The sequence below is a fragment of the Amaranthus tricolor genome, chromosome 10 (genome assembly GCF_026212465.1).
Source record: "Amaranthus tricolor cultivar Red isolate AtriRed21 chromosome 10, ASM2621246v1, whole genome shotgun sequence".
Lineage (NCBI taxonomy): Eukaryota > Viridiplantae > Streptophyta > Magnoliopsida > Caryophyllales > Amaranthaceae > Amaranthus > Amaranthus tricolor.
In genome coordinates this window covers 17092309-17164397 of record NC_080056.1, presented here as the reverse complement: position 1 = coordinate 17164397, position 72089 = coordinate 17092309, and the positions used below count along the sequence as shown (strand labels likewise).

Genomic DNA, 72089 nt, shown 5'->3' with positions numbered 1-72089 from the left:
TGCAGGTAGGGCTGGTGTGTGAGGAATTAAGCAATAGAACATGTAGACTTGCGTTATTTTTTTTGTCGAAGAAACTTTATTATTTTTTTTTATCGCAAGTATGCTTTTATTTTGAAAATTAATTAGTTTTGGATGAGGCCAGTAGGTTCTCAAGTTGTCAACCTTAAGAGTTCAGTTGATTTATTAAATTCGTTATTGTTATTTATTTCTTTATCACTAGAACGTTGTCGGTCCTAAAAACGGTTTAATTTAAATGTCCGACATGTAACCCAGAGTTTATATTTGCATGTGATATCCGGTTGGCTTTAACTTGGGCTATTACAATTAAAGTTTAATTTTTCTTTAATGCTTTCTTTAATGTTTTCGTTTATTTCTTTCCTTACATTCAAAGTCTTTTTCTTTAACCATTTCATATCAAGTATTGTATTGGATTGAAGCTTACCTTTCATTCAAGCATTTTATTTGATATAAGTTTTCAATTCTTTATTGTCGCCAAGTTCATTTATTGCTTTCATTACTCTTATTGTTTCCATTATTGTTATTAGATATTTTATTCTTTATGAGAATATTTTACTTTAATTCCTTATTGCTTTATTTATTGCGTTCTTGTAGATTTCATTCAAGTTCATCATGCTTAGTTTTATTCCTTCATTTATTGCTTTTAACCTAGTTATTTCCAGCATGAGTAAGTTGTTTTGTTAGGGGTTTGATTAGTGACACCCTGGAATGGTATGTTCTTCTTTGTATAGGATTAAGGTGAGGTTAATAATGATTGTTTGTTGACATTCGATACGAATCTTGTACTGCCACTCCTAGGGAGACTTAGGGTGATTATAGGTCGTTCGTGGGATCACCAACTTTCTCTCGTTATGTTGAGTGTCTTAATTAATCATTGTTTGATCTCTCTTGACCTAGTTCATCTTTTGTTAAAATCGACCTTGCTAGGTTAAGCTAAGATTTTATAAAAGTTTAAGGCCTAGCAGGGAAAATTAAAGTAAAATGGTAGAAGCATTAATTATCCGTAAAGAAATACAACTCGAGAGCATTGGCACCTCTTAACCCAAAACAAATGTCTAAGTAATAAAATAAAGGTTTAAAGTCCATTTCTTCCATGATTAAGAAAATTTTATTCTTCGCAAGTGGAACCTCACTCCCCAACCTACAACTTAACTAACTGCTAGTTGTTAACCACAAAAGGAACAACATCATCGCAAGATCATTAAGATCAAAGGTACACGTCAACAATATACTACACAAAATAATCATAAAATTAAAGTAACAATATTTTTTATAAGCTTGGTCCATTATAGTTATTTTAGTTACTTTTTAATTATTTTCGACTTCATCGTTTCTTAATAATTCACTTATAAATAAAATAGTCTGTCATACTAATGTAACTACCCAGCCATATTACCAGAACAAAGCCACCATACTACGAAAACAACCCAATATCCAAGTGTGAGAACAATACATTAGGGGGAGCAAACCCCTAAGCAAGTCTCTACCATAGGCAACACACCATACTTTGGTGCCTCGCAATGGCTCATAATGCCCCCATGTACCACGAGTAAAATCAATCCACCAATTGACGTCATACTATGTCCACTTTTATGTTAGTGAGGACATACTACTCTACTTATCAAATTATTGAAATCATACCTCTTGATTAAGGAAAACATACTATCATCTTTATACTTCATTCATTTTCCTGGATAAACAATCAGCGTGATATAATATTTTACTACATGTACATACCTTAAGAAGACAAGAGCAACTCTAAATGTACTTATCTAGGGCCACCTCAAACGTTTCGGGGGCCCTGTGGCATTTTTGAGATGGAACCTTCTTGTAACAAGAAAAATTCATATTACTTTATTAAAATTATATATTATATTCCAATACAAGTTAATACCAACCTTTTACTTGACGATAATTAGAATGAGTAAACTACAATTATAAAAATTACAAACCCATAAACGAAATAAGAGAATTATGAGAAAAATTAACGAATTATACTTACTTGAAGATGAATAAATGATCAGATGATGATGAAGAAGTTGGAAAATTCAAACTGTTCTCAATCGTAGTTCCCTTAACTGGCAATGGAAAAGGTGATAAAAATATACTGACTAGAATATCTTTTCATTTCTCTCTACATCTACTTTCACAGAGTAATTTTTCATATGGAAAAGTTCACTTTTTTATTGTTGAAGCAAAAGTCAATTGTGTGTATTATACTCTTAAGTCTAATGTTGTACTTCACTTCACTTACAAAAAAAAACGGTCCATTTGTTGGAATAGTTTTGCACTGGTAGAAAAATCTTCATTTGCTGCGATTTTTTGGCCATAATATGCTGCAATTAGACCCTAAGTATTAGTGATAGCAGCAGATGGCATATTTGAAATGCTGCGATTTATAACCGCAACACAAAAAAGCCTATATGTTGCGGGCCTCCCAAAACAGCAGCATATAGTGTAAGACTATATGCTGCGGGCCTCCTAAAACCGCAGCATATAGTGTAACACTATATGCTGCGGTTTAAGGAGGCCCGCAGCATATAGCATACAAATTTTTTTTTTTTCGCTTTTTTCGTTTAATATTAATAAATAATTCAATAATTAATGTACAATATAATAAACAATGATTAATGTACAATGTAATAATCCAATGATAATCACCAATTATCACCAATAATCATGAACTAATATGTATATACACTCTCGAACATATATATAATACTATACATATACAAAAGTCCTAAATCTAAACTTATTACATTATTTACCAAGAACAAAAATTAGCAAGATACGCGGCAATCTTGTCTTTCGATTCGCGCATTTCCCCATCTCTCAAAGGGCGTATTCCCCTTGGAGTGTCGTATAAAACCTATAACATAAAATTAAATTAAATGATACATAAACATTAGATTTTACGTACCAATAGTAAATATATAATATTATAATTTAAGAACGTAACAAATACTTACGACATCAATGTTTTCGACTCCAACCTCCTTCACGGATTGTAAGATATCGTCCATGTATTTGAGAGTGTAGAAGCTGCAATCAACGGTATTATAATCTTGTCAAAAGCACTAAGAGAAAATAGATATTAGTGCCAAAAAAGCTTTAAAAACCCTTAAAATCGCAACTTAGCACGTAATTTCAAGCATATGATTATGATTTTTAATTCTAACCACTTTAACACAATAATATTAACCAAATAGTGTTGTGTGCCAAGTTTCGTGCAAAACAAACCAAGTTTGAGATACTTTATGCGCGAAAGTACCAAAAAAGCTTAAAAACCCATAAAATCGCAACATAGCACGTAATTTCATGCATATGACTATGATTCTAAATTCTAACCACTTCAACATAATAATATATACCGAATAGTATTGTGTGCTAAGTTTCCTGCAAAACAAACCAAGTTTGACATACTTTATGCGCGAAAATACCTAAAAAGCTTAAAAAAAACCCTTAAAATCGCAACTTAGCACGTAATTTCAAGCATATGACTATGATTTTGAATTCTAACCGCTTCAACACAATAATATTTACCAAATAGTGTTGTGTGCCATGTTTCGTGGAAAACAAACCAAGTTTGAGATACTTTATGCGCGAAAATACCAAAAAAGCTTTAAAAACCCATAAAATCGCAACTTAGCACGTAATTTCATGCATATGACTATGATTTTCAATTCTAACCACTTTAACACAATAATATTTACCAAATAGTGTTTTGTGTCAATATTCGTGCAAAACAAACCAAGTTTGAGATACTTTATGCGCGAAAGTACCAAAAACTCTTAAAAACCCGTAAAATCGCAACTTAGCACGTAATTTCTAACATATGACTATGATTTTTAATTCTAACCAGTTTAACACAATAATATTACCAAATAGTGTTGTGTGCCAAGTTTCGTGCAACACAAACCAAGTTTGAGATACTTTATGCGCAAAAGTACCAAAAATGCTTAAAAACACTTAAAATCGAATAGTGTTGTGTACCTTTACTGCTGTCCATATTGGAAATGAGGCTCTGGATATAGATCCTATTTCTCCACGCATTTTCTTCATTATGCTGAAACACATGGGAAAAGTATAACTATTTATATATCAATGTATTTAATAATATTAATGTAATACTATTTATGTATATATAACACTTAATTAAATGAAATTGGTAAAATTTATAAAATTACGTACGCATTCAACAAGGCTTTGAATTTTGTGTTGTGAGGCGGGCTTTGAGCTTTTTGTAATGATTCGAAGACGTGCACAGTATTCGTCAAAGGACATATGACTAAAAGTATCCAATGCAAACTACAAACGCAAATTTGAAATCAACAAATTAGAGATATTGTCTGAACTTAAAAATCAAAAGATAAGTTCAATTTCAAAAATAAAACATACTCTTCCACATATGGAGCCAGAATGAACGTGTGTTTAGATGCAAAGGAATTATCCAAAGCAGTCTCAATGTATTCTTTGACGTCATCTGCATCATTTACGCTTTTAGTACCCGAAATCGATTCTGGACAAAACCATCCAATTTTTATTGGAGGTTCGCAAGAATTTATCTTCTCGTAAGTCCCACTAAGCTCACAAATAAGAAAATTTTGTCAGTAATTCGGTTATTAAAATAATTAAATAATAATGCCTAAATTGTAAGATAATAAGCATCACCTCATGTAGACCATTTTTTATCAGACGGGTCTACAATGTAGAATACTTCCTTGGCTTGTGTGGCTAGTATGAATAGCTCCTCACTATCACGCAAACGAGTTAAGTCTACAAGAGTGAATCCATAAGGGTCGTCATTTCTTATGCATCGTCGATTATTATCTATCAACTTACATTTGAAAAGACCAATAGTGAAAATAGAGTAGTCAAGCTCCCATATTTCTTGTACCCGCCCGTAGTATACCAATTTAGCATTAACCGGCGATTGATCCTTGGCACTCGCGTAAAATGTAGATGACGCTAAAAAATAGAAACCCCGCTATTCTATAGATAAGATGACTTCTTATCTTGACCCTTAGTCCAAAATGTGAAGCCATTGACATCGTAACCTTCATATTTATTGACATTATCACGAGGACCAAAAGCTAACCACTTAACAATTTCAGATACACCCTTGAGTTCTTCACTAATTACTCGATTATGAAACCAATCAATAAATGTCTTGTTATGCAACTGTATCAATCCTCTATCCCCTTTACAAGGATATTTTGCGCGCAATATATCTAAATGCGAAAAGGATGGACTTCAGGGAAAATGATGCAACACATACAAGTGTGCTAGTAAAAGACTGTCTCGAGGAGGTGTGATCGATTTGGAGCCAATTGTTCCTTTTCCCTCAAGCCTTCCTTCATGTTAAGAGGTGAGAAATCCAATAGGCTTTGCCATGGCCAAATACTCAGCTATAAAGTTACTAATCTCATCACTCACAGTGCCTTGAATCATATTCCCCTCGGGTTGTGTTAGATTCCTCAACTTGTTTTGTAAAACACCCATGTGTCTTTCAAAAGGATAGCACCACCTTAAAAAAACTGGACCCAAAAGCTTGATCTCACGAATGAGATGGACAATAAGATGAACCATTATGTCAAAGAAAGAAGGTGGAAAACACATCTCAAACTTGCATAAAGTTACAATCACGTAGACTTGAAGAGCATCAAGTTGAAAGGGATCAAGAACTTTACTACAAATTGTGTTGAAGAACGAACATAGCTCGGTAATAGCATATCTCACATGTTTTGGCAATATTCCACGGATTGCAATTGATAAGAACACTTGCATCATTACATGGCAATCGTGAAATTTCATGCTTCCCAACTTCAACTCACCATTTAGGGTCACAAATCTCTTCATGTTGGATGAGTACCCAGATGGAACCTTAATGCCATACAAAGACTCACAAAATGCCTGCTTCTCTTCTTTTGACAATGTGTAGCAAGATGGAGGCAAATAAACTTTGTCATTACTCATCTTCTTCTCACTGCCCTTTCCCTTGTTACTGCCACTAACTTCATCAGCTCTATTTCTTTTCTTACTCACCTTAACATGTGCCCACAACTCCGGACGAACACCCTTACATTCAAACCAATCTCGCACGGCCTTAACATCCTTTGTCTTACCCGGAATGTTCATGAGAGTTTTGAGAATGGCATCGCATACATTTGTCTCTATATGCATAACGTCAAGACAATGTCTAACCTGTAGATCTCTCCAATATAGAAGCTTCCAAAAGATTGATTCTTTGTTCATAATCGGTCTTTACCCCCTTGCACTTGCCCTGTTTCACCAAATACAGTCTCAACTCCCTTAACCTGTTCATAAACCTCATAACCGGTCAACGGTCGACGAGCTACACGGTCCTCAACCTCCTCGTTGAACATCTTCTTCTTCTTACGATATTGGTGATCTCGTGAGAGGAACTTTCAATGGTGCATGAATACGTGTACGCACTTAGGAATCCACGTGGATTGCATGTCCTTGATACATATTGGGCATGCTTTCTTCCCTTTGTTCTTATACTCCAATAAGTTGCCATATGCTAGAAAATCATTAACGGTGCAAAAAAACATTGCACGCAAGGTGAACTTTTCATTAGCATATGCATCAAACACGGAAACGCCTTCATCCCACATCTTTCTCAAATCATCAACGAGAGGTGCAAGCTATACATCTATGTCATTGCTAGGTTATTTAGGACCCAAGATAAGAAGCGAAAGCATAATGTACTTACGCTTCATACACAACCAAGGTGGAAAATTATAGATCATTAAACCGGCCAAGTACTATGTTAAGAACTAAGATTGCCGAATGGGTTCATTCCATCCGTACACAGTTCGAGCGTTAAATTACGAAATTCATCCCCAAAAGTCTTATGCAACCTATCAATACTCTTTCACTCCAGAGAATCAGATGGATGTGTGAGCAAATGACCTTTCTTCACCCTATCTGCATGCACCTCAAATTTAAAGCATCTTTCTTTATAGAAAACAAGCGCTTGAATCTAGGTATTATTAGAAGATATCACAATACCTTAACGCAGGGTCCTTTAGCATCCCGAGTCCTTAACGCTCGTAGCGCGATAACCCACACCTAGGACACTCTTCTAAGTTCTCGTTTTCATTCCAATACAATACATAATCATTCGGACACGCATGAATCTTCTAGTACTTTAAGTCAAAAGGACACATGAGCTTTTTGGCATAATATGTTGACTCTGGAAGTTCATTTCCCTCACGAAGCATCTCACCTAACACTTCTAATAACATTGTGAAACTAGCGTCACTCCAATTGAACTTTGACTTAATGTTGAAAATTGTCAACATTGCTGTTAGTTTGGTGAACTTTGTACATTTAGGGTACAAAGGCTTTTGAGAAGCTTCTGTCAACAAATCAAAAACAATAGGACGTTTTCCTAACTCATCCTCGACTCCCTCCATCATCTCATCAACAAGATCCACATCCTCATCGACATTCTCTTCATCTGTCTCATACCCATCAACATGATCTACTACATCCTCATTGACATCGGCCACATTATTGACATCCTCAACAACACTTTTCTCTTTGTAAACTCCCTCCTCACCATGCCAAACCCAAACATGATATTGAGGCCTAAACCCACGTCGAAGTATGTGCTCCCTAAGGATATGAATACTATCTACCTTTGATACATTTCCACAAGTGAGACATGGGTAATAAAAACCAACTCCCCCCGTCCTAACTTGATGTTCAACCGCAATACTACAAAATTATAATACGCCATCAATAAATTCTGACGATTCAATGCTTCCATACATCCAGGAACGATCTTTTGTCATCCCAAGTGTGATTAATTAATTCAAAATAAAAATAATATACAACTTTTAACATATATACTTAACGAACTCTAATTAACCACAAAATTAAGTAATAATCATTCATTTAACCCTAATTTACAATATTAATAATAAATCATCATAATATATAAATTGTTCAAAAAATATGTATATTCTAATAAGAAAATTGTTTTAACACAAATTAACCCTAATAATAATAAATTTAACCATAAACAACCCTAATTAAACCTAATTTACAAACTATAAAAAAATTATGATAAATTTAAAACTTAAAAACCACAACTACATACACATTCATAAATAAAATGAAGAAATAACTTAAAAATATAACAAAACATGAAATGTATGATAAATTTAAAAATTAAAAACAACAACTACATACACATTGATAAATTATGATAAATTTAAACCTAATTTACAAAATCAAAATGAAAATTATACCTTGAATTTTCGTGGGTTTTGGGTTGTGTATTACCTATAAAATGAAAAAGAAAAATAAAATTCATATAAAATAAACTAAGCCCTAAAACACAATTAATGAAGCTTGAACAATAATGGGTTTGAGAACTAAGCTTTAAAAAAATTATATCTTGAAGAAGAGCAAGAACTAAGCCCAAATTTCGTAGGTTTTGTATGTAAGCAGCAGATGAAGAAGAAGAGCAAGAATAAGTTGATGAAGAAGAGCAAGAACTAAGAAGATTCACTAGTGGAAAAAACCTTATTTGCTGCCCTTTTGTGGCCATAATATGCTGCGGTTTTGGCCCGCAACAATAGTGATAGCAGCAAATGACCTATTTTAAATGCTGCGGTTTAAAACCGTAGCAAAAAAAGGCTATTTGCTGCGGTCTTCTTAAAAAACCGCAGCAAATAGTGTATGACTATTTGCTGCGATTTTGAAGAAGCCCGCAGCAAATAATAGCCTTTTGTTTTTTTTGTTTTTTTTTATTTTGCTTTTTTCGTTTAATAGTATTAAATAATCCAATAATGTACAATGTAATAAACAATGATTAATCCAATGATAATCACCAATTAACACCAATAATCACCAATAAGATCTTTGTAAATTCTCGATCGTATATATAATATAATAATATGTACATATACAAATTAAAGTCCTAATAAATCAAAAGGTGCTTAAACTTGACACAATTACTTTTAAACTTACTCTAGTCATAAAAATAATGAATACTTGACTCCAAATGAGTGCCACACATCAAAAGCTCTCGGTTTTTGAGATTTAATCCTACATGTTTCATATAGAAAGCAGCTTGCGAAAGTGAATAGTGGATTCGAGTTGAGAATTTTTGTCCTTCGAATAAACATCGACATGGCAAACTGTCAATCTGCAAATCCAACGAAACACAAATAAGCATTAAACTCATCCAAAAACATAATTAATTAACATCCTAGATGTACATTAGAATACCAACTTAATCCTAAAAATAGAAAATGAATAATACATTATCAACAATCAATCACCAAGGAACTTGATCATTCACAAACATCGCGTTCAATCTTAAATCTTTATAAACATAAAAATAATGACACAAAAGCAACAAACCTTTTGAACCTGATTGAAGCTAAAAGAATTATTCATTAGCTAAAAGATATCTTATTGTATTATATAAGTAATGTATATAAATCTCATTTCATTCTGAGGTTCTTTAAATCTCTTCAGTTTCTTAGCCGATTTTTGATAAGCAAAAGCCACTATCCTACTTCCAAATTTCTACTTCATACAGATAATAAAGCAAACCGGGTTTAATACCAGCAAAAATTATCATCACCAAATAAAGATTGATAATTAATTACATGATTATAATCTTACATGATGTCGTTTATAAGAACAACTACCCATTGAACCATTGATACCACATACATAAGTAATTATTCACATTCAAATATACAACTACATATATATATAAGTAAATTATTCATATTCAATCTACCCTAAAAATCCTAATTAATTAAAATTATTCACATTCAAATATTCAAGTACATACATAAGTAAATTATTCAGATTCAAATATAAAATACATACCTTGGTAATGAGATATGATGATTTTGTTTCTACAATAAGATTATGTAACCTACAATGAAAAACAAAATCAAAATTAGTATAGAAAAAGACTAAATACTTATTAAAACACAATGACTTGAAAAAGAACAAGACTAGCCCTAATTTCGTGGCTTTTGAAGGAAAAGCAATAATGGTGCGTTGAAGAGCATAAACAAAGATGGAGAAGGAAATTCGTGCAATGGGTGGTTATTGAAGCAACAAATTTCAACAACACAGGAACTTGAAAAACTTAAACAAAGTCGTGGGGTTTGAAAGATGATGAACGAAATGTAGAGAAAACACAGTAGAGTAATATGATTTGAAAAACGTAAAGAACTTAAAGAGATTTTTCGTGGGTTTTTGAAGAGCTTGAAGAAGAAGACAGTAGTCGTCGTGGGTTTTTGAAGAAAGTTATTTTAGGGTTTTAAGAAATTGAACGTCAAAATGTGTTTTTTATATTTTTTGAACTGACTATTTGCTGCGGGCTTCTTAAAAAACCGCAACAAATAAGCATTATTAAACGAAAAAAAATGAATATTTGCTGCGGTTTTAGAAAGCCCGCAGCAAATAATAAATTTTGTTTTTCTTTTTTTTTCGTTTAATAAGCACTTATTTGCTGCGAGCTTAATAAAACCGCAGCAAATAATGCTTATTTGCTGCGGGCATCAGGTAGCCCGCAGCATTTGTACTATATATTTTTTTTCTTTTTATTTTTGCTATTAAATGCTGCGTCTAAGAAAAACCGCAGCAAATGACACGCTTCAAATGACGTTTTTTCCACTAGTGATTGTAGCTTTAATAAATAGTCGTGCGTTTGAAGGTTTGAAGAAGACAGTAGGTTTAATGAAACGAAAGAAAGGTTTTGCATTGTAACGTTAAAAGGCGCGAAAGGGTTAAATGTTGTGGGCAACCTTAATACTGCAACATTTGATGTGTCCAAATGGTTATATGCCGCGGGCACCATAAAAACCGTAGCATTTGTTGTCTATTTTTTTTCCTAATTCTTTTTCCTATTTATAGCTGCGCATATAAAAAATCGCAGCAAATGATTAGCAGCAGATAAGTTTTTTTCCACTAGTGTTGGGGCTCCCATGATTGTGAGGTCCTGTGCTATAGTACAGGGTGCACAGCTTATGTACCGAGCCTGTACTTATCAACTTCCAGTCACAAATCGAGATCCTACATAATTTAATCGTACATACTAGGATAAGCACACATTTATTCTATCTTAAATCACAAACCACTTTACACACATCGTCACAAGACATCCTATAACAATCACAAAGTCATCCCTTACGTTTCATACAATCACATTATTCAATAAAACTTTAGATTTGCGAATCTGTCTAAAACAATATATTAGGATTGACAAACTGAAATTTCGAGTTCATCGTTGCATTTAGAAGGTATTAAAGCCCCGTAATACCAAGTTTCATAATAATTAAATTACCCTAGGTATTTTTAACCTATTTTAAGGTCAAAAAGAATCCGAAAAATCATTTTTTCAACCAATTTAAAAACCCTATAGAATATTACCAATTTACTAAAAAAAACGTACAATATTAACATTATTATTATCCTATCCAAATTTTTTATAATTATGACAATCAACATCCTTTTAATTGTGTTTGTAGAAAGGAGAGATGGTTGGCATCTCCCCTGAAAGGGACGGGAATAGCTTTCGGGCTTTTCTTGTAACCTATACACATCCGGTTAAGGCTACCCACATTTGGTGGATCTCTAACATCCTTTTAATTTTAATTGTTTCAGTTTTATCATTTTATAATCACAATAAAATTTTAACCAAAACTACACACTTTCACAATACAATTTTCAAAATTTAGCACATATATCTATATCGAAAATTACTTTTCACTTAATTTGAAAATGTATGTACAAAATTCTATGCTTATATTATAATATACATACATCATTGAATTCTTCTAACCATTCTTACAACAAATAGTCATATTAATATGCTCACAATTTCAATTATCTAATTCTCATAAGAATTTCTATATCACATTAATATTATAAAACTATAACACACAATATCACATATTTAATAAAATTTTCAAATTTATAAGGGTTTATAATTTGATAGTTAAACAAAAAAGTCATGCCTTTTACAAAAATAATCATAGTTTAAAGAGTATACTTATAAATCAATTCGCAAAATGGAGGAAATACCAAGGTTTGGAGGAGGGTGGTGGTAGGTGTGTAGAGGCTGGGCCATGGAGGAGGAGATTTTTTTCCTTGTTTTGCTAGAATGCAATTTCCATAATTAGGATATTAGTAATTGTATGCAATCTTTCCAAATTCTACACAAATGGAGTTACAAAACTACCCTAAACCACTCCTCCTAACTGACCCCTCTTCAATTACCTCTAATTATTATTTTTTATTTATTTATTCATAAGTTTGTTTAGGTTGGGCTAAGTGTTTGATTGAGTAGAAGAAATTAATTAAAGCCTCTAGCCTAACTTTCATGTAAATGGGCACACTAAAAAAACTTGTACTAATTTCAAAAATACTTCTTTCTGTCAATATTTTTAAAAAAATATTTATACGAAAATTATCGGGTTGTTACATTTGTATAGTATTGGGTGTTTATAAAAATATTTTTTGATCAGGATTTAGTACAACGATTGCGAAAACTTGCTATCAAAATGGCGTTGTTGTCGGGGACAAGGCAATATGTTTACATTCATTTGTACTTGATGTATTTTATTTTCTTTTCTTTTTGTGTATTGTTTATCTTTTGCTTGTCAATGCTTACGCTTGGTTTATAGTGTTGTTCGCATGCATTATAACACACGCACATCAAAGCAACAGATTGTTCCGTATAATCGTGAGTTCAACGGTTGAGAAAGCAAACTCCTCATCCACATCCAGTTCTTAGTACTCCACATCCAAACCCTTCTGACCCTCCTATATCCACCATGGCCAAAGAACATCAATTTTTTGGTCAAATTGGGACTCTAGTTCCCATGAATTTCAATGGGGTGTCGTGCTTCCCATTTCAGCAACCCCATACCAAACCCACCCTCAGTTCACCTAGATTGTGAAGGGAACCCCCTTCTAAAAGAATGAGTACCCTCTCCAACACCTAGAGGCGTTCTTTGATATATGTGGCCTCATACCTTTGTGCCCCAATTGCCCGGACTTTGTGCGATTGCTCTTTTTATTCCACCTGAGTCTATTCGAGGATGCTTGAGACTTGTAAAAATGATTTAAGCCAAAATCCATCAAAACTTAGGCTCAATTGAAGAGGACTTTTTTAGAAAGGTTATATCCTACTGTCCAAACACAGGACTGACAAAAAAAATTATGTCATATACTGAAGAGGATACTATGAACCTGAGTGCTAAATGGAGTAGGTTCATGAGAATGATCGGAGCGTATTCTCATCACAAGTACGAAGAGAACCTTCTCAACATATTTTTTTATGATGGTCTCAATGATTCCACCAAAAATCTCCTAGTAGGTGGCCAGCTATCCAAGATCCCATGCAATCAGGTCAAGGCCAAGATCAAAGAAGTTGCTAAGAATAGCACTTAGGGAGGAGCAAGGGTTAACGCTCTACCGATGGGAATGATTGATACAACCAACATGGACACACTCAGTGCGAGGTTACTTTTGATAAGAAGTCGTGCAAGTTTAAACTTGCTACCAGTAGTTCCAATGTCTAATCAGTGCACAAGAAGTTATTTTCATGCGAAATCTGTGGGGCACCAATCATGACTCATCCTATTGAGGGCATAAACATTCTGACCAAATAGCGGCGGTGGATTATGGGAGATGGAACTAAGAAGGGGCTCCAGTCATTAATTATGATGGGTACAGGTACAATCCGACTGTGTAGCGGTCGTGAGCTATGGTGGGCAAAGCCAAGGGTACGCACATCAAAATTTCAACAACAACCAACCCTTTAAACCTCCCTTCAATTCAAACTCAAGCCAACGAAGCTTCAACTAAGGCTACAATCAGAAAACCATATTCCTTATGGAAATCAAGCTAATGGGAACGCTCCAAGGCAAGGTTTAAATAGGCCAAACAGTTATCTTCAAGTGCAAAGAGTTGACCCTAACCTCCCTTTCCCAATTACACACCCATCACCAAACCCTACTCCGAACAATGACTACCTTTCCTCGCAAATGAGCTCTCTTGCTCAACAAAACCACAACCTCTCCTAAATAAATCAAACTCTAATCACCTAGATGCAACAACTTCAAGCACAACAAAAGTTGTTTGAGTCCCAATTTGCACAGATGGCCAACCCTCCTCCATTATTACTATTGTCATCTTATCCCAACCCTATCCCGTCCACCCAACCTCTATCACCAAAAATTGCTAACTTCTACCCCAACCATCACACATGCTAGGCAATCTTGCTAAGATCGAGAACTTTCTTACTCCAACCTTGTTGTAGGTAGTGGGAATGATTTGGGGGAAGCATGTTCTAAGTGTCGTGAGCCTCAAGAGTTCAATGAGCATGTGGAGGATCTTGAGAGGAAAGAAGAGAAAGGCTTGATGATGAGATTGAGAAGAAGAGGAGTAGTGTAAAAAAAAAGAAGAGAAAAGAAAAAGAAGGATGAAGAAGAGAGGTGGAAGAAAATAGAGGAAAGAAGGAGACTTTAGTACCAACATGCCCCACTGCTACCTTTTTCTTCCAAGGCATCGAAAAAGCAATTGCAAGATAAGTTCCTAAACTTCCTAGAGCATATGAGGCAATTGGAGATGAAAATCCCGATTTTAGAAGCCATGGAGCAAATGCCTCAATATGCAAAATACCCGAAGACTCTCTTGGGGAATAAAATAAAGCTTATAGCCGAAGTGGTAACTTTACCAGAGCAAGTGAGTGCCCTCATTCAAGGTACTTGGGCTAAAAATAAAAAGCATAGAGGGCCTTTTGTGCTTCCGATTACCCTTGGGAAATTGGATGCTAGAGGAGCACTTGCCAACCTTATAAGCCTAATGCCTATGTCATTCGTTAAACAATTATCCCTCGAGCTTAAACCATCAGGAAAAACTAACTACCTCGCCAACCGCAGTATAAAATTTCCATATGGTGAGTTTTAGGACCTTCCGATCCTTCTAGAAAACATTGTGGTCCCATGTGATATTGTTGTGCTTGATGCAGCGGAGGACCCTTATACTCTCCTCAACTTAGGGAGAGATGCTCTAAAGACTTTGGGTGCCCTTATCGATTGCGAATCAAAAATTCCAGGTGATTGATGATGCTAAAGAAGTGAAGGTTATGGGGAATGTTGTGCTTGTCGAGGAGTTTGATGAGGAGATTATTGGTAAGGAGATAAATCTCAAGAATGATGATGGTGTTTGTGCTAAGAGTACTATTAAGCAAGCCTATCAAAATAAAAGGGCTCGAAATAGGACAACGAAGAAAAAGAAGATGGCTCCATCCTGGCTTGGGGGAGCCTTACATTCAAGTCCACCTCCTAGTGAAACTGTAATAAGCTATTTACTTTGTCCACTTCTGTGAAGTGGAGAGTCTTGATTCACCACGCCGGCAATGATGGAGATGCTAGGATTGAGCCCACTTTTATGGATGGTATTTATTTATGTTTTTTTGTTGATTGTTATGTTGAGCTTACCGATAGTAAACAAAAGCACTTACGGAAGATAACCCGATAATAGTTTTGTTTTGTTTTTTTTGCTTCGATAAAGTCCCAATGATATCAATCTTTCTCCTTGTGGTTTTCTTGTTCACCTTTCCCAAGTACTGAGATGGCTCTTGAGGTAGCTTTGGGGAGGGTCCCTATAGTTTTCAAGCTTTGAAAGATCCGTATTATCGATACTATTATCTTAATTTTTGCATGCTTAGACTAGTTTTAGTTTTTTCAGTTGTTGTTTTGAGTTGCGAAACTGGCATGCAAACTTCTGTTGTGTACATTATAGTGGTTATATGCTTACTCGTGTTTTCATAGCCCTATGCATGTTTTGGGATTGAGGAATCTATTTATTTTCTACTTAACTTTAGTGATCTTTACTTGTTTGGTTTTGTGGCTTTGATGATTTCCTTTTAAGGCGCATTTTGACTATCCATCAGGGTCGTCTTCTACATTTAAAGGCCCTAACCAAAAACAAAAATGGAGGCCTCTAAAAATTGAAAGTATTCAAAATTACAAAACTGTTAAATAGAATAGTTAAAAATTATTAATAAAACTACACTAAATCAACAATTATTAATCATAAGTTGACAATTGGGAAGCACCAATATTGTTTCTCTTCTATTCTTTTTCTATCTTCAATTTAGAAAAACAAAGCAATAGCTAGCATTAATTACAAAAATTTCTCTATTTATATTCTCCTCTTCTCTATGCCTTTGGTTTTTGACTTCTTTCTATTGGTAGCTTGACAATGAATAAATTAATTGGTTGTCAACCCCCTTTCAAACCAATTAATTAAGAATAGATGGAGGTCACAACTTAATGATATTGTTGCGTAATTGAAGAAAAATTAAAGAGCTTGATCTTGAAAGAATCGAGATATATACTTGGTGGTTTGGTGATTTGGGAAAAAAACAAGATGAAGAAATAAGGAGTTCAAAACAATGAGGAAGTAAGTGAGGCCCCTCAAATATCGAGGTCCTAAGCAGTTGCTCAGGGAGCTCCTCTCTATAGTCGGGGGGGCTGCTAACCATATTAAGATTGAGCCTTTTAGGACTCCATTGTGAGTCTACTCGTTTGAATGCTAGTTAGGGAATCTAGAAATTGTGTATGTTCTTCTTCAATGTAGTCTGCTTCTAATAAGCCAGGGATGATAACACGTTTGTAGTTAGAACTACATAGTCAAATTGCCTACCTTGTACATTAAATGACTTGAGGTTTTGCAAACTCTTTACCTTTATATTTTTCTTTGTAGCTATATTATTCACCTCTACATTGTCAAATATTGCCTCTCCTTACCTAGAGGATACTTAAGCGATTATGGTTTTGATGTGTGTTTGCATTGTAGTGTTGGTGATTTTTGTTAGCAAAGTGGTTTATAGATTTATGTGACTCTAAACATTATATTTGGTTTACTTTTTTCTCTCTTTTCTTCTTACATTCTCCAAAAAAGGAAAACAATGAACATCTTACATGAGGAAAACCAATGAAAAGGGAATGAGTAACGAAAAGAAACATGAGTTGAGAAACGCAAAAAGAAAAGAAAAAGTGGTAGAAAAACAAAAATTCAGAATAAGGTTATTTGGTCCGTCTTGATATTACCCACTCTGCTTTTCAACAAATGCTTGAATTTTTGAATAACTTCTAATGCTTCTAACTTTCAACAAGAAAATATACCCAAGTTTTTCGACTATAATCATCAATAAAAGTAATAAAGTAGCTTTTCTTCCCAAAAGATTCGGGAGAGATTAGCTTTGCTCTTTTGCTCTTTCTAATAGGGAAAGGGACTCCATGTTCTTTTTCCCATAATACAATCTCCTCATGCTGGCTTTGGCTGTTTAAACAAAGGTAAACCTACTACCATATTTTTCTGTTGCATTAACTTCATTCTATTAAAATTTAAATGTCCTAATCTGAGATGTCATAAACAAGTGTAATCATTAATCATGGTGCTGGAACAAGGTTGTGCTATATTCTTTAATTTTAAAGGAAACATTCTATTTTTGATCATTTGAGATTTTGGAATGAAACAATTGTTTTTATCTTTAGTGCTACAAAACCCATTTTTCATGATTATTTCATAACCTTTCTCCAAAAGTTGACAAAGACTTAAAAGATTGTTTTTAAGCTTTGGAGCATATAAAAAATTTGATATATAATCCATATTGCCATTGTTTATCTGAATAGGAACTTTTTCTTTTCCTATAATTTCAATTTTTGTATTATCTCCAAATCCTACAAAAGAATTGAAAGAATTATAAATTTCAGAGAACACTTCTTTATTATCGCACATATTCTTGAACCAGTGTCCAAATACCAAATGTAATCTTGACCTTCATCAACATTACATACCATCAATACAGTTTTTGTTGGTTTAGCTTCAGTTTTTTCAACATGGTTTACTTTTTCTTTTGAAGGAGCTTTGTAATAACATTCAATACTATAATGTCAATAATTATTGCAATTAAAATATTGAATATGAGACTTATTTGAATGTTCTTTGTTTCTCCATCCTTGACCTCTACTGCCACCATAGCCACAACCACGACCTCTTGCATTTTGGTATTGTTGAGTGACATTGATGATTTTACTTGTAATGCTTACTCTTCATGTGGTCATAAGAATTTATTATTTTTTCATGAACCAAAAGAGTACAATATATTTCATCTAATGAAAGTCCTTTAGAGTTACGCTCGGCTAACATGCACACTATAGTTTCATATTTTGACGTCATTGCTCAAAGGATTTTCATAACAATATAAAATTCTTTAATATCATCACCAAGCGCTTTATGTTGTTTGCTATAGAAGTAACATGATCAATGTACTCTGATGGTGTGCCAAACACTTCATTTTAATTGTCTAAAAATCTTATCTTTTCCGAGAATATCCCAAGCTTTATGAGATGTTTCATCTGCAACTATTTTCTCCAACATGTTTTATCCATCCATTGCTGAATGAATAAAACTTAAGCCCTTTAAATCATTTTTCCGAGAGCCATTAAATTCTTTCTTTTGTGCATCCGTCATTATAATTTTCTCTTCTTGTGCAGGCTTATTATTTCCTTTCACTAATTCTCGAACATCATGTTATATGAATGTTACCATCCTTTATACATTCCAATGTTCATAATTTTTACATGAGAATTTAGATAAACGTGCTACTTTTACATAAAAACTATATTACTTTTGTTTTTAAAAAAATCTAGTACCTTTTACCAAAAAACAGTAACTATCAGAAAAAAATACAAATCCAAAGTAACACGTTTTTCTGAAAAAAGTAACACCTTTTTATAATATATATATATATATATATATATATATATATATATATATATATATATATATATATATATATATATATATATATATATATATATATATATATATATATATATATATATATATATATATATATATATATATATATATATATATATATATATATATATATATATATATATATATATATAAAAGCAAATTTACTCCACTAATATCATTAGATTTGGTAATCTGTCTTAGAATATGCATGTCATTTTTCAAGTTTTTTATTAAATAGTACTCCCACCTATTCAGCTTATGTGTCCCATTTCCTTTTATTGTCAAGTCACCTTAATTGTTCCATTTCTGTTTTTGTTATGGGTTTTTGACTTTTATACCCTTAGTAGCTTTATCCTATTTTCAATTATACCCTTCATTACCCATACTAATTTTCCTCCCTTACATTAAAAACTCATTATACCACTCTGTTTCTTACCCTTAGGGTCCCACTTTTGACTCTCCTTAAAATCCGTAAAAAGTCAAATTGAACTCCTAAGGTGAATAGGAGGGAGTATGGTTTAATGATCATTAAGAATATCTTTTTTTTTTCTCTTTTTAAGGTAATTAAGGATATCAATAATAGGGCAAGACATGTCTATTGTTTCAACGAGGTCTAAGAATTATAGTCCTTTAGTTTCAAATCATAATGGACTAATGTAATGTGCAGGGGCGGACACCTAGAAAAAAATCAAATGATGTCGATATTGATAATTAAAAAAATTTACCTCATCAACATTTTATTTACGGTAATTGTCCACTTCAAGTTTTTATATTCTAAAAATGACGCATAATATCATCATTTGACAAGTATTGTAACAAATCACATTCAAAATAAGTTATAATTATATCATTAAAAAATTCATCAACTATCTTGATATTGAGTGTTATCAAGAGGACTTGGTGAATTCTCTAATGTTGAACTAGATACAAAATGCGACCGAGAAGCCACTCTTTTGAAATACGTATTTATTTTTATTTTTTTAACATAGTAAAACATAGGGAGAACAGTAATGGGGAGGGCGAAGCGAATGAATGAGGCAAATCGTGTGTTGCAAGATTTTTAGCATTGATTTTTGAAAAAGAAAAAAAAATCAGTTATAAAGTGTTCTTAACAAGTTTTGAACCCGTGTGATTGCTATCAATCTTTAAAACCTCTACCAACTGAGACACTTAGCTTATTAATAAATGTAAATGGTTTTGTATATAACTCGTATGAATTGAACAACTGACTTTCAAATCATTTGAACTTCTCATTTATGTGTAGTTGCACATCAGGTTTGCTATCAAGGGCGAAAATAACCTCTTTTTAGTTTATCAAAACAAGGGTACGGTTATGTACATTTAACCCTCTCTAATTTCATTTTAGATAGAAGCCACTTAATGACATTAAGATCATAAAATAAAATAACGTCGCAAGATATTAACAAATTATTATGGTCAGAAATTATATTGTAATAATATCTTTAATTAATACAACATAAAAAAGATTTGCTAGTCCCTTTAAATTTATTTTATATTTCATCTCATTTTGTATGACGTTGTCTTATCGTGAGACGAACTCATATAATTAGCTTATTTTTATAATTGATTACTATTTATTTTAACTAACTAAATATACATAGATAGGCTCAATAGAAATAATCTCACCAAAAAACTATCTCATTTAAAAATTTGTGATTATTGTAATAATTTCATAACAATAATACAAATATAAAAAAGACTCTTAACACTGGACTTAACACATATTTACTATACTCAGCTTTGTTTCATCTAATGGTTCCAAACATATAGTCTAGATTAAAACTTTGGACCTAGATGATTCGATAAATTTTAAATCAAATTGCTCAAACACTGGACTATCACCAAAGTACACTTAAAATGTAATGAATTGTCCCTCAAAAGAGATCTCAACTACACCTGTTTAAAGGGTTGGATTTCAGCAGGTCTATTTTAAATGGGCCAGGACGAGCCGGGTCATACAAAACAGGAAACAGCTTTAAATGGGTTGTGCTTGATAGCAAACCCCGACCCAACCCAACCCAACCCGTTTAAAGAGACCCTTGTTAGAGATGGTCTCATCTTCACAAGAGCTGATTTATCAGCTGCAGCTTGAATAGTTGCTTTCCTAACTTCTATAAATCAATCTACTGCATTTTCTGCTCACTGACAAATATAGATCTATTTTACAAAACTTACAAGAACTACACCAGAAAATAAAATTCAAAAACACACAGAACATACATTAACACCATACTTAGACTTGACTGATGGAATATATAAACATTTCTACCCTGCTCAGTAACCTAATTTCCAGGCAATAGAGTATATTACAGCTAGTAACGCATAGTCTAATTACATCATGTGATTATTATAAGAGCAAGATGCAACAAAAAATACAGCATCTCCATAAATTTTCCATAATTCATGAATGTATAATTAATACAAGGGCAATGATATTCACAATTCAGTACGTTAATGGTCAATAGATGAATCTTTATAATCCAAGAAAGCATTGATGATTTTTTCTTCAGAAAAATCAGTGAAGTAACCCTTTCCAGCAACCATACCTTCTTCCTTTGCAAGACGCTCAACCTCAATTTGAACTTGATCGCCTCCAACCTTGCTCGGTTCCAACAAATTGCAAGCTACCTCGATTGTTCCCTCACCGTGAGCAAGCGCCATAGCTTGCACTGACGGAAGTCCACCTCCTCTTTCGCTGACGAGTTTAGCAATTCTACGAACAGCTGAAAAATCTGTTGAAAAGATTGGGACATTGTAATTATCCACCCATCTTGTACTCCCTATAACAACAACGCCCTTAGATAGATCAACATGACTAGGCCCTTCATCTGGGGACAAAGGTAAATGCTGCGAATTTGGCCCCCCAACCCAAATATTTCCGCGAGTGTTGGGCCTAAAGTAACCAAGCCCTCTTCTAATGGAATCAAGAGTGCGTCCCTCTTCATGTGCCGCTCCATAGAGAAAGGTTGGTACTGCAGATTCAAAAATTGAGTGCTCAACGGAAGAGTAGATGCCCTTGAAAGTTACGTGCGTCCCTCATTCATTATCAAAAGAAACAGAATTTAAGTACTGCAATTACAGCATCATCATAACTTTAAGTCATTTACTTTTAATTCTAAATAAAGTAAACAAACCTTCAAGCTTGGTGCCAACTTCTCTGGCCAAAGACCTTGCAATATAAGTCGTTTGCTCCATAGAAGCAATACCCAATGGGTGAAAGCAAATGTGATCAACAACTCCTAGACGAGGATGGGTTCCACTGTGACTATTGAAATTAACTGCTATCAAAGCAGCTTTAACCATTGCAAATGCAACATCTTTTAGAGAGCAATCGCCCGAAGAAAAATTTGGAGGTAACTTAGAAACAAGAGTATAACCAACTCTATTGTAAGTTTCATCTTCAAACTTATTGATAATTCTAGCTCCAGACAAAAGCTTGACAGCTCGTTCAATAGACACAAGGGCAGCTTTGTTGCGGCTTTCAGATATGTATAACTTGCAACAAGCAAGCACAGGTCTTAACATTTTATTACTCCACTAGCCTTCCCAATCTACAGGAAAGACAAATCCCACAATTAGCTTCGTAATGACCATACAACGGCCAGGACTGCAGGCTAATAAAAACCCATGAAACTGCATATTTGATACTTTACTTATGCACATGGTTACATAAATGACTACATTGCCTAAAGTGTCATTACAGTATAATGAGCATTTTTCTTACAATATTAAACACTCTAACATGAAACTATGATGTATTTACAATATTAAACACTCTAACATGAAGTTTCTGCTTAACAATATTAAAAACTCTAACATGAAGTTTCTGCTTAACAATATTAAACACTCTAACATGAAGTTTCTGCTTTACTGGAAAAAGACGCTATGATGTTGCTAAAGAAATAAAATGAAGTGCTGCAGCAGTCAGCACATACAAAACATCAGGCTGAACAATTGAGCATTAGAGTGAAAAGTTTCATATTCATAACCAATGGCTCACAGCACCAGACATTTCCTTAATATAATTGAACAACCAAAAGATAATTCACAAATTCAGGACATGTCAATCAAGAATGCAAATATTAAGAAAGAGAGAGTCTAAACATGAAATCAAGTGTAGATCAATTGACTTACCTAGGCTTAAAACTTTCGTTGTAGCATCAAAATAGAAAAACTAAAGTATATTCTCTGCTTTTAAAAGAGGGTCAATTTTTAAAATAAGTGCAATTTAAAACATGTATAGATCAATTGACTTACCTAGGCTCAAAAGGTTAAGCTGACACAGCCTTAGCACTAACAATATAAAGGTAGCAAACTATCAATAAGACTATCTTATTTTATAGGAAAAACACAACAAATTACTAACTGTACCTCACTTATTAGTTATTCCCAAAAGTCAATAATCATCAGCATCAGACATTTTTGGGTATCCCTTGCATACCAATGTCAGTCCTAAAGTAGCACAAATAGACTTAAACTTCAACCTAAGCTCTTTTAAAATGTCATCTTTGCTCTCATCTTCAGGATCTATAAATGGGTACTTCATAAGCAGCCCCTGAATCTGATGTATAATTCTCTGGAGCCGAGCAGAGAAGTGACCCGTGTTCAATCTAAAACACTGAGGTCCAAACATCAACAAAACCACAGTAGAATCCAAGCTTTTTATCAAATTCAAACCCATAATTTAGACCCACTTCATAGCTGTCTTGCCTGCCCAAGCTAAGGCCATCTTTATAACGATCTTTGTTAAGAAATTGATTATATTAATTATGTTTTTAGAGAACTTGTTAAGAAAGGTTAGAATATTCTGTTGTACTTCCTTAATCGTAGGAAGTTAGTTAGCGAACTCTTTTATATATAAACAAGTGTATACGTATGAAGAAGTAATTGAATGAGAATAAGAAAAAACCATTGAAGTTTAAACGTTTGAGAAAAGAGATTGAAAGCAAAGACCTGTTGTGATGGCCCGAGATCGCCGGTGCTGGAGATCGAAGACCTGCCGGCTGCCGGTGATGGAGTTCCAAGAAAAAAAGAGTTCAGGTTTGGAAACGCAGAAGAAAACAGAAAAGTTATTTTAGTGAGAGAAAATCTGAGAGAAGGTTTTAAATCTTTTAATTACTTTGTGGGGGGTGTTTTGGCACGGGGAATAAAAATTGTGATACTCATGTGTGACATTTGGGATAATACTTTATGAAAAAATGTTTTATGTTTATGTTTGGTAAAATTTTAGAATGGAAATAGCTTTAATTAAAAATTGTTATAAAGTTACTAATTTATTCTTATTGTATATTGTCCATTTTACTTCATTAATTGTAAAATTATCATTTTTAAATAAATCTAAGTCTCATTCTAGTCTTTCTACCTTTAGGATATTAAAAGGTGGGAGTTGAAGAGTTGATACTTAAAAGTCTTATACCAAGTCCCTATAGACAAACATGATATTATATTTAATTTAGGTGTCAACCTATTCCCTCATGCAAACACCTAGGTTTTAGAAACGCAATTCTTAAATTTCGTCACCCTTTTTATTTTATCGCCACCCCCTCCCCTGAGGAAATTATGAATTTGCCCCTGAATTTTCAAAAAATTACGATTTTGCCATTAAACTTAAAATTTTCTACATATACCACAATCTCACTAAAATTTTTCTTACCATACTTAAAAACAACCTTACAAAAGCAAATTGTTGGAGAAAAAACTAAGTTCAATCCGCAAACAATTAATCGAGGTAGTTTCTTTTCGAATGTAATTAATTTAAATTTACAAACGGAAAAAAATATATACATTTAAATTGAATCGCCCAGATCTGGGCGATTCAATTTAAATTTTTTTTTTCGTTTGTTTTTGAATAATTATTATAATTTTTAATTATATTATTATTGTTATTATTATTATTTTTATTATTGTTATTATTATTAATTTTATTATTATTGTTATTATTGTTGTGATTGTTATTATTTTTATTATTAAATATATATTTATGTTTTGATTTTTAATTTATTAATGTAAATATGTTTGTTAAAATTATTATTATTATTTTTATTTTTAATAACTTTTTTATATTATTTTTATTATTATTGTTATTATTGTTGTTTTTTTTTTCGAATCTAAATTATTTAAATTTAAAAAAAAATTAAATTGAATCGCCCAGATCTGGGCGATTCATTTTATTTATTTATTTTTTTCGTTTCTTTTTGATAATTATTATTATTTTTTTTAATTTTATTATTGTTGTTATTATTATTATTATTACTGTTATTATTATTAATTTTTTTATCATTTTTGTGATTGTTATTATTTTTATTATTAAATTATTATATTTCTTTTAATTATTAATTTATTATTTTAAATATATTTATTATAATTAATATTATTATTATTAATAATAAACTTTGTATGTTGTGTTGAAAATTATTTTTATTATTGGTGTTGTTTGGTTTTTTTTCTTTTTTTTCCATTTTTTGTTTTTTAGAATAATTTTTTTATATTATTATTGTTATTATTATTATTATTATTATTATTATTATTATTATTATTATTATTATTATTATTATTATTATTTTTACTATTATATTATTATTATAGTGGTTGTTATTATTATTATTGTTATTATATTATCCTTTAATTTTATTTTTAATTTTTTTTTGTTATTAGTGTTATGATTATTATTATTATTTGTGTTATTATTGTTATGATTATTATTAATGTTATGAATTTTGTTGATGTTGTTATTATTTTTATGATTATTGTCAATTTAGAAAATTATTATTGTTTTTTGTTCATGTGGTTAATGTAATGTAATATTTGATTATGTTCATTTATTATTAATATTTAATGAAATTGTCAAAAATTGTAGTAAATGGCTGGTAATCAAGGAAAAGGAAAGGGGTTTTTTAGACAATTGTTGAGAGGTAATAGTTCTAGGCCTACCTTACTTAGAGGGTACCCGCATGAGAGGGGGGTAACGAGTTCTGCTAGGAGGGCTAGGCAGGAAGAGGCTGCCAGACACAGTATTGCCCAAAGGTCGAGTGCGCTAGACCTAGTCCGAACCCCTCTTGATAACCAATTTAGCAACATCCAGAGTAGTTGGGGGGTTTCTAGTGATGATGATAATGATGCTGATGATGTTCAATACGAAGCTCTTGATTCTCGCCCATTGGACTGGACTGTTGTTCGGGGGCCCGACGGGAGATTCGCACGTGGCGGCACTAGTTCTTCTACCGCATCTGAGCACGTAGGACGTAGTTTCGTCGATAATGAGCCGCCACTAGAGAGCAGGCCCTCACAGTCCGCTAACACGGATTGGTTAGTCACATCGCCCCAGCTCGGGGGGCTGACAAATACGCGACTGATCCCTAGCTATGGAAGGCACATAGCTAAACTTATTTTCGACGGCTCCGAGCATACGCCTCCGATTCTGGATTGCCATATTAGGAATAGGCCGGTGGAGTCCATCATCCGACTGAGGGATATGTCCGATGCGCTAAACGATGTTCTACCTACCACTTCCCTCGGCCGACTATCGGACATTATACACCAGCACATCGACTGTGCTTTGATATCGGCGTTCGTGGAGAGGTGGTAGCCGGATATGAACACCTTCCACATGACATGGGGGAAATGACAATTATGTTGCACGACGTGCAACGCGTACTAGGCATTTCTATTGAAGGTTCTCTGCCGGCTGAGCCTTCTGAGGCGGAGTGGCAAGTCGGTATCACCAATCTGTTTGGGGAGCCTATGTCTGAGCTTCGGCGTAGAGGTGCATTCACCTGCGGCTGCGTGAACGTTGCTGAACTTATGCAGCTGTGTCATAGGTTCCAGGCCATGGAAACCCAGACGACAGCGTACTACATGGCTATCATCGGTTCTACCTTGCTAGCGGATAAGACCAGAATTGGCATGCGACCTCACCCGATACTTGCTGTGAACGTCGATCAGCAGGAGGTGGCCTGGGGTGCGGTGACCTTGGCCTACTTGTATAGGCAGCTCGGAATGACATCTAGGGCTAGTTGCAAGACCATTGTGGACTGCCTCACATTGCTCCAAACATGGATCTATGAGTACTTTTTAATTTCACATTATTCTTATTTGTTAACTTGGCCTGCATGCAGGTGGAATGGACTCCGTACAATTCTGCTCCTAGTGTGTTACTGAATGAGCACCGACGCACCACCATCATGGATGGCAGCATTTCGCAGGATTTAGTTCGGGTTTCAATCCAGGCCGCAACTATTTATCAAGAACTTAGCTGCTTTTTGTATCTTTATTGATGACTTGATGATGATGTATTTTTTTTCATTTTTAGCAAACAATATTCCTAATCAAATGTAATATTTTACTTTTGTTTTAAACAGTTTCAGTTTTTATAATTTAAAGTTTTTAACAGTTCGACATTTTGAGACTTATGCAATGTTCTTGTATTAAACATTATTATTAAATGTTAATTATGTATCGACATTGCCGCTCCTGTTACACGCGGCAACTACCGAATGAACAACCACAAACAAGAAAAGTAGGGATAACCCTAATTACCCAATACCACTTAGGGTGATTCATATACATCAATTCATGACAAATAAAAAAAATACAACTCTAAACTTTACATCAATAATCTAATTCTACCTCAATGATTTCTCTTTATTTCATAATTTTCCATTGTAAGTTCACATACTGAAAGACAACAAGTAAGAAGAAGTAGAGAAAGGATTTTCTTTATTAATGATAATCTTGGATACACACTGAATGAAAAGCAGCCTCCTTATATAGGAATACAAGACATCATCGATAGGAGTTAGTTACATAAGTTGTTACACTAACAAACTTCTAACAACCTATACGAGATAAAACTAACTCTTATAAAACAGAATGCCACCTATACAAATAAGACTAAGAAAATAATGTTGTGCTGGCAGAAGGAGTTGCAGACAACAAGGTGTACACAACACTTGTAGTCACTGATAAACACTTGCTGATTTCTTCCATTTGATGCTTGATCTTCATTCCATATATAAGAAGTAACCAAGCAATGTAGAATCATACAGGCAACCTGTACAACATACTCACATACTCAACATCCCCCCTCAAACTAGGGGTTGTCTTTGCTGAAACTCCTAGTTTGGATAATAAGTCTCTAAATTGTCCTGATGGTAAAACTTTAGTAAACACATCAGCTAATTGATTTTTAGTAGGGAGATAGGACAATTGCAAGAGCCCCTCCATGATTTTGTCTCGAGTAAAGTGACAATCTACCTTGATGTGTTTCTTTCTTTCGTGAAAGAAGGGATTTTTTCTAATGTATATAGCGGACTGGTTATCACAACTAAGTGTAACAGATCTCAACTTTGTAATTCCAAGCTCTTCTAGTAACCTAACCACCCAGGCTACCTTTAAAGTCGCTTGAGACATATATCTCGATACTCTGCTTCTGAGCTAGATTTGGAGACAATATGTTGCTTTTTTGCTTTCCAACATATAGGAGACTTTCCTAGTAAAATTAAATATCCAGTGATAGATCTTCTACTGTCAAGACAAGAAGCCCAGTTTGAGTTTGAGAAGGCTTGTAATACTAGTTTATCACTACCCTTAAGGATAATTCCTTGACCACAAGTACCATTGACATAATTGAGGACATAAAGCAATGCTGCATAAACTGACTTAGAGTTTGTACGGTATATGATAAGTGAGATCTAGTATTAGTGAGGAGATTCAGTTTTTTTTATAATGCTTCTATAAACACTAGGATCATCTAGTAACTCTCCCTCAAAGGCAGGTAGTTTACTATTTAAAGGTAAAGGGGTAGCAGCTTTCTTGAAACATTTTTGCCAACTAGCCTTCAAAAGCTGTTAAGTACATTTATATTGAGTTAAGATAACTCCTTCTGTAGTATGACTTATTTCCATCCCAAGAAAGTAGTTCAAATGTCCTAAGTCTTTGATAGTGAATTTCTTATGTAGGTGATCTTTTAAATCCTTGATTTCTTGTTGGTTATTCCTAGTAACAAGGATGTCATCTATATGTATTGTAACAATGATGATTGATGAAGATATTCTCTTTATAAAAAGAGAGTAGTCATTTTTGGACTGCCCATATCCAAGACTTCTTAGTTCTTCAAAGAGTTTGGCATGCCATTGCCTTGAAGCCTGTTTGAGGACATATAGGGACTTCTTAAGTAAACAGACCTTCCCCTTGGGATTATTAATGCCTTCAGGCATTTGCATATATACTTGCTCATTTAAACTTCCATGTAGAAAAGAATTCTTTACATCAAGTTGATAAACTATCCATTTTTGAGATGCAACTAATGCTAGTACGCATCTTATAGTTGTCATTTTTATGACTGGTGAGAAGGTCTCATCATAGTCAATACCATATTTTTGGTTATACCCTATAACTACTAATCTTGCTTTAAACCTCTCCAATGATCAATCAGCTTTCAACTTAACCTTATACACCCATTTGCACCCTATTGCCTTTCTTCCTTTGGGAAGGTCAACAACTATCCAAGTTGAGTTTTTAGACAATGCTTCTAGTTCTTTTTTCATGGCTTCTTTCCAAAGAAAATCTTGAGAAGCTTCTTTATAACAACTTAGTTCATGATAGTTTTAGTGTTTATATACTAGACCTTTGTGTGTGGATGCAAGATCCTTAAAATGAATTAGGTTGCATTAGTGGGATAAAGTTTGTCCAAAAACATAGTCATTTAAGTATTTAGGTTTCTTAATGATCCTTTGTTGTTTCTGACTATCTTTGTTCAAACACATAGGCAATGGAGATTCAACAATTTTCTCCTGAGGATATTGTACCCTTTGTTCTGTGTTGGAGTTTTGTTGTGCACCTTCTGAGGTGTCAGTACCTTTGTTACAAGGGATCATATTATCTCTATTTATATGATCAAAGCTGGACTTAGTTAAGAAAAACTAAGTTAGAGGTTGTGTATCTTGATTTACGATGAAGTGTGGGGAAAAATTTTCATGAAATCTAACATCTCTAGAAATAAACACAACTTTTGTTTTCAAGTTATAAAGTTTGAATCCTTTTTGAATTTATGCATACCCAATGAGTATGCATGGATTAGCTTTGGGATCCAGTTTCATTCTTTCTCTTTTTAAAGTAGATGCATAGAAAAGGCAACCAAAGGGTTTTAACAAGTCATATTTTAGAGGTTTACCAAATAGGACCTCATATGGACTCTTGTCTTGTATGATGGTCATAGGAATTTTGTTAATAAGGAAGGCTGCACATTGCACAGAGTCTCCCCAAAAAGACATAAGGAGCTTTGATTGGAACATGAGTGACCTCATTACTTCTCCCAAATGCCTATGTTTTCTTTCTACAACCTATTCTGTTGTGGGGTGTCAACGCAACTACTTTGATGAGCAATACCCTTGGTTATTTAGAACTACAATGTTTCTCATTTTGAAAGTTCCTTTGCATTATCTGTTCTAACTTGCTTAATCTTGACATTAAACCGAGTCAAGAAATATTCAAAGAATTGTTTGAACTAATTCAAAAACTCAGATTTGTGTTTAATAAGGAAAACCCTAGTAAATCTTGAGAAATCATCTACTATTGTATGAAGCTATTACATTGTGTTCTAGTTGAGTGTCTCAATGGACCCTATACATCCATGTGCAACAATTGAAATACACTTTGTGTATCTTTTATTTTCTTAGAAAAACTAGATCTAGTCTGTTTTTTCAAGGGACATATGGTGCAAAAGCAGCTATCATTAATGTATTTTCCTTTTAGTTTAGGAAATATGATTTGAATGTTGTTAAAGGGTAAATGCCTTAATCTGATGTGCCACATTTTTAGATTATGTAGCTTCTTTTCTTCTGTATTGTTTGTTTCAATACAAGCAGCATGTGTTCTTGCTTCTACATCATTGTTGTAGTGTAGATAGTATAGAGTGCCTCTTATTAACCAAGTAGTAAAGGCATCCTCATTAAACTTCCCTGCATAATACACTCATTAGTGGTGAATATTATCTCATAATGCATGTCCTTGACAAGCTTGTTAACTGAGATGAGATTATATTGGAAACATGGAACATACAAAACATTCTTTAATAGAATATCATTATGTATTCTCACATCTCGTATAATATTCACTTTAACTTGACTCCCATTTGGAGTGATAACAGAATGATTACTCATGGTTAGTGTTTTGCAATTATGAAACAATGAAAGGTTATAACACATGTGGTCCGATGCCTATCAATAATCCATGTGTTATGATTAATAATAGAAAAACAACATGTACCTGTAGACTGCACAACATTAGAGCATGCAACTTCCTTTGTTTCATTCACCTGCTTACTCAACAAACTCATAAGCTGATTAAACTGCTCAACGGTAAGCTTTGTATTCACATAGTTGTTTTCTTGATTCATGACAGCATCAATTGAAGGGTAAGGATATCCTTGTGCTGCATTGGCTTTACTTTCATCTTTTCTCCATGAGTTTTGTCTGAAATTGGGTGGATAACCGTGCACTTTCCAACACATTTCATAAGTGTGGCCATTGATTTTACAATGATCACAAAACAGGTTAGTATTGTGCCTTTTGTTACCATTTCCTTTGAAGTTCTTATTCTTAAACTCATTGTACTTCCTCTTCTCCATTCTACAAGCAATGTTGGGTTCTTGTGAATCTTCAATGCGAATCTTGCTTATTTCTTGGTGTACTTGCTCTTGGATCTGGCTTGGTGGTATCTCCCATTTAGTTTCATTAGAAATTGAATGACTCTCCCAGACTGTTGGCTTTTGAGCACTTTCTGTGATAGAATGCAAGAACACCATGTACAAGAACATATGACAAGAGGGTCTAGGGCATCAATTTCATCCCATGGACCCTTCATTTTGTTGAAGAAGTCTTCAATGGATATGTCCGGTCCTTGCAGGACTTCTTGAACCGTGAACAATTGAGCAGAGGATGATTGACCGAATCTTTGTTCAAGCTCATCCCTAATTCCTGTTGCTGTTTTAATCTGTAAAACGCTTTGTGTAATCTTTTCACTCATGGCATTTAGAAGCCATCCAATGATCATGCCTTTGCATGGTTCTCATTTGTTGTGCTTCTTTTACAGGTTCCATCTTTGAACCCTAACTTGTTCTTTCCAGATAAAGCTATAGTGACAGCTCTTTTCCACCCCTCAAAGCCCACTCCATCATATATTGTAGATACAATCTTTAAACCAGTTTCGGTGGGGTGAGGAAAGTAGGGGCTGGCCTGATTAAGAGTAAGATCGTTCGTCTTATCTGTCTTGTTAACCATCACATACTCTTGCTTAAACGCATATAATGGCAGAAAGAATCAGTAGAGACGTTCAGAGTGTAAGCTCTAATACCATGAAAGAAAACAAGCAAGAAGAAGTTGAGAAAGGATTTTCTTTATTAATGATAATCTTAGATACACACTGAATGAGGAGTAGCCTCCATATATAGGAATACAAGACATCATCGATAGGACTTAGTTACATAAGTTGTTACACTAACAAACTTCTAACAACCTATACGAGATAAAACTAACTCTTAGAGCATCCTTACTCATGACCCAAAAAAAGGTCATCTTACTATTTCACAATTTTTCTCTCTCCTAAAATTTCATCTTTCAATCTAATTTTGTTAACAATGACCTCTTTTAAAAGGTCATCATCCTCTCTTTCTTACTTTTTTTCTACCCAACAATAATTTCTCTCCCTTAATTTATCTAACATTTATCTTTATTTTTTTTGATAAATATAAATATAAATATAATTTTTAATAAATATTTTTTAATATGTAAGAAAAATTCGTTAACTTCAAATAAATATTACAATGCACATACATAAAATAAATACGCAAATTAAAAAACTAAAATTTTAAATGATACATTAATTGCGGTTTTCTCAAATAATGTTGCCCAAATTGGTTGATTATTCCCTTTGTGAAATGAGCGAGTGCTTTTCGTGCTGTGCTTTCGCTAATTCGGAGGTACTCATCAACTTGATCAGCAGCCACCCCGTATGTTAGCATACGAAGAGCTGCAGTACACTTTTGTAAAGCACTTAGACCTTTTCTACCAGTTGCATCAATGTTGGTAGTGAACCATGGATCGTTGTTGGAGACAGCTTCCATTATACGTAAAAATACATGTTTCCTCATCCTAAACCTACGTCGAAACAATCGAGAAGACTATGTAGGATTTTCAGCAAAATAATCATTAAATAGTTGGGAATGACCTTTTAAATGGTCTCTTTGAATTCGACATTCTCACCCTTGGTTGTAGTGTTGAAACAATGGGAGGAATTGCGTATTGAAAGGCATAATCAACCATATTATGTATTAGTTCATTCTCTTCGTCAGAAGATGAAGAACTTGAAGTGGATGAGGCAAAATGTAATACCCTAGGTTTAGCTTGAAAAAGGATTGATAGACTACTCATATCAACAAGGTACATCTTCTTTTCTAGGGTGCCCATTTGTTAAGAACTCCACAGTTATGCGTGCTTGGTGGAGAGCAATCTTAAGATGGGTGACCTCCTAGGAAGTTTTCCCGGGTGCGCACGAGTGAGGCCAAAGTGCGCTGTAAAGACTTGTGTTGGTTTGTGAGGCTAGTCTACAGTCTCCAAGAGTAGTCATCAGCGGTCCGAGGGGCTAAGGTGTTACACAAAATTGAAGTTAGAAAAGCTCATTTTGAAGTTATAAATCCAATCGAATTTGGATGTGCACATATATAATATTATGCATGCCAAAAGGTGATGGAAAGGTAAAGACTAATGCATGCCAAAAAGGTGATGGAAATGAGAAAACTAATGCATGCAAAAAGGTGATGGAAAGGAAAAGACTAATGCATGCTAAAAGGTGATAGAAATGAGAAGACTAATGCATGAAAACCTTACATAATTAAAACATCATTTTTAAAGATTACATAATTAAACCATCGTTAAAAACAATACATAATTAAAACATAATTAAGACATTACATAATTAAAATATCTACTGATGATTGTAATTCTGAAGGTATTGTCCAAGTTGAACCATCATATCAGCTTCCCATGGCTAAAGAGTTTCCTTTTTGCATAATGATTCATATATCTCCCAATTCATTCGATATTCTTACAGTTGAAGTTGTTTTTGTTTTCGGGCTTCTTTTTGTTTTTGAAGTTCTGTCTTCTCTTTCATTATTTCTGAATTAAGTCGAAGACTCTTTCCAAATGCACTCAAAGCTTGAATTGATTGATCTGCAACCATCTTCCCAATCATGCGAGCCTTAGCCTTCTCACACCCTCGGGGCGAGTGGATGATCCTCCTTGAGGTTCACTTGTTGGAGTTTCAAAGTCTTCTTCTGTCCTTGATCTTTTCCCACTACTTTTACTACTAACATCACCAGTTGGTTGTTGATCCAATTATTTTTTTTGATTAGTTTTTACCACTTGCTTCCACTTGTTATACTTTCTTAAAATTTTTCATTGCTCAATCAAGTTAAAGTTACCGTGTTTTCTTTGATGGATTAAATGCGCTTCTTTAAGCACATCTTCGTCTGTCGTGCCACTCTTCTTCCTCCTAAGAGCCTCATCATAACTTCCAGACCACTTCAAACATGCTGGAGCAACTCTACCCCAACGACATTTAAGCATGTCGGCGGTTCTTCGTGGGACCAGATGGGGTCGTTCCATCCTCGCTGCTTCATAAGCTTTCTTAACTTTCTGCCACCTCACTCTTATCTTTTGGTTGGTGCTCACAATTGGATTTGTACTTGTGTTCATGACTGAACATATGAGAGCAATATCTTCAATCAAATCCCAACTTTTCTTTGAAGATATAAGGGCTTCATCACTGCGAAACACGAACACGGCACTCAATTCGCGTGTCGCGTGTCGGACACGTGTCGGACACGGACACGCGACGGACACGCGAAAATCCGTGTCCGACACGCCAAATGAAGTGTCCAATATTTTAATATTTTTTCGGACACGTGGACACGGCAAGGACACGCGACGGACACGGCAAGGGACACGTGTGTTATTTAAAAAAAATAAAAAAAATTAAAAAAAATTAAAAATTAAAAACCGAGTACTACAGCAGCCAAACCAGGACACCCATTTTGAGGAGATTCTTCCTGAACTTCCTCAATCTTATAGCGTGCTTTGTCACCAAATTTCTGGTATATTACGGCTTTCGGTGTTAATGTTGGTTTCTTCATTGTCGCAGAAGATGATGATGATTTGGCTTCCATTTTTGTACTGAATTCAGTTGAAAATTCGAGGATTGAGAAGAAAAGGGGGAAAATTGGAGGAATTTGGGGAGAATAAAGTGTTTTTATAGTACACTGCTTGGGAATGAGGAAGTTGTGTTGGAGGGAGGGGATTTCAGGGGTTTTGTATTGTTTTTTACTTTATGGCTTTACCTTCGTTTGAATGGACCACCATGATTCCGAAACACCCCATTTTATTCGGCTAATTCTTTTGAATAACCGTCTTTTTAAAGATTAATGTTTATTTATCGTATTTTTAATACCTACTTATATTATTCTTAATGCTTGTTTACGGTATTCTTAATACCTACTTTCAATATTATGAATGTCTATTTATATCATTTTTAATGCCTACTTACAATATTTTAAAAAATATATAATAGGCCGGCCAATTAGAGATGGTCTCTCAAAGTGACCATCATTCACAAGAATTTGTGTTTAATTTACAGCGAGTCTTGTGAGACCGTTTTATTGTGAGATGGCCCCGTATTAGCAGTCAAAATTTGTCAATAAACCATCTCAAACAAAAGCTTAAATTGATATCTTATATACTCTAACATGTCTCCTCACACAAGAGCCCATCAGGCTATAAATTTTAATGTGATTTTTTCTTAAGAGTTCAATTCTTAATTGTGGTTTTTTAATGTGTTTATAATTTGATTTTAAAATTTTTTTTTGAATTTGTATGACTTATTTTAAATACTCATGTTGTTTATTTGGTACTTATTTGCATTTTATGTGATTTTTATGTTTTTAAAGTGTTTATTTACAAATATCAAATGAAAGATTGTAAAATTATCTTTAATTTGATATATTTTTTATATTACCATTTTCATGTCCCCGTGTCCGCCATTTTTAAGTTGGCGTTTTTCCGTACCCGTGTCGTGTCCGTGTCCGTGTCCGTGTCCGTTTTAGTGCAACCTAGCTTCATCATTATTATTAGATAGCTGTTGAGATGGTTGAACCAATTGAGTGAAGCTCGGTGGTGAACCAAATTGTGAAACTAGATCTTGAAATGATGGTTGGGTGTAAAGACTAGCATCAACATGATGAACACAATTTCCTCCATCATCACCATATTGATCATCTTGATCATTTCCTTCATTTTCATCATCATCATCATCATACTCCATCTCATTTTCGTCTAAACTTTCACCCCTTATCGGAGTTGAATAGATATCAATATTAGAGTTGACATTGTGAGATTGATGATGGTGGTGAAACATAGTTTGAGAATTTTGGGTATTTTGAGGAACATAATAAGATAAATTTGGGATATTTTGAGGAATAAAGTAATAAGAATTTGGAGTATTTTGAGAAAATGGAGGATTGAACGGAGGATTTTGATACTGAATTTGAGCACTTTGATTGTAAAAAGATTTTTTCCTTGGTTTTTTTTACATGGATTTCTTCCATAATTTGGGTTATTTGAATCCATATTTTTTTTGGGGAATTTTTGAAATGATTACTTTGGTATTTTTTTAACCAAAAAAAGTAGGAAAATAAGAACAAACTATGTAAAAATAAAATTATGTCAAAAAATATCAATATGGGTCTCATTTTATAGATCTCGAAAAAATATAACCGTTGGTATAATTTTATTTTTTTAAAATTATTTTAGCTATTAATTTTCAACGCCCAATCAAAACGCGACACGTGGCGAAAATTTTTGAAAAAAAATGGGTGACCGTTCACTAGAACGGGTCACCCCAAGACCATTTTACCCAATCTTTTCCCTAACCAACCTAATATTAGATCACCATTATTATTATTTTCCTTATAGTTTGGTCATGTGACCTTGAATTAGACGAAAATGAGATGGAGTATGATGATGATGATGATGATGATGAAAATGAAGGAAATGATCAAGATGATCAATATGGTGAAGATGGAGGAAATTCTGTTCATCATGTTGATGCTAGTCTTTACACCCAACCATCATTTCAAGATCTAGTTTCACAATTTGGTTCACCACCGAGCTTCACTCAATTGGTTCAACCATCTCAACAGCTACCTAATAATAATGATGAAGCCCCTATATCTTCAAAGAAAAGTTGGGATTTGATTGAAGATATTGCTCTCATATGTTCAGTCATGAACACAAGTACAAATCCAATTGTGAGCACCAACCAAAAGATAAGAGTGAGGTGGCAGAAAGTTAAGGAAGCTTATGAAGCAGCGAGGATGGAACGACCCCATCTGATCCCACGAAGAACCGCCGACATGCTTAAATGTCGTTGGTGTAGAGTTGCTCCAGCATGTTTGAAGTGGTCTGGAAGTTATGATGAGGCTCTTAGGAGGAAGAAGAGTGGCACGACAGACGAAGATGTGCTTAAAGAAGCGCATTTAATCCATCAAAGAAAACACGGTAACTTTAACTTCATTGAGCAATGAAAAATTTTAAGAAAGTATAACAAGTGGAAGCAAGTGGTAAAAACTAATCAAAAAATAATAATTGGATCAACAACCAACTGGTGATGTTAGTAGTAAAAGTAGTGGGAAAAGATCAAGGACAGAAGAAGACTTTGAAACTCCAACAAGTGAACCTCAAGGAGAATCATCCACTCGCCCCGAGGGTGTGAAGAAGGCTAAGGCTCGCATGATTGGGAAGATGGTTGCAGATCAATCAATTCAAGCTTTGAGTGCATTTGGAAAGAGTCTTCGACTTAATTCAGAAATAATGAAAGAGAAGACAGAACTTCAAAAACAAAAAGAAGCCCGAAAACAAAAACAACTTCAACTGGAAGAATATTGAATGAATTGGGAGATATATGAATCATTAAGCAAAAAGGAAACTCTTCAGCCATGGGAAGCTGATATGATGGTTCAACTTGGACAATACCTTCAGAATTACAATCATCAGTAGATATTTAAATTATGTAATATCTTAATTATGTTTTAATTATGTATTGTTTTTAACGATGGTTTAATTATGTAATCTTTAAAAATGATGTTTTAATTATGTAAGGTTTTCATGCATTAGTCTTCTCATTTCTATCACCTTTTAGCATGCATTAGTCTTTTTCTTTCCATCACCTTTTGGCATGCATTAGTTTTCTCATTTCCATCACCTTTTTGGCATGCATTAGTCTTTTCCTTTCCACCACCTTTTGGCATGCATAATATTATATATGTGCACATCCAAATTCGATTGGAAGTATAACTTCAAAATGAGCTTTTCTAACTTCAATTTTGCCTCATCCACTTCAAGTTCTTCATTTTCTGACGAAGAGAATGAACTAATACATAATATGGTTGATTATGCCTTTCAATACGCAATTCCTCCCATTGTTTCAACACTACAACCAAGGGTGAGAATGTCGAATTCAAAGAGACCATTCAAAAGGTCATTCCCAACTATTTAATGATTATTTTGCTGAAAATCCTACATATTCTTCTCGATTGTTTCGACGTAGGTTTAGGATGAGGAAACATGTATTTTTACGGATAATGGAAGCTGTCTCCAACAACGATCCATGGTTCACTACCAACATTGATGCAACTGGTAGAAAAGGTCTAAATGCTTTACAAAAGTGTACTGCAGCTCTTCATATGCTAGCATACGGGGTGGCTGCTGATCAAGTACCTCCGAATTAGCGAAAGCACAGCACGAAAAGCACTCACTCATTTCACAAAGGGAATAACTAACCAATTTGGGCAACATTATTTGAGAAAACCGCAATTAATGTATCATTTAAAATTTTAGTTTTTTAATTTGTATATTTATTTTATGTATGTGCATTGTAATATTTATTTGAAGTTAACGAATTTTTCTTAAATATTGAAAAATATTTATTAAAAATTATATTTATATTTATATTTATTAAAAAATATTATTTTTATTAAAAGAATAGTTTTTTTAATTATAAAATAGTAGATCTATTTTAATCAAATAAAAAATTATATTAACTTTGTAAATGAAAATATTATTATAAAAAATAAAGATAAATGTTAGATAAATTAAGGGAGAGAAATTATGGTAAAGTAGAAAAAAAGTAAGATTGAGAGGATGATGACCTTTTAAAAGAGGCCATTATTAATAAAATTAGGTTGAAAGATGAAATTTTAAGAGAGAAAAAAATTGTGAAATAGTAAGATGACTTTTTTTTTGGGTCATGAGTAAGGATGCTCTAATAGACACTTGCTGATTTCTTCCGGTTAATGCTTGATCTTCATTCTATATATAAGAAGTAACCAAGCAATGCAGAATCATATAGGCAACCTGTAGAACATACTCACATACTCAACACATACATCCCAAATTACATCTACGTTCATCGTCAATTTCTTACACAATAAACCTAACAACAATTCAATATAGTTCTCTTAAAAATTAAGACTTCTTTGGAAAATAAATCAAGTCATATATAAATATAGCATTTTAAAGTTAAATGTTTGAAATGTATACGCTAGTGTACCTCAATTATCAATTTCTCCTCCGTAGATTCAATTCACCAATTGCTAATTTAACTCATGTTTTCATTTTCAATCTAATCAATTAAAACCCAACAATGAATAATTGACCTAATTTCTAAAATACCCGCAAGATTCAAACATAAAACATAAAATTTTACTTATTAAAGATGTAAATCAAGCAATTGAATTTGTTTGAGTGGGAGTGTACCTCAAGTATACAACTCTTTGAATTTTCATGGCTAATTCATTCCTATTTTCACCTTCCCTTCATCCTTGCGAATTAAAAGAAAATGACTTGTGAAAGTTTGTGGTGGGCAGTGGTTACTGCGGTGGTGACCGGTGGTAAGCAATGGTTACTGCGGCGGTGGCCAGCGACCAAGGAACATTGGCGGTGAGGATGCACGAGATCAGCTAAGACCGATGAAGCACTTGCTAGTTGAGCCTCTATCGCTCTCTAGATTTAAGAAGAAGAATGAGAATGAATGAAGATAAGAAGTAATTGGGGTGCTCTTGGGTTTCTATACTAATAAATTTTTCATAGCTTGAGTTAAAATATCAAGGAGTACGGTACTCCATGGATAGGAACAAAGAATAATTGATTCTTAGAAGAAGGATTCACGTGAAAATGGTTTCTAATACCACTATGACTTATCATTTTCTTTTTTTTTTCTTTTTTTTCCTTCTTATATTCATCCAATTTTCTTCTTTTAAATAAATACTAAATACATTATATTATCATTAGTATTATATACTATAATACTACTACTAGATAAATTTCCGTGTAAAACACGGATGTTATAAATATTTACTGATATGAACATTAATACTCCCTCCACATCAATATAAATGTCTCATTTACTTGGGCACGGATATTAAGAGTAGTGTGGGGTCCATTAAAAAGGTGATAGTTGGGTAAGTAGTGAAAGGTAATTAGTGAAGAGTAAGTATTGAAGGGTAATTAGTGAAGGGTAAGTAATGAAGGGTAGTTAGGTAAGTAAGGTATATGGGGGTATATTCGTAATTACTTGTGTGAACTAATGATATTTAGGTAAAAAAAATTGACAAAAATAAAAATGTGACAATTGATATGGTTTTGCCAAATAAGAAAATGTGACAATTATAATGGTGTGGAGGAGTATTATTTTATAAAATTATTTCATTTACAATTTAAAACTTAATTACTAAATGTTTGTATTTGTTATGATATTATCATTATTAAAGTAATAAATAATTTATTATACAACAGTATCAAAACATATACTCATAGTAATTATTGAAAATTGAGACAAATAAAATTTATAAGTCTTCAACTATGATACATAGGTGGGAGGATTTAGTTGAAAAAAGTAGCCATCTAATTAGTTAGCTTATTCATTATATGATGATGATTTATTATCTAAGTTAAAATAAAAATTTACATGTATATTTTTTTGGTTTATATAAGAAAATATAGTATTTCAATAAGTCATCACATGTAGTTATAGCCAATCAATAAATATTACATGTTTTATGAGTTAATTATTTTCCTAAATATCAATTCAAATATCAAAAATTTTCCTGTCAATAATAGAAAAAAAGTGGGAAAATATTTAATGTCAGTGTGACACGTATTTTAAGTCATTTCTTTATTAGTACTCCATATTTTATTGATTATTATAACTACTACTACTTCTACTACTACAACTACAACTACTACCATTATACAAGGGAGAAATGATAAACTGAAAATTGATCTTAATATTTAAAAAGTACTATTTAATTTATTTTTCAACTAAACTAAAATTTATTTTATACTACATTATCTTTATTCTAAATTTGTGGTTATTTACTTTTATAGCTTTATAAACAAACACAATATGGCTTCACCAAAAGAATTCAAACAAAATAAACCTTTATTCAATCTAATAGTTTTTATATTAAATATAAATCTTTAAAATGATAATGAAATTTCAAACATTAACATTATTAATTAACTATGATAATCTTAGTTTAAAATGGTAATCAAGGATGTTAACATCATAGGTGATACAACAATCCCATAGGATGAGTCCATCTCACATTGATTAACACTGATCCTATAGCATTTCTACACCAACACATCACTCAAGCCTAGTAGCATCTCCATATCAAGATTTCACTCAAGCATTTATTCTCAATGCTACACTTGGAATGTAATTTCTAATGTGCACTTTTTAGCAGCCATAAATGCTACACTAAGAATAATAATACTATTTTCACACTATGCAGGCTAATTCTGTTGGGTCGTTGCTGTTAATGAACTATATTTCCATCTCATGATAGAATCATTGCATCCCAAGGCTAATTTCTCACTCAAATTTCCTGTAGGAAAATTTCATGCATATGAGAACATACATGATACAACTAAATAGCCATAATTAGATCACTGCATGATAAAACTCACCTGAAAATTGCTTGTATGTTTTTTATTGTCTCACGGGGAGTGTAACTAAATCCCTTTAGTATCTTCTTTGCCCATATGTTAGTTCAGATCTTTATTAACTCTTTGAGTACAAACCAATTTAGTTCTTTTTTTTCAAACTTAATCCTAATTCTTTCGAACCATAAACTCCACACAACGCAAAAACAAGATCATACTCAAAAGTTTTCTTTGTATTTTCCTTCCATTCAAAACACTCCATTAAGATATTAATTGTTGTCATTCACAGTTAAAAGCACCTTCTATTCCCCACCAATTAAGTATATAAGTCCAAATAATCCAAGCATGTAGACATGTGATTAAGACATGGTTACTAGTCTCAATATGTTCACTACAAAAAGTACATATGGCCTGGGTTTGGTCTATTAAGTTAATGTCGAGTAAGAACGACCACTATTTTCAGTCTATTTAGTGCCAAAAACCATAGGGTGAATTGAGCCCATGGGAGGCTAGGTTTTTCCATATGATTCTTGCAACCTCCTTCCTCAGGATAGGGGTTTAAACTTCTGAGATTTTAGCAGTGAGACTTTATATAAAAAAGGATTTATTATTCGACTATACCTAATGTACCTGATCATGATCCCTCAAATTCAATATCATGGTAGGGTGAGTATATTTAGAAGGTCACCCTCATCACCTTTTTTCCAATCATAGGGTTGCCTTCTCCATATCAAATTCTAATCCAAACTTGTTTCAGACTAGTGACCAACATCATAGACCATACTTGATACCGCAAATAATCTCAAAACATTGATTTTAAGGGGATTTGACTACACAACCAATCCAACCAGAATTGTATTGTATTTCCTCTTTCAATATTAGAAGATAACCATTCTCTATTATGTTCCTAATATTTTGGGTTTCTTGATCATGCTTTATCAATACACCCCCACACACCTGATTTGCATTCTTGAAACTTTCTACTAAGGGTCTAAATCCTTTTACTTCATGTACGGACATTACAATTGTTTTCCATCGAGGTGAACAATCTATTGATTTCTTCTAAAGTATATTCCCAACACCAAGCCCTCCAAGCTCCTTTAGCAATTAAATGTTCTTCCACTTTACATTTAGTATACCTTTCTTTACATCACCAGATTCCCATATGAATTTTTTGTTTAGAAAGATGATTTTCTTTGCAATTAGTTTTTGCTTTCTTAACATGTGTATATAGTAGATATGGATATTATTGAGGACACTTTTAATCAAGGTCAATTTACCAACCTTTGATAGTATTCTCATTTTCCACATTACTAGTCTTGAACTGATCCTTTTCAGCACTGATTCTCATGTTTTACTTCTATTCATACTGGGCCCAAGGGGAGACCTAAATAAGTTATGGGGTATTTTTCAGTACCATAACCCTGACATTACACTAAACCCATCAAGGGTAAACTAAGGGGAGACCTAGGTAAGTTGTGGGGTATTTTTCAGTACCATAACCCTGACATTACACTAAACACATCAAGGGGAGCCCAAGGGGAGACCTAGTTAAGGTAAGTTGGTCGCCAATTCCTCATTCATTTTAGACCATGCAAGGATCTTTGAGTTCATATAGTTTAGCTTCAACCCTGACATTACTAAACACATCAAGAATTAAAGTAGTCAATCAATACTTCAAGGTTTTTTAGGACAAATATGAGAGTATCATCACAAACTGTAAGTGCGTTTCCATTACTCTATGAACCCTAATACTTAGTGGTTCACCTTGTCTCAACCCCTTTTCCATTCTAACAAGTTTTATGGGAGAACTATTAAGCCGAAATGATACAACTCATAATCCATTGAATCCATCATATTTCAAACCCCATTTTTCTAAGGACCATGCCATGAAAGGATCATCTCATTAAGTTATATGCCTTTTGGAAATCTAGTTTAGGAAGAGCACCTGATTTCTTTTTTTTTTCTTCATCTAGGAGATGGTTTCATTAGCAATCATAGCACCATCCAAAATGTGTCGATCTTGTATAAATGCAGTTTGAAGTCATCAATTAGGGGTGCAATTATTGTCTTTAGTCTCATGGACATGATCTTGGCAATAAATTAATAGAGTGCACCAATCATACTAATATGTCTAAACTCCTCTATAGAGATTGGATTTTGCACCTTAGGTATGAGAGTCACCCAGGTTAGATTTATGATTTTAAGTATCCTCCGCGTTCTAAAAAATTTCCCAATGAAGCTATAAACTTTTGAAGTTATTTCCTCCCATACTTCTCTAAAAGCTTTAAAGTTGAATCCATCATAGCCAGATGCTTTGCTTGTACCACATGCCCACACTACATTCTTTATTTCCTTTAATGTTGGCATTACTTCAAGTTCTTGTGCTTGGACAGGACTGATTTTTCTTTAGAAGTCTTCTAGTTCTATAACTGGTACAAAATCTTGGTTGTAATGCTTCTCAAAAAAGCAGTTGATTGATCTTTTAATAGAAAAGACACCTCTTATCACTTTTACAGCAATCTCAATTTTGGACAGCTTATTTACTCTTCCTTCTAAGCATAGTGAAGTTATAGAAGTAGCTTGTGTTCCTATCTTTGAGATTAAAACCATTATTTTGAGCCTTCTGCATCCATATTCAATCTTTTCTCAATATACAAAGTTGCAATTGTGAATGAACAACTTTCAGTCTCGCTAGTTTAATGTCGCTTAGGTTCCTTGTCTCATTAATGGCTTGTATTCTGTCTATTTCAGGCCTTTAATTTATCTTGTAGTGGAGTATGAGGCAAGTTTTTGCACTCATCTTTGATCAAATTTTTAAATCTATTGTGTGAACCACACATCATAGCATCAGAATGGTTTGGGACCCCAATTCAAATGGTCTTTCAAATTGAGTAGGATAGGGTTGTGCTTCTCGCTGAAACATGTAGTCTGAAATCCTGGAAATTTTATCATCCAAGGATCCGCATATAAAACTCTTTCAATTCTTCTTCTAGAGTTATTTTTCCTCCATGTGAACATCATTTCATTGAGTAGGAGATCAATAAAACACATTTGGTCCTTCCGAGCAATAAATTCAATTATCACTTGGGTCATCTAGTTTTGCCCCGCTCTCTCTGAAGTGCTCACTAAACTTAACATTCCTACTTGCGTTATAAAATCTACATAAATTACTCTAATGAGGCAATTAATGTTCTCCTCAATGATATTCAACTCTAATACTATATATTTATTGCCTTTAAGTATCTACAATATCTGGAGGGTACTGTTGTCCCATACCAACACAATACCACCACTTCAACTTTTTATAGCTAAAGCTTCCCACCATTTGTAATCATCATTTGGCCACAATCTTCTCACCTTTTTTTCCCACGGATTTTTTATGATTGGTTTCCACAAGTCTGAGTATATTTACTTTGGTTTCCATCAAATACCACCACTTCTACTTTCTGTAACTAAATTACTAATTGTTGCTAATTTCTCTCCTTTCTAAATCCGTCTTATATTAAGTATCATTTTACACCAATGCCAAACATGGACTCATTAAGTTTCCTCATCCATTACTATGAGTCTTCAGAACCACCTTAATTCAGCAATAACCCCCTCTTCGTCTGTACTTATTGCACTTATGGATCTTGCAAGGGACAAAGTTTCCAAGGCTTCTACATGGCTATTAAGAACGTTGTTTGCTATGTTTGATCTTTCCTTCATAGTTTTCTTCTTTCTTCCCCTTTTCAAACCGATTGATTCTTGGACCTGCCTACTATTGCTTTTATTTAAGCCCTCAGTTTTGCCTTGAGATTTTAGCTACACTAGCAAGGCTTTGTTGGGCCATCTGGTACAAAGTATTTCATTAGAGACTGGATCGACCCATCCATTTCTTTCATTTACAGCTAATCTATCTTGTATTATCATGAATAAACTTGGTGACCTCTCTCTAAGGAGGAATCATCTTACTAGGGGATACGTTTTGTTCCCCATTGTCAAATAGTATGATATATTTTTCTCTCTATAAATTCTTCCATAGTAGGAGATATTAAAGACTAGAGCTGTTCAAATCTAACCCGACCCGAAAATTCGACCCGGAATTGAAAATTATCCGACCCAAAAAAATGTTAATTTTTTAGGTTTACCGAACCGGCATTATCCGAATCGATACTGCACTCAAACCGTTTGATAACTGAAAAGGGCAAAACCGAACTCGAACTGCAATCGAATTTTATAACCGACATATAAACGTTAATCGATGTTACCCGAACTCAACAGTGATCGACTCGAGTCAAATCCGACCTGAATTATGCACGTAACCGAATGCAACCTGACTAAAACCGATTAAGATCAAACTGTTTTTAACCCGAACTGATACAAACCCGAACCAATTATTAATCGAACTGTTAAAAATCCGAATCAATTTTTCACCTAATTTCAGCAAATTAGGTCCAATTTCAGTTTTCTAATTATGATTTTTTCAATATTTGAAAACTAATTTCTAATATTGAAACATTGTAAACAAGATTATCTATAAATAAATAAGATTCCTCATGATATTGATATCAATTATAAACCAATAAGCACATTACAAAAACCTTAGAAACATACTGAAGTGGAACAATACAAAAACATAGATGTTTCTTCAACACTTCAATCTAGACTTATCTTGATTTCTATTGCTTTCTATTTACTCTTATGAGAAAAATAATAAAGGGTTAAGATTGAAACCATTTTGAAATTAATGGTTAAAATCCAAAATTCACGTGGTATTCATAGTTGTATGTAATTGGTTATTGAAAGTCTTTAAGGATGGATGAGGTGGACATTATCTAAACCATTCATTCCTCCACATCACACATCATCAATGGCTTAAATTTAATTAATGGTAAATACTATTTTAATGAATATTTTCTTAAAAAAGCTAATTAGCAATAAAATTGAATAAGAATTATTTAGAATTATGAGGTTGTTAAATAACTTATATATAAACACGAATCGGATTAAAATCTTCGGATTGAGTCGAATCAGGGGCAGATTCGGACTGAATTGTCATCCCTATCTCACACCTCTATATACAAAGATCAACGACTTAGAATAAGTGATGTATCAATTGAGTAATATATTCATCAAATTGGACAATTAGTTATCTAAAATAATTTATTTGAGTAATATAAATATTGTATATCAAATATTAAATATTTTTATTATTGAATCTGGTCAAATTGCATAATTTAGGCTATTTAATTCAAAGTAACAAAAAAGGTGGAGTATTAGTTTTATTTATTATAATAGATCGAATTACGATAAGTTAACTTTGAATTACGATCGATTATTAATAGCCTATAAATTACTTTAGTTTAGAGTATTCAAGATCAATAATAAGTAATAACGTTGAGTTAATTGTCAATGATAGTCTATAACTATAAGATAGTTTGTATTAGTTTCATTCACTCCAATAGGTCTAGTTTCGAACATTATTAAGCTATAAATTAAATACAATCAATTATTAGTGTAATAGATTTATTAGTTTAAAGTATTCAAAGTCACTAATAAGTATAAATACATAATATCATATAAAATGGTTATGATTACTTGATTAATCTAATTCACTTTATTATAATAAGTTTCAATTATCAAACTTAGAAATACAATCGATTATTAGTGTAATCGAGTAATGTATATTCTAATAGCTTATACTCCCTCTAATTAAAAACAAATGTCTCATTGAAATTTGGTTTAATTCTCCCTCTAGTAATATATTCTAAATTTCTAATAAGTTAGTAACAAGCCTAAAAAGAATTCGAGAGAATTACTTTGAATTAGAGGTACTATTAGTTTAATCAATTATCAAAAGCAGCAACATGATGCATTGTTAAATAATAGTCTCATATATATATATATATATATATATATATATATATATATATATATATATATATATATATATATATATATATATATATATATATATATATATATATATATATATATATATATATATATATATATATATATATATATATGTATGTATATATATATATATATATATATATATATATATATATATATATATATATATATATATATATATATATATATATATATGTATGTATATATATATATATATATATATATATATATATATATATATATATATATATATATATGTATGTATATATATATATATATATGTATGTATATATATATATATATATATATATATATGTATATATATATATATGTATATATATATATATATATATATGTATGTATATATATGTATGTATATATATATATATATATATATATGTATGTATATATATATATATATATGTATGTATATATATATATATATATATATATATATATATGTATGTATATATATATATATATATATATATATATATATATATATATATATGTATGTATATATATATATATATATATATATATATATATATATATATATATATATATATATATATATATATATATATATATATATATATATATATATATATATATATGTATGTATAATATATTTATATATATATATATATATATATATATATATATATATATATATATATATATATATATATATATATATATATATATATATATATATATATATATATATATGTATATAAACTAAGTGAAATAAATTGATCAGCCATATCTAATAAAACAATCGGTAATTATTTTTTGTAAGTAAATGAGCATACATCAATTAAAAACCCGACTATTAACTTATTTCGATATTGACCCGATCAATAGTTGTCCGTAGCCGATAACTACTCGAAAAATAAAGCTCGAACCCGATTTGTGCCCAAAAAGTCCGAACTAATGTTAGACCGATGACAACTCGAACTCGATTGACACGCGACTTGAATTTTAACCGATAACAAACCAGTTTGTACCCGATAATGGAAACAATCGTTGTTAAACCGACCCGTAACTAACCGATCTGACCCAAGTATGACCCGTTGTCGCATACAACCGAAAATTGCCGATTCGAAATCCGATCGAGCCAAATTACACCCGTCCAAAACCGACCCGATGACCCAAATGAACACCTCTATTAAAGACTTTTACCAAAACAAGAAACTGATAAGTACCTTTCCAAATGCCGAAAAGAAGAAAACTTTATAACTCCACCAACTCTTTTTAAAAACAGATTATGGCTTTAGAGCAATGGGAAACTGTGAAGGAAACAATTACAACATATATAGGGCTTTCTCCTGCTACTTTTTTCACTGTAATTAATACACCCTCCTATTCATCTTATTTAATCCTATTTACTTTATGCACTCTATCCAATACACTTATTTAATACTTAATATATTTAATCATATATAATTAAAAGTTAGGGGTGTTCAAAATCGGATACCGAATCGACACGGATCCGGAAATCCGGGTACCCGCTTTTTCGGGTACCTAAAAATGTGACCCGGTTCCGACCCGATTAAATCGGGTATCCGGAATCCGGATACTCGATTTTGTTTATTTAAAAACTGTGTTTTTTTTCCTTTTTTTATATAAAATTCAGATTCTAAGTTGTTTACATAATAGATTTACCTAATTTAGAATTTTAGTGGATAGAAGTTGTTTACATGATAGATATACCTAATTTAGAATTTTACTTTTTTAAAATTGGAGTTAAATTAGGCAAAATATTTATGTAATTTATTTTAGCATTTTCATAGTAACTTAGAATTTGTTACATATAATTGAATGAAAAAGTGATGTATTTGATGAATAATTTTAAAATTTCAATATTTAATTTTTTCTTAGAAAAATCATGTATTCGATAAATTTAATCACGATAATATATACTTACATATTCTATGAAGTAATATTTTTATATATTCTATAATAATAAATCCGTGCATTGTACGGGTTTTTATACTAGTAATAAGATAAAACTAAGTAACGCAATATCTTTACTAACTAATTATTACTTTGGTGATCCTAACTAAATTCTAGTTATCAAGGATAATTTTAGTAAATTTACAATCTAATTGCCAATACCACATTATGAATAAATTAAATTCTTAAGCTGATCATCGGATGAGATATTTTATAAAACATGCTATCAATCTAATAATTACTGAAAACACTTATTTTGAAATACGTCGTTTGAAATATTATTTAAGGACAATAATAGAATATAATTTAACACATTACTTTGAATTTAACACATTTAATTTTTGTAGGGTAAAATGATTATAATATATTAATTATATCAGATATATTAAGAATAAGCATTTTAAAAAAAAATTTAAAAAAAAAAGAAAAAAAGAAAAAAAACCGGATACCGGGTACCCGGTTTTACTAAAATTGATATCCGGATCCAACCTGAATACCCGATTTATAAACCGGGTGCCTGGTCCGAAATACCTGATTTTGACAAATCGGGTTAATTATCCGATTTTGTAAACCGGATACCGGATAATCCGGGTCGAGTTTTGCAAACCGGATTTTTTCGAACACCCCTATTAAAAGTTATAAAAGTTGAAATTAATAAACTTTACATTAAAATGAATCAAATAAGAATCCACATAACTATGTATTAACTTATATATTAATAATAAGATTGATATATAAATAGTGTACCAAAAGTAAATGGAATACATATGTGAATAGGAGGGAGTATAAGTTTAGCTTTATACCATGTTTTCGGATTGTTTGGTTCATCTTCTCAACATCACCCGAGATCATATGGTGAAATTAGTGAAGAAGAGTTGACTTTTTAAATTTTGTTTTTTGGATTTTTTTAGGGTTTTTCTTTGTTTGAAGATACTAACGTTTGCCTAATTAAAGTATTTGATATTGAGATTTGTTGCTCGTATAAGGTTAATTAGCTATCTTTTGGGTGGGTGTTTTATCATTGAATGTCGACTCAACGAGAGAACGTTTGGCTGAATTTAAATTGTTGTTGATTGAGCAGGTTTGTTTGTATTCAAGTAGGCTCAAAGTTTATTGCTTTGCATAATTTTAGGCATAAGAAGTTCATACTCTTCATTATACTCAAATTAAGTACCTAATAACCATGTTGGATACTCAACATTTGGAAATCGGTAGGACATGTCAATTTTTAACACATCATTTTGGATTAGAAAATATTGAAATATTGTAACATTTGAAAAATTAATATTTTAAGACGAGTAAGTTTAAGAGAATTATCGGTGCGAGAATTATCTTAAATATACATGATGTGAAACATTCTCAATTTAATTTCTTCCCTCTTTTCCTTTTCTTTTATTTTGATTAAAATACCCACACCCTTTCTCCCTCTCTCACGTCGACAACCCAGAAGCCAAGAACATCTTCCCCTTCCACGACATTTCTCTTTGAACCTTCAAACCCGTATTTCTCTAAATTTCTTTGAAGAAAACGTTAATGGCTGCGGGCATGATCTGTTCTTCTTCCCTCTGATCTTCAAAGGACCTGCGTGCGAAATCAGTGAGTTCTTCTTCTTCCCTTCGTGATTTTCAAGGTAGATTATATATACTTCTACATTCTTGATTGTTTTGTATAAGTTAAGGCTAATTGATCTTTCATGCTCATTTCCCTCTGCATTCGAACCACAATGAGTGTAGAATCATCTGAAAATTTCCCTTCCTTGACCTTGAATTTTGCCGATTTGGGGAAGAAATCAGTGAGTTTTAGTCCTGTTGAATAAACATCAAATCCAAGCCGAAAATAAAGCTTTGAACCTGAATTTTTCCGTTTCTTGCTGCTGTAAACAGAAGGTAGTCCTTCTTGATTTCTTTCCTTGTTTTTCCTTAATAATCATGCTCTTATTAATATACTTTCCCTTGTATAATCTTTCATTTATGTATTAAACCCTAAATATTGTTGAATCTTGGAATGTGTATGAGTTAGTAGATGAGTCATTAAATTGGAAATTCATGGGAAATGTGCTATTAATGAGTTATGTGATGATTGATATGTGATTATAAGAGATTGTGATTGAGGAGTTTTGGGGAAGAATTCTAAAATTAAATGTAATTTGGATTTTATGATGTATAAATGGTAGATTGTGGAATAATGAAACAATTTGTTGGAATTATTAATTAGTACGTAATTTACAAAGATTAGAATATCGATAGGATGTTAGATGTAGAAAGATTATGGAAATTTGATATTCTTGAATATTAGGAGATTTTTGTGAAATTACTAATGGTGGATAAATCTTGTTGTTGTTATTAATCGAATAGTTGGGTAAATGTAAGTGTTGGATATAACCCTTGATTATATATGCATGGTTGTCCTTGAGAGTATCTAGGGTTTGTGTGGAAATTATTAGTTGAATGGATAAACTAGCTGAATCTTTCTTTTGGATAGCTTGTAAATCTTGTTTAGTTTCTTGGTTTTGAGTTTAGATGAACATGGAAGTGTTTGAATTGGAATACAAAGGGAATTGTGGAGACGTATAATCTTTACAAGAATATAAGCTAGACTAAAGCAAGGTTATTTTTTTTTGATGATATTGAGGATTGGAGTTAGGACTTGCACAATCTCTGAAAATGAGAAATATTAGAATAGAAGATGGAACTAAGATGCATTCTTAGGATGAGATGCAATGAGCTATATGAACCTAGTTGTAGTATCGTATACATTCTTATGATGCTATATTTGTTATGCTTCAGGAGGCGACATTATCAAGGAGCCCTTCTAGTGATCGCGGATCAGACTTAGCTTCTTGAAGCATTCTTTTGGTGAGCAGTAGCAGTCCCTTAAAGGGTCTAGCCAAACTACATTCTTGAAAATAAACTTTTTACTAAAGCTCTTTTGAATTGGAAACTGTTGAGACAACTGTTGTTGTGAATGCTTATGTTGATATTATGATATGGTCAAGGGATCGGACTTGCGAGCTGGTCATTGACGGAGTTGAGGAACATTGTTCCCTACTCCCTGTTTTTGAAGCGAATTGTCATTCAGATACTGACTAGCTTCATCCGAGAGTGACATAGCCTTAGAGCTATGGATGTTCCTCTCAACTAGACTCCTTGTGCGCACATAGATCTAGGAAACTGATGTTGCTTTTAAACCTATGATTTGAATTACTGTGTTTTGTTGTTTCGGATTTTTACTTCTTATTCAGTTTAATCTGACCTTCTGTTGTTTTCAACTTTTAGCTTGTCTACAAATCGGAACCAGTGGGGAATAATGGATTAGCGGAGGTCATTAGAGGTTACAAGGATGTATATTGAGCTGAACACTTAGGAATTCATAGTTTTGTATTAGGATCTTGGATAAATGTAAATTTGATTTGGGTGTGTTGGTTATATCGGACTTGTAGAGAATTGTATGATTATCTTGTGATTTCGTTAGATGTTTGTTTTGAGATTTAGCTGAGTTAGTCACGTAAAGAACTTGTGAGCCCCTTTGCTCATGTTTTGGATGGTGATTTAAGTTTCTTGGGAACAGATCCCGTGATGACCCTGTTTACCTAGTCAATGGTAAGTCAGGTTGTTACAAATATATCATTGAATAGTATAGTACAACCCTTACAAACAATCCCATTGTTGAGTTGCTTGGCCACGTAATGGAGACTGAGTAACATAGGCTACTATATTTTGGTGGCTTGGACTTGGTCACTACTCACTAGACTGGATTGGATAGTGTTAACTGGCTTTTATGATGTATGCTTGTGACTACAATAGAGAAGAATCTATTCCATCTTTTTGAGACATTTGAAATATCACAGAATATGCCATCTTTTGCTTTCTATCATACTTTCACTTGCTAGTTTACGTGGGAATGTTTCTTTTATTGATGTATCACATGGTGCTTATAAATGTGACCAGAATTGTTATAAAGTAACATTTTTGGATGAGGGCTACAAGAAATAGATTGATTTGGTAGTAGTATGGTTGTAATTATACCATTAAATGGGAATTATTTTCTTATGTTGTTAATTATGAAGTTTTCGGCTTCTGAGTCATAATGAAAATGGGATATGTGCTATTTGAGCGAATGTGCTGCAAATTTTATCACTAAATAAAAGATAACTTTCTATTATTTGCTTCTTGGAAAGTTCAAGATAATATGATAAAATTAGATAAATTAATAGAGTGCTTTTACTGTTGTCTTGTTTCTTAATCCCATGTTTCTGAAAAAGCCTATGCTATTATTGTTCATACTGCAAGGCTAGGCTGCATAAAATCTTCTCATCTTAACCCCTATTTAACATACTAGTAGCACTCATGTAGTGGTGATGCATCCATGTTCATTTTTCTTTTTCTTATTTAATCTAATACACTTAAAAGTTAAAATTATTGTAGCTTGTATCCATGTTGTATGTTCAACTAGTTTGATTGTCTCTGGGACTGATTTTGTGACTTATTTTCTGGTAATTTGTGATATTTTCAAGTGGCATCTGTTGCTAGTTAATAGCTTGTGTTATGGATTTCAATATTGGATAAGTATTGATTATGGAAGTTAAAATTGGTTCGCTTTCGTATATAAGTTGTATTATAAGTTAAGAATATTAAGCCTCCTCTTCAAGCTAACGTTAGATCACTGCCTTAGTTATTGGTTCGGTACAATAAGATTGTACACTTGATAGATCATACAAAATTGCATGCATCAGCAATATTGGGAGCAAGTTTCTCGATTCTTTTTTGTTTCTTTTGCTTGGTTTTTCTTACATTTCTATTTTATGAACAATTTCCTGCCGTAGTTGCTAATTATTGAAGTTATATTTTCTTAATCCAAATTAATGTGGTAATATCTTACTATTCACTAGGTTGCATTTAGTTTTGATGAGTTGTGAAAGAGTCAGGCTAGTAAATTGAATGACTAACTGCATCTTAAAAGTTGCAATGCCTTTATTTTCCCATCTTTAGTAACGGTATATTGAAATGTACCTTCTTATATATCCAATATATCACGTGTTAATAGTGCATAGAAATTTTCCTTCTTCTATGCCTTATGCTATGAAGGACTTGTGAGATGTACTTTGAATGTTTACTCTTATCTACCTAAAGGCAATGCGGAATTGTATGTATTAATTTGGTGTAATGCAATGAAAATTTCCGCTAACATTTGGAACCTTTTTCTACCATTTCAGGATGTTATATGGTCTAGGTTTCCTTTATGCATTATTTGCTGGTAAAGACGCGAGCTGAGCTCTAGCCAAGATGTCTTTTGAGGATAAGGATTAGGCTAGAGACATTTATGGCCTTGGTCCATTTGAGCTCGAGGCATTATCAGGATTGGAAATACAAATTCATGAGCCAGTATGTGAAGGTCAGAGTTATTAAGTCGGGGTACCAATTACCGAGGCATCTGCTCCTAACAAAACCAATGAAGCAGCTAAAGTAATTGATAAAGAGGTCCCTAAGCTGGCAAAAGGCGACCCATCAGAAAAGCCAACTATAGAGACTGAGGAAACATTTTCTACTAAGGTCAAGAAAAAGGAAGAATAGTCTCACTAGTTGCTACCAGTTTTAGAAAAACCAGTTTCTAAGAAGCATAAAAGGAACATTAGGGTGTTTAGGAATATGATAATAATGTTTTACAGAATGCAGTAATAATTTGAAATTTATTCATATATAAGCTTGTTTACTTGAAACGTGGTGTTGTAAAAGAACATCCATATAACTGGATTCCATTAAATAAGTTATAAGGAAATAAAGATGATATCATTACTTCTCTTCTTTCAGTGGCACCAATGAAATGACATGTGACAGTAAATTAGGGATTGGGTTTAAACTTAACAATGTGTTTGGAAAATATTTAAGAAATGCAAGGGAAGATTAATGCCTTTTTCATACAATCTTTTAAACATGTACTTTCAATTTTCTTTCTTCTATTTTTTATCTCTAGATAATGAAAATCACTTTCTTTCTATCCCCATATTTCCCGACTTTTAACCTTGCATGCTCTTAGGAATTAGGAGTACATCATAAAAAGTATTCCTTTTGGCCTTATCAATTAGCACAATATTTAATTATCTTATTAATTTTACAGTGTTTTCTTTTTAGTGTTTTCTTTTTTGTATTGTTTCTGCCATTTTTATTCTAATTTGATCTAAATACTTGTATTATGTATTATCTTTACAATCATTTTCACTAAACTTCACTAAAATACAAATAGTAGATGGAGTAGACGAGTAGTAGTGAAAATTTTAATTATACAAATTAGTCAAGATGTACGAACGGAACTCATTCAAACCCTAAATAACCCAAACCCAAACCCAAACCCAAACCCAAAATCAGATTACCAATGCCCAAATCCTAAATTCCCAATTAACAAACCCTAAATCCGACGAATTGAACAACCGCTTCCTGCCACTTTCGTTCAATTTTGGGAAGGAATTGAAGTGAATAAAGAGTGAAATGGGTCCAATACGAGTGAAATGCAGGTGCGGGGAAAAGAATTGCAAAGAATGGGCAATCATAGAATTACAAGGTGTTATTGAAGCTCAACCTCACCTCCAGAATAATCTCCAAAACCTCGAAATCGGCCGTCTTTGCCGTCCTCCTTCTCAGGTACTCTTTAAGCTTTAACACATTGTTGGGTCTCATATATTTTTGGTGTGTTGTATGCTTTTAGATCAGATTTATTCCCTTCTCTAAAATATTTAAGACTTACCAATGTTGATCTTCAGGTTTTAGAAATAAGTTAAAATGTCATTTACTTTTGTACAAATTTTTAGAAGTTTAACAAAATGTGAGTTGGTCATAAAAATTACAAAAAATTAAGAAATTATAATAAATACAATGGAGAATTGTAGAAATAATCTAGAAAAATCAAAAATTTTACTTAGAATAATTTTTTTTTTTGTTAAAAACTACTTACAACATTTATTTTATTGTCAGAACTTTTATCATGGGGTAATAAGTCTAAATTCTTTGTGTCAATTATAATTTCATGTATTCAACCAAATAAAGAGAAAACAATTCCTATGAATTTGTCCAATGAATTAACTTTCAAGAAAATAGAAATTTCCACTGAATTTAACTCCTATGTCTACCAAACGAGCTCTAAGCATAACTTCATGTGTACCACATTACCATAAATGTTTAATTTCTGTACAATTAAAGTGATTTAATTTAATTTTCATTGAGGAATGTGATAGAATACATATTGAGATAGTAATATGATACACAGAAGGTATGTTAATTAAGAATTATACATCTGATTAATCACAGTTGAATATTATAATGATATTTATTTGCAATTAAAGTGATTTTTCTGCATATTAGACCTGTTTTTCTTACATTAACAAGAATCAAAATCCAATTTTAATTATGATTCCGTGTAAAGTCAGTAAAAGATATGTTTTGTGGGTACAGGAGATATACACGTTTACAATAGGATACCACGAATTAACAGGATCAAAGATTACACTGAAGAAGCCATTTTTGGTGTTGAAGAAAGTGAAACATTCTGAACCTGATGGAGATCAAAACATAAGCTCCTCAAAATCGTCGGTCAATGTTGAATTGGACGTGGTCGGAATCATTAGGCAGAAGATTATGTTCAAGACTCGGCCCAAAGCTCTCATAACCAGCAGCAAGAAGCTATGAAGCTATGCATATATATTCGGGTGTTCGAGCACGATATTTTGGGTCAAGCTATTTTCGGGTGTTAGGTAATGTATATATCTTGCCAATCTGAATAATTTTAATATGAATTTGGTTTTCATGGGTCAAATTTGAACAACTTTATGCATAGATAATGCAACTATGTTAAGTGGTACCAAATATGAGGATAGGTTCATATTGTTGAAATGGGTTGCAGATTGTGTATTGAAATGCATCGTCTTCAAGGGAATGTCTTTGGCTTGATTTTATTTTATTTTTACACTCTTGCATATATTACTTTACAGGAAGCCATTCGGTTTACTTGAGTATATGTTGAATTCAAATCCAATCTTAGAAATCTACTATCTTGAATCTCTAAATTTTAACTTTAAATTAATTTTGGTTTTGATAGATTATATAATATATAGATAGAAATGGCTATAGTTTGGTTCTAAATAGTTCAAGTTTGAATACGCCATCAATTTACTTAAAAATAAATTTTAATTTCAATTTGAATTGCACGATCGGTTCCGATTCAAGCCCATTGAGTTGTGAACAAGTATTGATTTGACTGAACTTTTTTCGATTCGAGTCGAATTAAGGATCAGTTTATGACCAGTTTAAGGTTTGATTCGTTGCTGAATAATTTTGGTTAATTTTAAATTTTTTTTTGTAAACATTAACCATATTGACCCATAAAATATAATTACAAAATAATAATAAATTAATTATTGTATAAAATTAAATGATTAATGTAATTCCAAATGTCTTCAATTGTTTTACAAAATTACAAATAATGCATAAGTTATATATGAAAAAAACACGTAATTACAAATTTGTTTATATGTTCTTCAAATATTACATTAACATTAAAATAAAAAATAAAATAATATGACAAAATTATGATTTTTGACCAAAGTATGGTTTGCGGTCCGATCTGGTCTGAAAAATTTAAAAATCGAGACCAGACCGTAAATCGTAATTTGATTTGAAAAAACCAGACCAGACCATTTAAACCGTAGACTAGACCAAATACTAAAATTCCAGTTTAGTTTACGGTTTAAACTAAACTTTGTTCAGCCCTACTCATATGCATACCCACCTAAATTTTTCGTGGTCACCACATAACACCCCGCCAATGGCGGGTAAAATTTTCATGCCCACCTTGCCTACTTGGGTGTGCGTTCAAATCCATCGCCACTCGCTATGGGCAATTAAGTATACCTATGATGGGTATACTCACCTTATACTCGCCTCACATTCACTCTAAGTTCGCGTTATGTACTTCATAAATCCTTACAAATTAATTATAAATCTAATTTTGTTTAAACCGTAATAAATTTAAATTTATATTCTTAATTTTAAGTTAATAATTTTTTATAAAAATACACAAAAATAATATATATTTGTACCTTGTAGGGGTGGTGGGTGATGGTGGTGTAAGAAAAGGGTGGGCGGTGGTAGCACAGTAGTAGGTTCTTCAACATGTTTTTCTATTTTGTTTTATTGTTTTTCTTTCTTTTAAGATGAAGTTTTTTCTTTCTTAAAGTATATTATGTTTTAAAATTATTTTTTGTAAAATCATTCATCTCTATTTTAAAGTATTTTAATTTTTAGTTTTCAAATTACATGAATGACAACGTGTTACATGGTGTTTTTATGAGGCAACATGTTTAACAATTAAGATATCATTCAGACCATCAACAGATATAATCATATGCAATTAGTCTCTTGAGAGACTGTCTATTTGAAAGACGTATTTTAAGTCTAGCCCATTAAAGAGTAATGTCTACTTATCGTATTCTTAATCTCTACTTATATTATCCTTAATGTTTACTTTGCATATCCTTAATGCCTACTTTTAATATCTTAAATGTATATTTACAAAATTCTTAATGTCTACTTATAATATTTTTTACAAAATATATAATGAACTGGCCTAATTAGAAATGACCTTTCAAAAAGACCCTCTCTCACGAAAACTTGTAAATGACACATAGGATAGGTTTTTATAGAATAAATAAAAGATTAGACCATTACACAAATGACAACATGATACGTAATCTTTTAATGTGCAACTTGTTTAACAGATAAGAGGTTAGAAAATATAGTGATGTAAAAATGAGGATAAATAAAAATTTAGACCATTAAAAATAACCACCTAAAGTTTGAAATTTTCTAATAACTCATTTGTTCCCTAGAATTGAAATTATCCTTATTATCAATTACTTGTCCAATCACATCTATCTATTAAGTGGGTAAATGTTTTTAACATTTTAAATTGAGCATTCAGATCACATGGATACATGATTTTAGTCCCTCTTTTAAAATCTTTGTTATGAATCTGATGTAGTGTGGAAAATACAGCTACGATTAATAAAGGTTAAATATTGTAGTATTAAAAACCCCAAAAAAAACCAAATAATTGAGATGGGTGTTTTAAATGGTGATGAGGCCATGCTTGATGATAAAAGTGTGAAAAGTGAGGACGAAAGAGATGAACAAATTAAAATGGTGAAGAGGCCATGATGGAAGGGAAGAAATCAGATGAAGAAACGAAAGAGATGAAAAAAATAATTAAAAATAGTGAAGAGACCATGGTTGAGGGGTGAAGAGGCCAACCATGGATAAGGAGGAAATCAGATGAAGAAAGCAAGGAGAGGAAGAAGGTAATTGGTAGTCCAGGTTACGAAACCTAGAAGAATATCTTTAAAAACAAATCTAGTTAAAAATTTGAAATCTTTTAAAGATAAATCAAAATTAAAACCTTTAAAATTAAAAGAGAGAAATTTCGTACTTATAGAATTAAATTTTCCAAATTACTAACGATGATATATACATTAAAATTCAAAGATAACCATGCTTGGTTATAAACCTAGAATTTTACAATGTTATTGATGGTCATCATTAATTTCTTTCCGTTGAAAATAATTAATAGTCGTTGAAAAGTTAAGTTTGCGAAATAAAGCTAAATATTACATAAAAAAATCAATAATGATAATTTAATATAGGAAAAATTATAAGAAACTACTTAATGTAAAGATTTATTTGCAAAAACTTACCTTATGTTTACTTTTTTGCAAAAAAATACCTAATGCGATATATTTAATTCTTTGTAAATAACTATCACTTAACTGAAAATGTTAGTTGACCGTTAAATTTAATGGTTTGACCGACATTTAAAAAGTTAGAAAAAAAAAAAGAATGACACATGTTATATTAGGATTAGGTAGTTTTTTTTTTCTAATGACTAATTTTCTCAAACCGGTCAAACCCTCGAACTTATGTTTGAAACTACCTAATTTGATATATTTCTTTACAATTACTAAATTTTAACCAACTTATGTTTCAAAAATAGAAAAAAAAGTACTCCCTCCTATTCACCTTAGGTGTCGCATTTACTTTTGAGACACTATTTATTTATTACTTTTAAATTGCATTTTATTATTAATCTATAAGTTAAAACATAGTCATGTAGGATCTTATTTGATTCGTTTTGATGTAAAGATTATTAATATCAACTTTTTATAATTTCTAATTATACAAAACTCGATATATTAAGAATTGAATAAGTGCATTGGATAAAGTGCATAAAGTAAATAGAACACTTAAGATGAATAGGAGGGAGTATTAAATATTATAACACCGTAGTACATGACCCTATAAATATTTATAATAAAAAAGCAATACAAATAATAATGTTTTTTTGTGTTGGAAAAAAAATTATATCAGCAGTTAACAAAAATTATTTTATTTATTATGTTAAAATAATACTCTTGTTTTTCTCAAATAGAATTTACGAATTTTAGTGTCAAACTTGGACTATAATTTCTTATCGATCTATATGAAAAAACATATTTATAGGGAATCTCGATAGATTCGTTTCAATATATACTTCTAAATATCAACTTTTTAAAATTTTTAAATATTCACAATTAAAATTATTTTACTTTAAAATTTACATTAAGATCCGCAAAAAGGTGAGGAAAAATAAACTTTGAATTAACTAATACTATTGGATAAAAAAGAGCTAAATAACCTAATACAAGAGTTACTGAAACAGTCGTATTATTAGGAGATTTCATTAGTCGTTTTTAGCGCCTAATTTTTCTTATATATTTGTTCGTTACTAATTATAATTTAATTAGTGATGGTAGTAATTTGAAAAATCTCTACGATGATTAGAAACTTGTTAATTCGTAACATGATTATGAATCGTGACAAGTAACGTGAACTTTGGAGTTTAAACTTAAAGTTGAGCAACTACCCATAACAGTTCGAAAAAAAAAATTTTTAATTTATTACCCAAGCATATTATGTAACGATGATGGGAGTAAATTAAATATTTCACACATATATATACAAGTGATTTTTAAACATGAAGTACAAGTTACATAACTTGTTACATGTACAACAATTTTTACCCAAACCTTAAACTATCTTAGATAAACCTTTCTTACACCATATTAGACCAAATTGGGGACATAAATCACCTCAAACCAGCCCCAAAACAGCAGCCCCTAGCTGTCATACTAGCCCTCTTTTAGCCCCAAAACTCACTTGCACACTCCACCAAACTCTCTACCCAAAGCCCCTATTGTTCTTACCCAAAAACACCATCATAACAAGCATGCAAACATAATAAATCAATACATATTTGCTGTCCATATTTTCAGCTCCATCAAACTCCTTATTTCATTCATAAGCAAAGCTAAAGTTCAATCTTACAATTCCTAGCAAAAACACCTTATTTTCTCATCAAATCTTCTTCAAAAATCCATCTAAAACTTCTGAAAATTTATGTTTATAAACTCAAATCTCCCATAAAAATAATCTTCATCTTAAGAGCTTTCCATAGACACCAAACTTGAAGAAATCCACCAAGTATAGAGTAAGTTATGTTCATTTCTTTATTCCACTAGTTTTGCTAAAACTTGTTCATGTAAAATATTTTTTTACATAAACTAAGATCATTATAAAATGAGTATTTTATCTCTAAACTAAGAAAATCATCACTTATAAATCTATAAAAATAGGCCATAATAGAAAGTAAGAAGATGTATTTCCACAAACATATAAAGTTTGTTACTTAAAGGATTCAAATAAAATTATGGGACTTAACTAAGTATGTTGCTCAACATAATAAGTATACTCCAAATATATTAAAATCATCACAAGTATTAGTCTAACAACTCTAACTTGGAAAAATTAAGTGCATGTTAGAAATCCAAAATTATTATTGATTTTTGGATGAATGCAATATGTTTAGTTGAAGAATTGGAGTTGAGACTTGAAGGGCAAGGACCCGAAGTTAGAACCGCTTCTAAGAACGCATAGGAGCTTACGGAATAATTATATAGGCTTGGAGTCGAGGTATGTCACATGGGGTGATTTTTAAAGGATTTAAGAACAAGTTGGGAAAGTTAGTGTATAAACTTTTTTAAAAAAAAAAATAAAATTTCCAAAGAGAAGTTCTTAAATCTTGAAAAATGATGTCAAAATGATAAATTTGAGTATGGAATAATTTATTACATACATTATTATTGTGGGCATCATGCATGTTGATTTTATAAATTATTGTATGTTCAAAGGCATTTTTAACACTACTTTGTGAAAGTTATTGTGATGGAAATGATTATATGAATTTGAAAATATTTGAAATTCATTTTAAAAGAAATTTTCAATAGCTATATGTTAAGAAAAATTTCTTGGATACTTTTTGTTGAGATTATTCGTTAAATTGATATTGTAATGAATTTTAAGGTGTTAAATACTCTTATTATAAAACATGGTATTAGATGAACTCTTCATCATCAAAAATAATTAATAAAAACATATTATAATGTCTCCAACAAGATTTGGCCAGAATATATTTAGTTTGGAATTTTTTTTATTATTTTTGAATAATCGTTAAATTGTTTAACTGTAAATTGTAAAATGGTAAAATATAAAATAATTACCAAACAAAGACATATGGACTTGAAATTTTTATCACATACTCATATAGACAGTAGGTAAAATTGGTAAAAGTTTGGGAAGGTTTCATTGACATTTAAGGACCTTAATAATTTTTACTCGGTTATTAATAATTGGTAAGTTTGAAAACGGTAAAATATAAAATAAATACTAAATAACGTCGTTTGGACATGAAAATTTTATGAGACACTTATATAAACAGTAGATACATGTTCAAAAATTTATATGGATTTTCGTGACCATATATGGACTTAAATAAATTTTATTCGGTTTATTGGTAAAATAACGATATTAATTATTAAAAATAGCCCACATGATTTTTAATGGTTATTTAAAATTTTGTACCCCTTGCTTCTGGAATATCATATAATTTTTATAATATTTTATATGGACTCAATTAATTTTAAACCTATTTTATTCTATTTATCGATAAAATATCTATACAAAATAATAAAACATCATACATGAGTTTTATAAGTTCAAATAGCCCAATAAACATGTTATATGACTTCTGGAACTTTGGTTTATTTTATAAAATAAATTATTAATTATTTACTAATTTATCAAATTAATAGACAATGTTTATTTATTAAAAAGTGTAATATTGTTGATTAAATTTTGGTAAAAATAGACCTATATAAAAAAATTTATAATTACATTAATAACCTACTGCCTCATAGTATAAATTAAGTTTAAATTAGATGGTTTATAAATTTTATGGATTTAAGACACCATTTAAATAACGGTAAATACCCAAATTGTCGAAAATAATTGTAAGATCGTTATAAATTCGCATAACCAATTATAATCTGATGGGACAACCTTAAATTCATTTTAAATAAGGTATTATAATGACTTGATTAATTTGGGCCTTGTTGGAGAATTAATATGTACTTTGTAAATCAATTATCGATTTTATTGCCGGCAAAACTATCTCGTATTTAAGAAAATAGTGTTTTATGAAATCTTTTGTCGTAATGATTTTATAGACTTATGAATCATATTCTAGTTGTTTTGAATGAATTTCAAAACACTTTTAAGTTAAAACTCTTTTAAGTTATATTTACTTTAAGAAGGATTGAAACGAAACATTTTAGTGGTTTCCTTAATAAAAAAATTACATTGAACTTTAATTACTTTTTGTTAGGATGCATTTCCATACATGCTAGTGATGCCCCAATATAATACAAAGGTTATGTTTAATGATATGATTATGCTAAGCATGTTTTACCCATGTGGGAAATATTATGATTTGATTTTGCTAAGTCGCAAATAAAGTATGTTTTGCTATGTGCAAATAAAAGATGTTTATCATATTGAAAAATTTGATACTTTTGACTTTCAAATGCTATTAAAATTACAAGATATATACTATGTACAAAAAAATGTTTTAGCCTAAATGGCGGGTACATATGCCACAGAAAATGTTGTGTGCATGATTAAACGGCTCACCAATGCTGAGCGCGTATTGTTCACAATACCATTGTGTTACACTTGCCGGACATGTCGCGGACGGTAGACCGACTACCAAACGAGTCACAGGATGACTCACAGAGTACCCATGTAAACTTATGATATGAGTTTGAAATTGATTTGGATCTATTGAGATCTTATGATTTATGATGAAAAATGAGAATTTGAAATTACTATAGAGCCATTGAACTGGATTTGAATCATAATATGATTTATCAAATGAAAAAGCATATTTCAAAATGAATTTACTCATTAAAAAAAAAAGATTCTAATAACTTGTTTGACGGACACCAGTGTGTTTATACTCAGCCTTTTTGCTGATACTATGCTTTGTATGTTTTTCCAATGGTTTTGTTTTTAGAGTAAACCCCTATGGCACCTCGACGGAGAATGGATATGCGAGTGGAAGTTGAACCCGAGTTGGAGTATGACTCCCCTTTTGTTTAGATCTCTTTATTGTATTTGAGAGACTATTAGTTTAGATTTAGACTATTTTAAGGATGTAATTTGAACTTTAGATTTATTTCGATTTGGTTGTAATTTTCCTATATTTTGGACAGTTAAGACTTCCGTAATATTGCTTGGATATTGGTTTGATCTTTAAGTAACCCCTTAATTGTGTTGGAAAAAGTAAGCTTCCGCTTGTTTAATACTAAATTCCAGTTAGTGTTTGCCTTCATAATTCGAGGCAGTTACAGTAACCACTGTAAATCCTACGAGATCATCTCTTGTTTTAATAGATGTACTTAATTTGTCATCTATTGTCAAACAACAATAACATCTACAACAATATTATTCCACATTGTCAGCCATTATTAATTAATCATCTCTTATATAAATGGAATATTCTACATGGTAGGCATGAACTTTTGTAAAAGGTCAGTGATAGCAAATCTTTAAAAAAAATTCTACAAAATAGCATTGTACTTTTAGAATTCAAGTTGTAATATTATGAACCATAAACGTTTGATTTTTTATCATCTTGAAAATTTTCCTTTTTTCCCTTGTCTTCTTCTTCATCTATTTTCTCCATCTTCATCCAATTTTATTAAGAATTGAAGAACTAACAACACAACCTACACTTGCTATCTAATTACTTTGAGTCTAATATTAAAAAATGAGTTATAAATCTAATTCTTCATAGTTTATCTAACTGTCACAATCGTAATAGGATTTAGAGTTGAAGAGAGTTAGAATTATATTTTCATTTACGCCTTAAAGTCTAAGAATACTTTCAAGATCTTGAGCTAACCTTCAAAGAAAAATTTTTAAACGGGCATACTCATTACTCTCTATTCACCCCGCTCTCTTAGAGAGTATTCGATCTCCTATCAACCTTCACTATCCTTGAAAATGGGGATGGTAATGGGTTGGACTCGGCTCAAATTTTTCGCCTTCCAACTTTGCTTCGGATTAAACTCGGATTATGTTTTTCGGTCCAATTTCACTTGAAGAGATTATGCATACTCTAACTTTAATCCGACTCGGGCTCTCGGACCTCCGATGGGGATCGGATTAATATCGACCTTTATTCTTATCAGTATTATACTAATGATTTAAGGATATTCTATATGGTAAGCACCAACTATAGCAAAAAGCGAGTGGTAGCAATTCTTAAAATTTTTTCCATAAAATAGCACTCAACTCTTGGAAAATTAACTACAGTAACATATGGAGGTAAAAACGTTTAATATCCGTTAAGTTTTGGTAAAAGTTATAAATGCCCCTAATAAATACCAAATTTTTTGGCTTTGATAAACCTCTTACAAGATGCGTTGTTTAATTTAACAAAGATCATTGTTACTGTATCTACTTGGTGCGTTTGTTTTACTAAATCATTGATTAGTGTATATTTTCTTATGTTTGTCAATTCATAAAAATAACAGAAAAAAGGAAACAAGTAAGTATATTTGTATTTTTTGAATAATAACAAAGTTTTTAAATATTAATGAGTTTTAAATGTTCTTTTCAATAAAAATGGCTAAAGAATATACTTAAGCAATTACAACTTATTATTTGAATCATTCGATTCTATGATCGGATTCTAAGAATTGCTTTCGATTTGAGTTAAATTTACGCTTTTAACAACTTTGGCTATAATTCACTTGATCTCTCTTTTAATATTCAATTCGGAGTCGGATGTTGAGTCGAGTCAGAGTTGGAGTTGGAGTATCAGATTTTTTATGAAGTCCAACTTCGATCCGTCTCTGAATCAGACTTGGACTATGTAATCGGATTCGGAGTCTAGTGAGAGTAGGGGATCGAACCACAAGAACAAGGGATGCTAGACTCTAAGCTTAATGTAGGAAGGTTTATATGAAAGGTTGGTTGGGTGCTAAATTATACTAATGACAATAAAAACAGGGCAAGACTAAAAAACGATATAAAAAATTGAAAGACAATCGGGGATAGATTAGGTCTACCCTAAGAAGGTCAATTTGGACAAAGGATGAGTTAGATCAAGGAAGACCAAAAAATAACCAATTATGACTCAAGATAACGAGAGGAATTTGGTGACCCTATAAGTCACTCGAATGACATATAACCGCCCTATGTCTCCCAAGGAGTAGTAGGACAAGATTCGTAAATAGTGTCAACAAACAAGCATCATTAACCTCAAACCCTAATCCTATACAATGAAGAACAAGACCATACCAGAGCTTCAATAACCAAAACCCCTAAGAAACTAGTTACTCATATTCAAACTAACTAGGACAAAAGCTATGAACAAAGCAATAGATTAAAACATGAAGAACTTGAATAAAGTCAACAAGAAAGTAATAACGAAAGCAATAACTATACTAACAAAGCATAATATGAAGAAGAACAATAATGAAAACAATGAAATCAAACAAAGCAATAAATGAAAGCAATAAAGAAGTAGAAGCTTACATAAATTGAAGTGCTTGAATGATAGGAAAGCTTTAATCCAAAACAATATTTGAAATGAAAGACTAAAAAACTTGAATGTAGAGATTTAAAATAAAAAAATAAAAGCTTAAATGTAAAGCATAAATCTATACTAGGGTATAAACTAAAAAAAATAAAAAATAAAGGGTTTGATGTCCTACTGCTGGTGACAATAGGCATAGGGATTTCTTCAGAAATTAGGGTATAAATAGCCTCTAAACAACGAGGGTTTGAATGCCCAATATGGCCCTAAGAATTTGTTTGCAAAGGCAAGAACAACGTAAAACCACACGTAATATGCATAATAACGATTAAAAACGCGAGACATGACAATAAAATAGAGTCATAAAGTGCTCGACAACGAGCACATTAGAGTCTGATACTATTTTCTCGGACTCAAATCGAATTTAATTTCTCAGATCGGGTCTATTCAGAGGTGGATTCGAACTGTATTGTCATTCCTATTGGAAGATGTACCAAATGATTATTAGCTAAGGAGTACAATTTAACGAGAGTCGCCGAACCAAACTTAAAAATTGCATTTTGAGAAAATGCCTATTACTCACTCGAAGCATTGTGCATTAGTTTAGTGTTGTTGGATTTTACCAAATATTACATGCCGTTTTATTTGCCTAATTTTTCCATTTCAATTTCTTATATAAATAATTAACTGATAGCAACAATTAAGAAAGACTTCAAATTTTAAGTGTATTACATTTTTATATTGGTCTTATTATTTCTTACGTATTTATATTTATAAGAATGTTTTTATTAATTGAACCACTTATGAACTAAGTAAATTATATAATGTATTTCTATATCATACAAATGTTGCATTAATGTTAAAATTTGATGCAACATCATAAGAATAATAAAATAAAATCTTAACCTGATGCACCTTTCTAATGTGGCTCCACAATATTCAAAGATTAAACTGGGAAGGCAAAAAAAAAAAGTATCCAAAGAATTTGCTATTAGCTGCAAAAAAGCAGCAATAATTTGTAGCACAAAATAAAACACAGATTTAGATGGACTAAAAGATATAAATCTTTCACAACAGAAACAAATCTCAAAATTCATAGATATCAATAGCAAATATGAAACGTTTAATTCCAAACATATTCAAACACAAAACTGCACTTTCCTCTTTGAACGACTGCAAAGCTAATGCTAGATGAGATGAGCAGTTCATCGTTTTCCACCTCCACCTCCAAGCTTGGGACCCTTGGGTGCTGCACCCTTTGTTTTTCCAGTAACCTTCTGTGCCTTGGCGGTCACCTCAGCCTTCTTTGCCCTCTTCTCATCCTTAGTTTTCTTTATCCTTTCTTTAATTTCACTGCAATTCAAAATCGGTCAAGCAAGAACCATAAAATGACATTATCAATCAATGTCATTTAAATAAATAAGGTAGGTGTAAATTTACCGAAGAGCAGCCTCCCTTGCAGCATCTCTGACTTCTGGCTTCTCGCTTCTCTTCTTTTGAATCACCTCCAATGTAGCACCAACGATCGACCTAGAGTATGGCTTCTTGGTTGTTCTTCTCCTCTTCTTCACCGCTTCAGCAGATATATCCTGCAAATGAACAAAAATTTAAACATCATTAGCGATCCTAGTTACATCATTGACAATGATTTAGAAATGGGTTATAGACATTTAAATTTATATACTATCTGATAAGTTTCAAAGAGTTTGCACAGAAGAAACAACTAAAAATATAAATCCAACATCAATTGGTCCTTCTCCTTTATTTTCAGAAATGACAATTATGTACAAACAGGATCATGGTTATTCAGTTAAAATAAGATGACAAGAAAGTTCATTCTTTAGTCAAATTAGATAAATCTAACATAACGACATGGAATTTCTATAACTCCAATATTCGTAACAAAACGTAGCATGCAGGAGTGAAACTATGACATTTAAGCATAAATGACGAAGAAATTCATTATCAACAAACAGAAACCAACCTTCTTGTGCTGCTTCCGGTACACAGCAGTCCAGCAAAGCTTAGATGGCTTGAGTCGATTGTGGAAATACCTCTTGCATTTAGAGTTAGCAAAGAGGAAGACCTTCAAATGAAAACATCACATCACATCATTAGTAAGTTTTTGAAAAATATTTGTTGTAAACCAGGACAAATATGTAACAAAGGCAACTTTGCTTACCTGAGAGTCCCCACGAACAAACCTGATACCTTTTCCAGGGTATATCTTTGCACCACTGAAACGGCATACCTCGAGCCTGCCATGCAAAGAGGAATCAACAACATGAATCTCAATAAAGAAAGCACTATATCTTCACAACAAGCCGTACCAAATTTTTGAAAAATATTACAATGCAACACCAAGTTCTCATTGGCAGTTATATTAAAACAAATTCAATCAACATCAAAATTGAAAGTATTACTTCCTCTATCCCGGTGAAAATGCACGGATTTTCATTTAATTTTACACACATTGCACTATTTCTTCTCTTTCATCTCATCCATTTTTATCCCTCTGACTATAAATTTATATTCCATCATCCAATGAAAAGTGCAATTTAATAGGAAGAAAGTAAAAGCTCAATTCTAGGATCAAGCCATTATTTTGAATCATATGCCTCGAACATCAAGCAAATGCATTCACCTTGATCCCCAATCCCTTAACTCTCATGAGTTTACCCTCTAAATATATCTCAAGGCAATAGAAAACCTATAGTATATTGTAAAAGTTACGCATACTCGTACAAATTAACTGAAAGGCTGAACAGTAAATTTAGTCCAAACGGAATCAGTTACATCTTAAAATCAAGTTCTATAAAAGCTTAGCATGATCGAAGAAATACAAGAAAATCTTTACCTCAAAAACCCTAGAGTAGTCTAAAGCTAATTACTCAATTGCCCATTTTAGCACAAATGACTACAAAAATAAAAGTTAAATCATCGATTTCTATATACCACAACAAAGCTATCTCATTTCAACATTAATTGCCACCAACAAATAATAACTTCATCATTATTCCCTTTAAAATTGCAACTTTACTTCTCAAAGATCTTAATTCACCACATTTCAAAATGTATCGAACATCGTACATTGTTGTTAAATCATCATCAATAACATAATCGTTCTTCAAATTATTAATAGGAAATTTGAAGACAGAAACCCTAAAAAAAACTACAAATTCATCATCAAAATTAAATCAAACAAACATCAAACAGAAATCGATTATATAGAGTATACATAATGAAATATGAACAACAAAAGAAAGAGGGAAGCGAGAGAAAGTTACTTGACAACCATGGTTGATTTGGAAGCTGGCGATACTGGTTCTGAGGAATAGAGAGAAACCCTAAACGATAAGATTATAAAGATGAAACCCTAACCCTCTATTGGGCTCCTATTGTTTTGGGCTTTGGGTCACGCTTTAATGTATGATATGTATACTCAATACACAAATTTTCATTCACACTGATCCTTTATTTACACTAATTATTTATTGAGGTTGTCTCACCGTAAGATGACTTCGATTGAGTCAGCCAAAACTATTTAGAAAAATATTGCTTGTTGTACAAGTGTGAATTCACATTTTATGATTTTTGTAATAATTTTATACTAATGGGCTGCTTGAATAGACTCGTCTTACGGTGAGACGATCTCATACAAAACTTGTTGATTCATTTAAGATGGTTTAATGGTGTGATAGAATTATACTACTCCCTCCGTTTCTTAATGGAGTTCCCACAAGAAATGTTCACGAGAATTAAAAAATAGAATCATTTAGATAGTGAATATATTATTATGTATTGAATAATAAATTCAATGAAGGAAAATAGGGGATTACAAACATTTAAAAAACTTTTAAAAGGTTAGTGGAAAAAATTTAGAGAAACATGTAGGGACCATAAAAAATATAAAATTGTTAATATAAAGTTAGTGGAAGGTATGTGGGGAGCATAAACATTATTAAAATATTAAAATGAAGATGAACAAAGTTATTTTTGTCCAAAATTTGTAATATAAATAGAAATATTCTTTATATGAGTAATTAATGAAACACGCTAAAATGGTAAATGAAAACTTCTTTAAGGAATAAAGTGAGTAATTAAATATCCCATTTAAATTAATTTAAATATCTATTTTTGTCGCTAAAATACATGATTGGAATTGTATATTATTTAACACATCATGTTGGATGTTTAAGATAATACTTTGGATATTTACACACATATTTTATTCGTTTAGAAAAGTCACAATACACATGTCTCATCATGAGATGG

At 32.0% G+C, this 72089-nt stretch overlaps 5 protein-coding genes and 1 non-coding gene across 8 annotated transcripts; 3 read left to right on the top strand and 3 right to left on the bottom strand.

The window, feature by feature from the left end:
* Window positions 1-11542: 11542 nt before the first annotated feature.
* Window positions 11543-11677, top strand: LOC130826349 (U6atac minor spliceosomal RNA). Its single transcript, XR_009047067.1, has one exon. It is a non-coding gene; the product is annotated as a U6atac minor spliceosomal RNA (small nuclear RNA).
* A 9473-nt stretch (window positions 11678-21150) lies between these two features.
* Window positions 21151-40165, bottom strand: LOC130825330 (uncharacterized). Of its 3 annotated transcripts, none has more exons than XM_057690500.1 (3): window positions 39750-40165; window positions 22023-22439; window positions 21151-21860 (listed from the first exon to the last, which is right to left on the bottom strand). In XM_057690500.1, the coding sequence occupies exons 2-3, from the start codon at window positions 22411-22413 to the stop codon at window positions 21340-21342; spliced, it is 912 nt and encodes a 303-aa protein (XP_057546483.1). In that variant the 5' UTR covers window positions 22414-22439; window positions 39750-40165; the 3' UTR covers window positions 21151-21339. The 3 variants fall into 3 exon arrangements, with proteins under 3 accessions (XP_057546483.1, XP_057546482.1, XP_057546481.1); XM_057690499.1 differs by lacking the exon at window positions 39750-40165 and adding an exon at window positions 23260-24059; XM_057690498.1 differs by lacking the exon at window positions 39750-40165 and adding an exon at window positions 23842-24056.
* On the bottom strand, window positions 28278-29219 carry LOC130824913 (uncharacterized mitochondrial protein AtMg00810-like). The gene is made up of 2 exons (XM_057689936.1): window positions 28742-29219; window positions 28278-28540 (listed from the first exon to the last, which is right to left on the bottom strand). Exons 1-2 carry the CDS (start codon window positions 29217-29219, stop codon window positions 28278-28280), a joined length of 741 nt encoding a protein of 246 aa, XP_057545919.1.
* Window positions 36944-38722, top strand: LOC130824912 (uncharacterized). Its single transcript, XM_057689935.1, has 4 exons — window positions 36944-37493; window positions 37642-37739; window positions 37893-37987; window positions 38542-38722. The coding sequence occupies exons 1-4, from the start codon at window positions 36944-36946 to the stop codon at window positions 38720-38722; spliced, it is 924 nt and encodes a 307-aa protein (XP_057545918.1).
* Window positions 40166-56083: 15918 nt separating the features above from the next.
* LOC130826157 (uncharacterized) lies at window positions 56084-58166 on the top strand. The gene is made up of 2 exons (XM_057691716.1): window positions 56084-56434; window positions 57242-58166. The coding sequence occupies exons 1-2, from the start codon at window positions 56282-56284 to the stop codon at window positions 57473-57475; spliced, it is 387 nt and encodes a 128-aa protein (XP_057547699.1). The 5' UTR covers window positions 56084-56281; the 3' UTR covers window positions 57476-58166.
* A 10618-nt stretch (window positions 58167-68784) lies between these two features.
* LOC130826166 (60S ribosomal protein L24-like) lies at window positions 68785-71235 on the bottom strand. Its single transcript, XM_057691729.1, has 5 exons — window positions 71102-71235; window positions 69997-70072; window positions 69799-69900; window positions 69255-69403; window positions 68785-69167 (listed from the first exon to the last, which is right to left on the bottom strand). Exons 1-5 carry the CDS (start codon window positions 71110-71112, stop codon window positions 69020-69022), a joined length of 486 nt encoding a protein of 161 aa, XP_057547712.1. The 5' UTR covers window positions 71113-71235; the 3' UTR covers window positions 68785-69019.
* Between the last annotated feature and the right edge of the window lie 854 nt (window positions 71236-72089).

Coding starts and splice junctions, on each gene's coding strand:
- LOC130825330 (XM_057690500.1), bottom strand. CDS start 22,413: ATGTTAAGACCTGTGCTTGCTTGTTGCAAGTTATACATATCTGAAAGC. Junction 21,861..22,022: donor AGTTGGCACCAAGCTTGAAG/GTTTGTTTACTT, acceptor TTGAATCTGCAG/TACCAACCTTTCTCTATGGA.
- LOC130824913 (XM_057689936.1), bottom strand. CDS start 29,219: ATGACAACTATAAGATGCGTACTAGCATTAGTTGCATCTCAAAAATGG. Junction 28,541..28,741: donor TATCTTAACTCAATATAAAT/GTACTTAACAGC, acceptor ACTCTAAGTCAG/TTTATGCAGCATTGCTTTAT.
- LOC130824912 (XM_057689935.1), top strand. CDS start 36,944: ATGGAGTATGATGATGATGATGATGATGATGAAAATGAAGGAAATGAT. Junction 37,494..37,641: donor AATCCATCAAAGAAAACACG/GTAACTTTAACT, acceptor GATCAAGGACAG/AAGAAGACTTTGAAACTCCA. Junction 37,988..38,541: donor CTTCAGAATTACAATCATCA/GTAGATATTTAA, acceptor GTTTCGACGTAG/GTTTAGGATGAGGAAACATG.
- LOC130826157 (XM_057691716.1), top strand. CDS start 56,282: ATGGGTCCAATACGAGTGAAATGCAGGTGCGGGGAAAAGAATTGCAAA. Junction 56,435..57,241: donor TTTGCCGTCCTCCTTCTCAG/GTACTCTTTAAG, acceptor TTGTGGGTACAG/GAGATATACACGTTTACAAT.
- LOC130826166 (XM_057691729.1), bottom strand. Junction 69,404..69,798: donor ACCGGAAGCAGCACAAGAAG/GTTGGTTTCTGT, acceptor GTTCATTTGCAG/GATATATCTGCTGAAGCGGT. Junction 69,168..69,254: donor GCAAGGGAGGCTGCTCTTCG/GTAAATTTACAC, acceptor TTTGAATTGCAG/TGAAATTAAAGAAAGGATAA.